Source organism: Pinus tabuliformis, chromosome 6 (genome assembly GCF_031772625.1).
Source record: "Pinus tabuliformis cultivar Carrire ecotype Pingquan chromosome 6, CPIR1, whole genome shotgun sequence".
Classification (NCBI taxonomy): domain Eukaryota; kingdom Viridiplantae; phylum Streptophyta; class Pinopsida; order Pinales; family Pinaceae; genus Pinus; species Pinus tabuliformis.
In genome coordinates, this window is record NC_142292.1 from 1,175,596,621 (window position 1) to 1,175,668,709 (window position 72,089).

Genomic DNA, 72,089 nt, shown 5'->3' on the forward strand with positions numbered 1-72,089 from the left:
GCTGAGGGATCAGCATAGGAACTCTCTCCAAGGCAAAGCTCACGACTAGAGGCCCATATCCAAAAGTCTTTAGTCGTCCGTTCTTTGCCTTGGTTAGTTGGCTCTTCATATGAGCCGACACAGCTTCGCACCAGTTGAAGATGGTGCCTTGGTAACAGTCAACTGCCATCCGCATTTGGGATCCGGAAGCAATGTGCAAGGCGGCCGCGCCACAAATCCTAGTGACCGTAAATGCAATAACTCTAAGTTCCGCCAGAGCGATGTGCTTTATCTCCACGCCCTTTTTATGGCGAGTCCCTGGTCTGCACCACTCCTCGCGGAGATCATCAAGGGATTGGCCACCCGGCCTGGTCCCCGCAAGGTTGAGTTGCTCACCTCTGTTTGGCAAGCCAGTGAGAAAGTATACATCCGAGGGCTCTATCTCGAGCTGGTGCCCTCCAATGTAAAAGCATTGATCTTGAACGTTCCATCGCTCAACTAGCCATTCCAAAAATCTTACCTGGCCCCTCATGCCCGGTATGGTCCAATATTTGTACAATCCACATGTTCTTAAGGCATCCAGAGAGGGTTGGTGGTTAATCGCAGCTTCATCGTCTTCTACGTGCTCTCTCTCTCTCCAGTCTAACATGTTTTGGCCCCTGCACATCAAAAGAGTCAATTAGAAATTAATTTGAGAAAATTTGGTGGTTTTTTGAGAGAGTTAGGGTTTTGAAATGCGCCCTTTGCGGAAGACGCACCCCGGCTTTTTAGCACAGGGCGTCCGGACGCAGCTCGCCTGAAGGCGGACTGCGTCCCCAGACCTTTTTCCCGTGTGAGAAAAAGTCGGGGGACGCGGCTCACCCGAAGGGCACCTGCGTCCGCCGAGGGGCGCATTTTGAACCCAAAACCCCCCCAAAAAATGAAACAGAGACCAAAAACAAAAAACTAAACGGATAAAAATGAAGAGTGGGATGTGTAAAATACCTCGGTGAAGCGGCGTTCGATTCCGACGGTCAGATTTTCCGCAGCAACCACGGGAAGTTTCTTGTCAAAAGCTCCTTTTTCAACCTCAACAGTGAAACGGTAAAAATGACATGGTAAAAGGTCTTTTTATAGGTTTTTTGGATGAATTAGTTCATTTTTTACCATGAAAAGATGTTTTCAAATGTATTTTTGCCTATTTTAAACAGGTATGAGTAATGTGTCGCTTTTGTGCAGGACGAAGGGATTTCAAGGGAAATTGTAATTTTTCACAAACAAAATTTCAGAGTCATCTTTTAAGCCCTTTTCTGACTCCTAAAACATGAAAAGATCGCCGAGTGTTTCTTTTTCACTCGTTAAAACGGAATTAAAAGACGGTCCCCTTTTAGCTCTTTTCTGACCGTAAAATCAGGAAAAGATTGCCGGGTTTTTGTCGTTTCAAACTCGATAAGGAAATAAAACGACGTGTCTTTGATCGCTTTTTACTTTTCAGGTCAACGATACTATTATGAAAGTACTCCTTGGTCGCAAGATCAAGCGGTTCCCCCAGGTATTATTTTATACTTTTTCGGGCTTGAGGGACACAAATATACGAAAAAGTTCAACGTGGAGTTTCCTTAAGTTTTTCAGACTCTCTAAAATTGAAAAACGCCGAGTTTCTCCTATACTGGGCTCGTTAAACTTTTACAGTAAAGGACCTGTTCAATTACAAACAGGAACGAACCACTCCTTCCTAGGGTTCGCATTTAAACTAGGTTGGACTCGTCCGAAGGATGAGCTTATAATCAAGCATATGTTATCCTCCTCAAGCTTGTTAAAAATAAAGAGGTACTTGCCAGAAATGGTGGGGGAAAAAAGAGAAGAATGAACCTATTTGTCACCTTTTGCCTCAGAAGAAACTTTATTACCGCTCTTGAACACGACACTTTTCATTCACCTGGGTTGGGAAATCTTTTACCTCACAGTTGACTAAATCACTTTGAAAATCTTTAACCGGGTTCAGGGATCAACTTTGAGTTATTCGTCACCAAACCATCTGTTGTGTCGTTATGTGTTCAAGAGGTCTGCAAGCAAAACTTTCATCTGCAAAATACTTGTCATCCATTGACCATCCCTGAGTCAGTCCTTACAGCAACATTTCTTCAACTTGAACAATGATTTCGTGTTGCAGGCTTGCCTGCAACGGGTCGCTTTCTATCGACATCGACACATTATCTAGAAAGATGACTTAGGAATCGACAGTACCTTGAAGTCTGCATGCATCAATGGCAGGTTTCTCGCCTTTGACGTCAGTTTACATCATTGACTTTCGATCAGAGGATTCCGTGAAGTGTTCGACATCAAAACATCTATTCACATTTCACGGGTTGTGCTTGGTACTTTGAGAACCATTGACATTACTGGTGGTTTCTCTCACGCTTGTTAACAGTTTACATCATTGACTGGTAATCAAGTGGTTTCTACCATGTTCGACATCGAATCATTTAATCACATGGCTAGAATCGTACCAATTCGGGAAGTAGAAGTGAAGACCCTGGATCTAGTTTCTACCATCCAGGCTGCGAGGAGTTTTGTATTCATTATCTATGTAGACTAATCATAAACAGATGGCTGCGTCCATACTGTGTCTACAAAAGTCTATAAAAATGATGTACTGCAAGATCATTCCTGTATCAGAATAGTTAGTCCATTAGTTAAAGTTTTGAATCTGAGTATGGGAATGCCTACCTCAGTGATGATATAATCTTATCCATGTATTTTGTGTTGAAAATTGCAGGTTCCAACCAGGCCATCCACAAGGCAATCCTTGAAATGATAAAGCGCTTCACCCTTCCTAGAATTACAAAACCCTATTCTATTCCAGGCTTCGCACTTTAGGGGGCAATCTGTTACACTAAAAAATGTCACCTTGACTACTTACAGTTAGTATGGCTCCAATCAACAAGTCATGCTACCCTCTTAGGCAAGTCTCATGCCTCTGTTATCCATCTCAAACTCAAAGAAGAGAGAAAGTCTTGTAAAAATCATGTTTATCTCTGGGGTCGCAGGTTCTCTCTAGCCTTACCTGCGGGGACGCTGACCATGTTCACAAAATATGCGTCCATGGACGCTCTGTATGTTAAGGGACAGGTGCGTCCCTCTGTAAAAGGCAAAATGCGCGAGTTTTATCTTGAAAAAGTTACTTGTGGTTACTTCTAGAACATTCTAGAGGTCGGTTTGATGAAATGGATGCGCCTCCAGTTGGTTCATGTATCTCTATTAAGGGGGAACTTATCCCATCAATAAGGGAGCTATCCCACCCATAGAGGGGGATGATCCCATTGATAGTGGACCTGAATAACCTCTTTACAGCACTATAAATGAAGGCATTGAGCCAGAAGGAGATGAGGTTGGAGCTATACATTTTCTTTGGGTAAATGCTGCAGGATTTAGGTCTTCCATTAGAGCCTTTGTGAGGAGAGATTGTCTTCACTTGATTCTACTTGGGAGAGGGTGAGCTTTGTCAAAGTAGAGGAAAACCCTTGATGGACCCTGGGAGGAACTTGCACAACACCAAGGCCAGGTTGTAAGAGTTTCTTTGTTTCGTTATTAATACAAACTGGTTTATTTTTCTCAATAGCTTGTGTTAATGAGTTATTTCATGTGTTCCTTGGTCTGCATGTTGAATATATGTTTTATTATATGAAATGCAAGTGCTTGGTAATTGTTTGATTGTTTGTGGTTGCAGGAATTGACTTGAAGGAGGAGCTCATCCGGATCGTCAAGAACGGACTTCAACAACAGCGTTTTGGAATAAGGTAAGCCTAAACACTTGTAGTTTTCATGTTGTAAAAGGTGTATTTAGAGAAAGATCATTCCATTTTGTCTTGTTTGTCATTAGAATGTCTTAGACTTCTAGGAAGGTCAGTCGTGTCCGCACCCTTGACAGATTCCGTGTGACAAGTTCTTCCTCCTTGGGTGCATGCTGCACGACGAAGGATCTGGCCTCCCGATCACGCTCCCAAGGCTTCTGGATGACTAGGATGGATATGGTATGAGATCTCAACATTTTTTCATTTAAAAATTGCTTTTTCTTGATAACTCATCGATCTGCTTTGCTGGTGTAGGTAACTTCGTTGCATGTCGACAAGGATGGCAGGACGAGGTGACAACAATGTGCAAGGGAGATAACAATAGCTTGCATGCATCCAAACCGATCCTTAGTCGTTAGATCTCCTCATAAAATGGATTCTGGGCCGTCCTGAATTTCTACAGGAAGTTTCCTGTAGAAATACAGAGCTTCCTGTAGAAAGGTTGCGTTTCCTGTAGAGAGTCTGCACCTTCCTGTAGAAAATCTGCATCTTCCTGTAGAAAATCTGCGTCTTCTTGTAGAAGACTCAAGCCATGATAAAATTGCACATACCTTGGAGAAAATGAGTATTCTTGGAGGAGGTGCTGGTGAGGTCTCCTGACAGCATGATAAGGACCCTTAGCTTTGAGTTGAGAGGCTTCCTCTCCTCCATAGAACACCTGCAACCTGCATGCAACTTTACATTATGAATTTGCTGACCTTGTTTTTTTCTTATTGTTTTTTCTTTTTTTTTCTTCTTTTTTTTTTCTTTTTTTTTTTGAAAGATAACAGGGGCGCCTCAACGAGGTTTTCACCCTTGCCATCTGCCTTAAGCGCCTCAGAGAGGTTTTCACTCAAGGATCTTTTTTCAAATCTCCTTTTTTTTTTTTTTTGAAAGACAATAGGGGCGCCTCAATGAGGTTTTCACCCCTACCACCTGCCTTGGGCGCCTCAGAAAGGTTTTCACCCAAGGATCTTTATTATCTTTTTTTTTTTTTTTTTTTTTTTTTTTAGATCTTTCAGGGTATGCCCAAAGGAGAGGCAAAACCCTTCTCTATGACCAACACTGATTTCTCCATAGTTTTGATGAACTCTTGTCTTGAGAGAGGCTTCCTGTAGATCTTCAATCGATGCCCATTGACAAGCATGGGGATGGCTTCCTCATCAATGGTCCGAATAAGAACAGATCCATTGTCATGACATTTTTCCACTGCATATGGTCCTATCCATCTGGTTCTCAGCTTTCCCTTGAAATCTTTGTATCTGGAGTCATACAACAAAGCCCAATCTCCCGGCTGGAATTGCTTGTCATGGAGATGTTGGTCATGCCACACCTTTCTCTGAAGTTGAACCACTTCTGAGTGAAGGAGGGCCTGCATTCGGTGCTCATCCAGTCCATTCAGCTGCAATAACCTTTCTTGTTGTGCATGGCTGAGATCTAGATCTAGCTGAGCTGCCATCCTCAAAGTGTTGTATTCAAACTCAATGGACAACAAATCTTTCTTCCCATAGACCAGCTAATAAGGTGTGAAGCCGGTGGTGGTCTTCCAGGTGGTGTTGTAAGCCCATGTGGCCTACACCAGGCGATCTGCCCAGTCTTTTCTGCTGCTGCTCACCACCTTAGTCAAGATCCCTTCTAATGCTCTATTGGTGACTTCCACCTGCCCATTTGCTTGAGGGTGATAGGGGGTGGAAGTCCTATGCTTGATCTTGTGGTGAGCTAGTAAGTCTTCAACCAGGTTGGATGTGAACTGGCTCCCTTGATCGGTGACCAGCTCTCTTGGGTAGCCAAACTTGTAGAAGATGTTTTCTCTTAAGAACTCGGCCACCTTTTCTTCTGTTGCTGCTTTGATTGCTTTAGTCTCTGCCCACTTTGTCAGGTAATCAGTACACACAATGATGTAGGACCTTTGCCTCGAAGGAGGGTTGATTGGACCCACAAAGTCCATACCCCACTTCTCAAATGGCTCAAGAGTCACTTGAGGTTGGAGAGGCATCTCATCCCTTTGATTCGGTTTCCCCATTCTTTGGCATTGGTCACATTGGCTGATGTATCTTCTGACATCTTGATGAAGTGTGGGCCAATAGTAGCCTGCCTGTAGGATCTTGAAGGCAGTCCTCTTTGCTGCAAAATGTCCTCCACAAGGCCCATCATGATAGGTGAGGAGGATATCAAAGACTTCCTCCTCCCTTACACAACGCCTTAAGATCTGATCAGGGCCAAGCTTGAACAGATTGCCCCCGATCCAAGTAAATGAGGCACTTTTTCTGATGATTCTGCTCTTCTCTCTTGAAGATAGGTGCGGAGGGAACTGTGCTGAAACAAGGTAGTTTGCTATATCAGCAAACCATGGAGAGAGTGCTGAGATAGAAAAAAGATGTTCATCGGGCATCTGGTCATCCACTGTTCCATCCTCATCTGCAGACAAATCAAATCTAGATAAAAAGTCAGCAAAAACATTTTCTTTACCTGGTTTGTCAACAATGGTCAAATGAAACTGCTGCAACAGAAGTAACCATCTAATAATACGAGCATTCACATCTGGTTTATTCATTAAATATCTAATTGCAGCATGGTCTGTATGTACAAATGTTTGATAGCTAGTGATATAGTGTCGGAACTTGTTCAGTGCATGGACCACAGCCAAAAACTCTTTCTCAGTTACAGTGTAATTCAGCTCAGCTTTGGACAAGTTTTTACTAACAAAGTAAATGGCATATGGAAGTTTTTGTTCAACTTGTCCTAAAGCTGCACTTATGGCTTTGTTCGAGGCATCAGTGTGGATGTGGAAAGGTAGGGCCCAGTTTGGACCTCTCAGGATTGGGGCTGACACCAACTTGTCCTTTAATTCATTCAAAGCCCTCTGACAATCATCAGTCCACTTAAACTCCACATCTTTTGCCAACAGGCCAAATAATGGCAAGGCTAGCTTGCTGAAGTCCTTAATGAATCTCCTGTAATACCCTGCTAATCCTAAGAAACTCCGAACATCCCTTACCTTTTGAGGAGGTGGAACCTTCTTGATGAGAGCAATTTTGTTAGGATCCACTTGTAACCCTTGGCAAGAAATGGTATGGCCTAGCACGGTCCCTTCAGTCATCAGGAATTCACATTTTTCAGGACTAAGGGACAGGTTCATCTCAATGCATTTGGTTAGGACTTTTCCCAGATTGGACCATGCTTCCTGGAAATTGGCCCCATAAGGAGTGAAGTCATCCATATAGATTTCCACTGCATCATGGACCAGCTCCGAGAAGATGCTCAAGACAGCTCTCTGGAAGGTAGCAGGAGCATTGCATAGCCCAAAGGGAAGAACTCGGTAGGCAAAGGTACCCCAAGGGCAAGTGAAGGTGGTCTTATCTTGGTCTTCCGGGCTGATTTGAATCTGGTTGTACCCGCTAAACCCATCCAGGAAAGAGAAGAACTTCTTTCCTGCCAGTCCATCCAACACTTGATCTATGAAAGGTAGAGGGAAATGGTCTTTCTTGGTAGCTTTGTTCAGTTCTCGGTAGTCCACATAGATTCTCCACTTCCTATTCTTCTTGGGAACCAACACCAGAGGGGACACCCATTCACTATTTGAGATGGGGTAAATGAATCCGGCATCCAACAGTTTTTGCAATTCTTCCTTGACAATGTCCTTAAGGGCTGGATTCATTCTCCTCTGAGGTTGCCTAACCAGTTTGCAACCCTCTTTGATGTATATGTGATGGGTACAGACCGAGGGATGGACTCCTTTCATCTCCTTATAGCTCCAAGCAAAAGCATCTAGGTGACTGGCCAACAGGCTACACAGCTCATTTTCCTGGGAAGGAGATAGGGAGGAGCTGATCTTTAACGTTCTCTCAGGGATGAACTCCACATTCTTGACTCTGGGAGTGACAGGGTTGGTTGTACAAAGATCCACTAAGGTGTTGGCTTGGGCATCCTCCACCAATTTCTCTAACGAGAGTGCACTGGAAGGTGGATTCTGGATCAAGGTCTCAATCAAGTCATCCTCGGTTGGGGGGTCTCTTCTAGTGGTATCTAGGGTGCACAAAGGTGCTGCGTACACTTCATCCTCTTCTCCTTCCTCCAACCAAAGTGGTAAGTCATGCTCTAAGGAAGGTTGGGCAGGAGGATATAGGACTAGCTGCTTGGACATAGGACCATTTTTGATGGTCATATTTCCTGCACGACAACTTATGTAAGCATCTGCAGTGGCTAACCAAGGCCTTCCTAAAATAAGAGGATATCCAGTAAGCTTTGCCTTGGGTTGCAGAACTAAGAAATCTGCAGGGTATTCCCAAGAGTCGACAGAGACCAAGACATCCTCCACAATCCCTTCGGGAATCACAGTGGAGCGATCTGCAAGTTGCAGAACTGTCGAGGTCTTCCTCAAGGAACCCTGAAGATTGAGTTTGAGCATGGTATCCCTGGTCATCACATTAATGGAAGCCCCCAAATCAATCAAAGTGTGGGGTATGATGATGCCATTGATGTGGACATCTACTACAAGACTCCCAGGATCTAGATACTTTGGGCAGATGACTTGTCCTAACATAAGGTCAGACAGTTGTCCTAAGACATTGATGGTTGAAGCATCTCTCTTTCGCCTGCCTGGGTGTTTGAAACACTTTTCCTTAACCAGTTTGTTGTATATTGGCACATCCTTGATGGCTTGGAGAAGTGGTATTTTCACACACAACTGCTTGAGCTCACCCAGAAGCTCATCCTCCTCTTGGCTGGGTTGTGTGGTGGCTGTTAGTCTTTCAGGAAAGGGTGGAATAGCCTTTGGTTCACTTTCCTGTTTATCTTCCTCATCCTCTGGGGGAGGAGGTTGGCGATCTAGAAGAGTCTTGCCAGATCGAAGATTGATCTCCTGGATCTCCACAACATAAGTAGGGCATGATGTTTCCCAAGTGTATACCTGCTGGGCCTGTCTATTGTTGGGGTTCGGGTTCGGTTGAGCAGGTATTTGAGGTTGCCTTGGAGGAGCAGGAGGTAATGGTTGAGGTTGAACTGGTGGTGGAGGCAAAATGGCAGGAGGAGTGTTGTATTGGGGCCTCCACCCCGACTGAGGTGCATTCCACTGAGGCTGCGGCTGGGCATGTGAATGATAGGAATGAGTAGTGGGTTGAGTAGGGTACTGAGGTGGGTAAGACCATGGAGGAGGCATGGACCAAGAAGGATGAGCAGGGGGACCCCAGGAAGACATAGGAGTCAATTGGTTGGGGCTGTAATAAGCTTGAGGTGCCCCTTGCATCCCCTGCTGGTAAGGTCTAGGTCCTTGTGGCCTCCTTTGGTTGAGGTAATAGAGAGGTTCAGTGGGAGCTTTTGTCCCTTGATACATGGCTTTAAATCCAGGTAAGGTTGGACATTGGTTTGTGGGATGGTCCTCCTCACAAATGAAACACACTTCAACCGAATGCAATGGACATTCGTTCTTAGGGTGTCTCCTGGTACATCTAGGGTAGAAGATAGCCAAGGCTCTCTCAGCTTCTTCCTTCTTCTGCTGGATCCTGAATGTGTCCAGCTGCATGGCAATGGTCTGTCTCACCTCACTCTTAAGATCTTCCAATTGATTTGAAAACTCATGTTTGGAGAAAGGGACACCAGTTGAGAGGAGGTTTCCTCTACCTCGTTTCCGAGCTGCCCTGGAGTGGTTTCTAAACACAGTCTTGATGTCCTCATAAGGTAGTTGGTAAATGTCCCCCCCAGCTAACATGTGAAGGGTATCTAAGATGTCTTCAGGGACTCCTCGGAGCAGGACCAACTTGAGGGATTCAGGGTCAAGTGTGCGCCTGGCCCGCTTATAGCTAAGTTGGAACCTCTCCTCATAATCCTCTGAGGACTCATCATTTCCCATGGTCATCTGAAAGATTTCTCCCTTGGTTTCCTTGGACCTACAGTAATCCCTGTACTTGGTATTGAAAGCTTGTTGCATCTGAGCCCAAGTGGTGATACTATTCCCAGGTAAGCCCATGAACCAGCGTAATGCTGCATCCTTAAGAGTGGAAGGGAAGAGTTTCAGCTTCTGCTCATCTTCAGTATAGTCATAGGTTCTACAAAGGACAACAAACTCAAACAGGAAGGTATCAGGATCTTCAGTAGTCAGTCCATGGAAGTGAGGTAAAGCGGAGGGGCTAATGTTCTTCATTTTCATCTCTCCATTGGTCTCTCGGATGGGGAAGGCACCTTCTATTCTCTCATCTTCTCTTCTATTGTCAGCCATAGCTTTAGATGGGATGGTCTCTAATTCTTCTTCTGCTATAGGATCTTCGTATATCTCAGGAGGTTCACCTATAGGTTCTTCTGGATCACTGTCACCGAAGAAGAGAGAAGGGTGACTCAGTGATGTGGTGGGGGTGTTGGGTAAGAATTTGCCTGTTCTATCTCGATTCCTACGAGGCATGAAATGGAAAGACTTTTTTGATTGCTTTTGTGTTTTTTTTTTTTTCTGTGGTACCTGCAAAACTGAAACAGATTGATCTACAACTAACTATAAAGATGCAGAATTAAATTGAAAGCAGGAAAGAACTAATCTACTTTGCTCAAATGAAATTGCTGGAATGGAAATGCTAGTCTACGCTTGCAGAATTGAAACACTAATCTACGCTTGCAGAAATGAAATGGAAGAATTGAAATGCTAATCTATGAAAGCAGGAAATGCTAATCTATGAAAGCAGGAAATGCTAATCTACGAAAGCAGGAAATGCTAATCTATGAAAGCAGGAAATGTCTATGCTACTTTTGCAGAATGGAAATGAAATAAACTACTTAGCAGAAGGCAAGAGTAAGAAAATAGAAGAAAAGCAACAATTACTAATACTCTGACGCTTCCCCAGCAACGGCGCCAAAAAGATGTGGGCTCCAGTATTGTAGCAATGATGCTACAACTCCTGGAGCTTCCTATCTCTAATTTTATCAACCCGATAGTTCGTAACAAACTTGGAAGCGACGGTGCTGTATGCACAAGTACTAGCTCTTGTCGTAGCTGTCACTTGGTCAGCTGGCACAAGTCCGCTAGGGCTCAAGCCAACTTCTATATGTTCTTAGAAGAAGCTTTCTAAATGATGGACGAAGGCTATCTCAAAGGAAATTGACCTACTTTGCAATAATGAACTGAAAGCCAACAAAACAGGGAAACCCTAGTAAACCCTAATCTGACTAGTCTAATCTCTATGATGCAATGGTGGGAGTGCAAACTTCTAGAAATGATGCCATTACTTCTAGTGATATGAGATGCATGGATTTAAGCTACTTCTACTGAAAAGAACATTGTTTTTGTATTTTTGCTTAAGTGGTTGGAGTTATTATGATTTTGTTTCTTATTAGGGTTTGACTGTGCAGGGGTAGTTCGAAGGGAAAGAAAGCTTGGGAAAGGTCAGGAGGGCTAGGAGAGGTTCCAGGGGATCCAAAACATCATTCCACAGAAGTCCACAACGTTCAGATGCTTGGCAACCGAGGTTACAGGTTTCTACAGGATGTCTGCAGGGGATCCTACAGGAAGCTTGGAATTTCTACAGGAAGTCTGCTAACTTCTACAGGATGTTCTGTGGTTGGAGTTTTGGGTGATGGAGGAGTGGAGGAGTTGTATGGGTGGATAGGTAGGATGGAAAGGAGCTTAGGATGGCTCAGGGACAGAGATATGAGATGAGGAAAGAGTGCTTGCAGCTGGTTGGTGAATGGAAGGGTGGAAGCAATGAAAGGTCCAAAAAGATGGAGCTACGTGAACAGTAGAAGTGTTGGAAGGCAAACGAGCTGAACAGAGGTTGGGTAGGTGGCTTTAGGTGTGGTTGGGAAGAAGAAGAAGATGACGGAGTGATGCAACGCAGTGTAAAGGAAACAAATCTGCACAAAACCTAGAATTCATCAACCTATCCTAACTGTGTTATTAAATCAACGAACAACAATGTAAACTTCAGAGAAAAATCGTGCATGGAGTCGGAATGAAGAAATACTGCTCAAGATCAGAATGCATGGATGGATCTACAATTGAAATGACTGTGTTGCAGCTTGAATGAAAGTATAAGACTGCGTTTTTTGGTGGCTGGTATGGTCTACACCCCCAATCTCTAAACAGAGATGGCAGTGAGTGCACTGTCAGCCCTTTTCTTGGAGCTCGAATGAATGATGATCCTCTTACTCTAATCTAAGCAACTAAAAGCACTTGAACTATAAACTAATCCTACTCAATCACATAAAAGAAATCAAATCAGCGGACTGTAATTTCTAAATGCATGTTAAAACAGAGGAATAAAGTGCTGAAAAGAAAGACAAGTAACAATACAAGGAAGAGGAGGTCTATTGCTCTCAGGTTGGGCCCTAACCTGAGAGCTATAGCTCCCTTAAAAACTCAGAATTGAATCCAAAGCTGCCTGTCTTTATTGAATAATCATGAGTCTAATAACATGCCAATACTGGCTTACAAAGAGCAAAAACCGAGCTGTAGCTCGTGCTTAGAAATTGCAACAGTAGTTCAAAAGTTCAAAAAGCTCCTATCAAAGGCCACGACCTTAATATTTATACATGATGAGGATCAAGCTGGATTCCTCAATTAATGGAGCTCGGCTGTCCAACTAAAAGTAAACTGCTATAGACTGCTGTTCCTGTAGAATCCGTTGGCTGCCTTTAAGCTCGCTGGGGAAAGCTGTTGGAGCTCAGAGTTAGGGTGGAGATCACGAGGGAGGTCATTTAAGGCTGTAGACAACCTCCCTATAAACCTGCAATGCCACCTTTGCTGTCTCCTTGTCTCCTTCTGCGTGGTCTTTGCTCCCTTTAATGCCAAAAAACCTGAAATCATCATGTATTAGCCACATAGATATAATGCCTGCCCTTCTTCCTACAAATAACACGAATATACCAAGAAATGAATGCATAAGTGATAAAAGATGAAGGGTTGAGCAAGGTCAGTAGGCCAAATGAGCCCAAATTGTTACCAAAAATTGGGGCTCATCACATAATACCAACAAAAATACTCATGAAAGTACAACCATATAAACCACATATAATCCATCAAAATTCTCATATAAATACAAGGAGAAATAAACTTTCATTAATGATGCAAAAACCAAAACCAGGATGGGACTTCCACATTCCACCCGACCATAGAATGGCCAGGCCAGATATCTCTTCAGCCATTCACCTCTGTGCCCTATTCTAGGCATGAATGTGGGACTAAAAAAAAAATAACCAACTGGGGAATATTGAGGCTAAACCACCTCACCCTCATCAACAAAAACCATGCTTTACCGTAATCCATCTCGGATCACTAGGCCAACAGAATGAACACATCATAACAGGCTTTACCGTGACCTCCACCCGTTCACTAGGCCAAACATGCATGGATGCCACCAGATTTCTCCATCTACACCATGAGGATTATTTTTGTCTCCTAGTCTCTCAAGATTTACTGCAATCCAAACTCATATCACTAGTCCCTAAACCGAGACCCATTCTCCAAACTTTACCGCATATCCCAAATCTGGGATTACTAGGCCCAATAGAGAGAAAACCACCTCTTGGATGTATCGTATATCATGCCATTTTGTTATAGACATATTTGGGCACTGCAACCCCAAACTCATATGTCCATAAAATAAGAGCTCTTTAGTCCCTAAAAGTGTTGTTTCACACCCTAAAGGATCATGGTCAACTGATTACATCGTTTCCTAGAAGTTCCACCTGAAAAACTACTTAGAACTGGCCAAAAATGGACCATACTCACTACTCCATGGTCAAGATGTGATGCATACTGGCTGCAACACTATCCAGGTGTGATGCATATTGAAATTGCCTTGTGTAGGGTGTGATGAGTGAGAATAGACAAATGGCAGAGAAAATTTGCTAAGTGGATGATCATGGAATCTTCCAGAAACTTCTCCTGTGACACTTGCCTCTCTGAATTCCCCTAGGGATGAGTAAGAGATCAATGAAATATCCAAGTGGAACTAAGAACTATCAGTGGAATGACACTAATAAGAAACCCAGAGCTGACTCACACCCTTGCAAGACATCTATAAATGGATCCCTCATCTGAGAGATTTGGAGGCTGGAATTTTGTATTTTGTAAGGAAGTGCTGTTGGTTTATCTGTGAGAAGAGACATTGCATTGTTGGGTGTTTTTCTTGTTCATGAGGTGAAGAGGGCTTCTACATTGGGAGGATGATGCTGGATCAGACAGCTGGGTTATAATCCTCTCTTTCACTATCATTAATAAAGTTCTTTGAGTTTTCCTCCATATAATTTTGTGTTTATGAATCTTATTTTTTATGAATGCAATTGTATGGTCAATGTGTTTCTGATTTTTCATTGTTTATGATGTTTTATATGGAGATGCTTTGATGGTTTGCTGTTACTTTGACTCTATAGGTACTCTTTGAAGCGATACAAGTAGGAGAGGAGTGGCAAATTCCATCAAGGAAAGGAGAAATCAAGTTAGGATCAAAGCAGAAGATCCAGGTTGGTCCTCTTTTCTTCTCTCTAATCTATCACACTTAAAGGAACTCTCAAAAGGCTTTCTTTGTTTGTTTCTAAGATAGCTACCCATCTTAGTGGGACTAATAGTTTGAATCAACACTAGTTTTCCCTGAAACAAAATGGTGACTCCGCTAGGGAGTGAATAGTTTGTTTTGTTTGTTTATTGTTTACTTTATAAACTACAGACGGAGCCTGAAGTTAGCTAGCTAGCCTTCGAAACGCCTTTACTATGCAATTGTGAAGTAGATGAATGCTGCTTTAGTCAATATCCGGGTTGGTTTATGAACTAAACATCTGACTTACAAAGCATTCTAAGTGCCCTTGTGGTAGCTCAGAACCTCATAAGATCTTACCCCTATGCTTTGTTTTTACTATCCATCATTACTCAGCCTAAATCACTGACCTTAGCCGTAAATTTTGAGCAAAACCAAGCTCAGTTTCGCTCCCTGGTCCATCGCACTGTTTGTAACTATGCAACCTGGATGCATTGCACCTCCCGTGTGTTGCAGGTGCGATGATTGAGTGATACTGTTTTTCTCTCCGAGAGTTGGTTTTTTCTCCTTGTTTTCAGCTCTATTAAGTAGTTTTGCTGTTCATGATCAATATTTTCTTGCTGAAACCTTCTTCCTTCACATATTTCAGCCTCCATTAGTTAGGAATTGTAAATGTTTTGGTGTATTGTGAATCATTTATGGTCTTCCTTTGTCGAAAGTAGCTTAATTGAATTGTCGTTTTTTGATGCAAGTGTCGTAATTGTCATTTTGAATCAAAAGAAGAGTCATAAAGTCTTCCTCTTCTAGATAGTTGATTTCACTTTTGTCATTGTGCATGATTTGAGTTATTAGTATTTGAAGTGTCGAAAACGGTTTTCAATTCGAAATCGAAAAGTGTTGTCTTAATATTCCTTTTGTTTTGAAAGGAAATTGGTAGAAATGTTGCTTTGAAAGAGAATAGTTCAGATCTGTACTTAGCTTTCCTTTTTGGCATTCACACATTAAGGAGGCGGAAAACAAATACATGCATGTGAATTTTCATTTTGACTGCATGCGAAATTTGATTTAGGAAAGTGCATTTAGTGTGTGCTCTATGCTCTCTGCTGAAAGAAAAATCATTATCTTCTTTCCTTTATAGCAAGGATTTTCATTGCTAAAAAACATAAACGACTTTTTATCATCTTAGATTGAATATTTAGGAATTTTACATCTACATCACGCGGTGTACCTGAAAGACAAACTTCTAAGCAAGATCAACTCTAAAATAAATCTCAATGAACATAAAAACGCTTTGGAACGTAACGCAACACATCTAGAAGTCTAGGCTAGTGACATGTTCTGGCGCCGTAAAACTTGGTAACTATCGTTTTCATTGAAGGTTGGGTGATTCCTCCTCTTTGATATGACAAGTGCCAGTATAGACTTGTGCTCCCCGTACTGTCAGGTATATATTGGGAGACCACAATAGGCTGATATCCTTTATCCTTAAGAAGTCGTGTCTGCCACCCTATCAATCGCAATGCACTGAACACAACATTCAGGAAGATTGACTGCCGTACATAAGTCCTTAGTAATTTCTCTGTCATTTATCACCGAGGAGTATTTTGCAGTTTTGCGATTGGTTTGGTAATCCCTCTGTCTAGATTTCCAGAGTAGTCACTTTCGTTCCTTTTCAGCTCGTTAAAAGAAAAGGTCCATCTGAGCACTTGTCACTTCAGGCTCATTAAAAATCGAAGGTGACTAGAGTCACCTTTAGCATTTTCTCGACTCTTAAAAATTGAAAAATCAAGTTGTGTCAAAGTGTCTTAAAATTTATTTAAATCGAAATAACATCCCTATTCCTTCGTTGATCTGAGGTTGAGATAATGGAGTCCACCAATCAAGGGATCCCTCTTGGAGGGAATCCTAGTCCTTTCTCCTCTTGGGGAGATATTGGTTCTCCATATATGGCTACATTATCCCTTCTAGGAATCATGATCGGCCTGCCAGTATGTTTTTTCTCAACCTCTATTGTTCAAAACACCATAATTCCTCAACAATCTAATTAGCAACCAGGTGATACTGAAGTTACCCCTTCACCTTCTACTTCATTTGTTTCTCCTTCCCCTTCTTCCTCTTCGCTTGGTGAAACTAGTGACACTAAAAACCAAGTAGCTGAGAAGAAAATGAAAGGGAAGGAGAATAAGAAGAAGCCAGCTAAACAAGGGAACAACCATGCATCATCTAACGAAAATCCGCACACTAAACTTTCCAAACCAAAAACTCCATGCACAATTCGCAAGGGGAGCCATTACCATCGAGATTTCCCTTGCATCCCACAGATCTTGAAAGAATGGTCTCCCCATTTTCACCATTTGGTGTCATCAACCTCTGATAGTCAGGTTGACAACACACTATCAACTAGTGAAAATGAAGTCAATAGACAGAAAGGAAAAGTCAGATTTCCATATAGATTATGTGAAGGTGATCATACTCTGCACCATTGTCCTTTTCTGGATGAAGCCAAAAGAATTTTGGATAACCATCTTTCTTCACCGCAGCAAATTCCACCTGGATACAGGAAACTCCTACCAAGTCCTTCGCTATTTGAAAACCCGATTGACATAACTCAATTGTTGATCGAATCGCTTATCATTGAAAGTGAACCTCCTAAGTCCATATCGGACCAAAGTCAACTGGTCGAGATGGCACTTGACCCAGTCTTGCCTTCAGAAGGCTCACCTTCAGACGATACAAATTCCAAAGAGAATGAGAACGACACCATTCAAGTTCTTTTTGTCAATACAGAGTCTAATGAACTTGGGGGAAATACACCCATTCCTTTACAACAAGAAGGGACCCCCCTAGTTCATGAAACTTATCTGGACATTTATCTGGTACCTCCTACGAGCAGTCTAGTCATTTTCTTTGATTGGAATCAACTAGCAAAACCTCGCCTTCCATCTAATATACCATTCTGAATCATAGTGCAATTTTACAAAATGATCATGTCTGGCACTATCATAGATGAAGGGGCTTCAGTGAGTATCCTTTCCTAAACTGCTTGGAAAGCGCTTGGTTTGCCATCGCTTTTGTTTGAAAAAAAAAATTTGTCGAGCTTCAATAAAGGAACCAGTCGACCGTTAGGGATCCTTCCAAAATTACCAATAACTTTGAGAAAGAAAACTGTTCATTTGAATGTGATGGTAGTCCAAGGTCCACTAGATTAAAATCTACTCCTTGGACGTGACTATATATCTATATCTATATCTATATATATATATATATATCATGGAAGCTATTGTTTCCACATTCTTTTGAGTGATGTGTTGTCCACATGAAGGAAAATTGGTGCAATTTGTTGAACAACTTTCATTTTCTAGTTCAAACACAACTATGAATCAACCATCATCCCTAAATGGTATCTTCACATCAAAAATGTCTCTTCAACCTTCATTTCATCCACCCAATTATAGCAAGTATTTCAGTGAGTGTGATGAAGATTAGGGGGCATGCACCCTAGTCTACTTCGACAGGCAAACCCAGAGAAAAAGAGAGATTTTCTTGAAAGGTTATAATGCTTGGACTGAAGAAAAATTCCCATCTAGGTTATGTGATCAGTCTGATACAATTATTTCCTTTGTATGATTGTGATTAGAAGCTCGCACCATTCACCTCCATATGTTATGTGATTGGAAGCTCACACCAATCACCTTTGCCTATTTCGATAGACAAAGCAAAGGAAGAGTTTTTGTCTGCTGACAGAAACAATCCTGCCTAACCGCAACGACTTCCATTTGGTAACCTGGAAACTCTCCTTTTATTGAAACACCTGGGGGCATGAAAACCTTTGCATGCAAGTGAAAAATGACCTTTTATTTTCTTAGTTTGTAGGTTCTCAACCCTTTAACCTCGTAGCTTAGTCATTTCTAGCCTACATAAAAAGGCCATGAGCACATGTTATAGTAGTGTTCAAGCTCATTAAAAAATAAATCTACCAAGAGACATTATCAAAAGACTGGTAAGAGAAATGTTCTCGCAAGGTTCAAGCTCATTAAAAAAATCAACCTGCACTGAGCATAGTTTTCTTCTGATTCAAGCTCATTAAAAAATGAAACTACCTTTGGTAAATAACCTTTGTGATCACTTTGCTATCAGCCCTTTTGAACCTTGGTTTTGTTCCTACCATCACCTCCATTCATTTGGTCGACCATACGCTTCCACTTGATTGTTTACCCTTTTGAGGAACAGTAGCGACGAGTGATTCAGATTGCCACCCTCTTCACACTGCCATGTTTTGAGATGTTCCAATTTACCTGGAACTAGTTGCTACCCGAAAATACCACTCGTTCTTCAAAAAACGAGTCACTTTTAAACTCTTTTTAGACTCGTTAAATATAAAAATATTGTCGAGCCATTGGCCTTTCTAGCTCTTTAAAGTAAAAGGAAACACCATCCCTCCTATACATTTTATTCTTTTTAAGGGATTATCAAACAAAAATATCGAGCACTTGTCTTTTTCGGCTCGTTAAAGCGATCGAAAAGTCATCCCTTTCGTATTATTTTATACTTTTTCGGACTTAATGGATTATGCCACGAAAAAGGACTGTTGGAGTCTCCTTTTCGTCCCTTTTCAAACTCTCTAAACATGAAAAGGACCGAGTTATCTTTGTCATTAAACTCATTAAAACAATAGCGACAAACTTGTCCACCCAGAAAAGAATGACTCTCACTGACGCTAGGCTCGCTAAAAACAGAGCGACAGGTTTGCTCGAAGGGTAAATTATAGACCAAGCATATGTTATCCTCCTCAAGCTTGACAAAAATAAAGAGGTACTGGTCAGCAATGACTGGGGAAAAGGGAAGAAAACTTGAAGAACTTTATTGGTAGCGGGTCACTCTTGAACATGACACTTTCACTCCATCACCATGATTGAGTTAGGTTGGGTTTTTCCGTTCACCATCACCATTGGTCCTCCGTACCATCCATGGGGTTAATGCTACGAGTCCATATTAATGTCACCGACATGTTCAAGAGAAGTCATTCAGAGAATTCACCATCCAGCAAATGCCTCATCCACTACAATACCTCCACCCTTCATTTTTCATGACCGCCATTCCTAAACCTTATATCATCAGATCGTTTTCACCTCCACAAAAATCATTTGCTCCGTTGCACGCCATAGATGTGGGATACATCAAGGCCCTCCTACGATAGGTCACTTCTTGTCGACATCAGCTCATTATCCAAGAAGTTGACTTCGAAACAACCCTTTCAGTACTTTGAAGCTTGCATGCCTTAATGGCAAGTTTCTCACTTCCGGTGGCAGGTTTACATCAATGACCTTCCGCCAAAAGGTTTTGCGTGGTGTTCGACATCGACTCATGTATTCACACCATGTGAATTGTACAGTGGCTCATGTATTCACACCACGTGAATTGTACTGTAGTACCTTGAGGGTCATAATCATTATCAGTGACTCCTCTCGCTTCTGTGAACAACTTACCTTATTAGCTAGTAATCAGGTGATGTATTTCCATGTTCGACTTCAGAACATCTTTTCACATGGATCAACTTGTACATCGGGTGAAGATTGAACGAGTTTTGAAGATCTTGGATCTAGTTTCATCCATCCGGGCTGTGATATATTCAGGAAAATAAAGACATCAATTGCACATAGAAGCTGCACAAATAGTCATCTAAGCCAGGGAAGATGACACTTCATGCGAAGAATCACCAGTCTACAACAACAGACTATTGTCTGTCCTATGTACATGAAAATGAATTTATAAAGCTGAGCATGGGAATGCCCGCCTCAGCTATATCATGAAAATAATATGATGATGATGTATTGTATTGTATCTTATACAGGTCACCTTCCGGTACGAATACCTCAGATCCTCATGATAAAGCATTTCACCCAACATCAGAAGATTTACGACCTCATGCTTTAGGGGCAGCTGTTATAGACATATTTTGGCACTGCAACCCCAAACTCATATGTCCATAAAATAAGGGCTCTTTAGTCACTAAAAGTGTTGTTTCACACCCTAAAGGATCATGGTTAATTGATTACATCATTTCCCAGAAGTTCCACCTGAAAAACTACTTAGAACTGGCCAAAACTGGACCATACTGACTACTCCATGGTCAAGGTGCGATGCATACTGGATGAAACACTAGCCAGGTGTGATGCATACTAAAATGGCCTTCTTTAGGGTGCGATGAGCAAGAATAGACAAATGGCAGAGATATTTTGCTAAGTGGATGATCATGGAATCTTCTAGAAACTTCTCCTGTGACACTTGCCTCTCTGAATTCGCCCAGGGATGAGTAAAAGATCAATGAAATCTCCAAGTGGAACCAAGAACTATCAGTGGAATGACACTAATAAAAAACCCAGACCTGACTCACACCCTTACAAGACATCTATAAATGGATCCCTCATCTGAGAGATCTGGAGGCTGGAATTTTGTATTTTGTAAGGAAATGTTGTTGGTTTTTTTGTGAGAAGAGACATTGCATTGTTGGGTGATTTACTTGTTCATGAGGTGAAGAGGGCTTCTACACTGGGAGGATGACACTGGATCAGACAGCTGGGTTGTAATCCTCTCTTTCACTACTATTAGTAAAGTTCTTTGAGTTTTCCTCCATATAATCATGTGTTTATGAATCTTATTGTTTATGAATGCAATAGTATGGTCAATGTGTTTATGATTCCACATTGTTTATGATGTTTTAGATGGAGATGATTTAATGGTTTGCTATTACTTTGACTCTACAGGTACTCTTTGAAGCGGGACAAGTAGGAGAGGAGTGGAAAATTCCATCAAGGAAAGGAGAAATCAAGTTAGGATCAAAGCGGAAGATCCAGGTTGGTCCTCTTTTCTTCCCTCTAATCTATCAAAATTAAAGGAACTCTCGAAAGGATTTCATTATTTGTTTCTAAGATAGCTACCCATCTTAGGGGACTAGCAATTTGAATTGACACTAGTTTTCCCTGAAACACATTCGCTGCCAAGGATTCCTAGGCCCACTGAGGCAACACAATCCTAGCTTTACCGTAACCCACAGTTTGGGTTAGGGGTCACTAGGCCAGTGGCGTTACCATGATCCACAGTCTAGTGCAGGGACCACTAGGCCATGTACTCTATCACTCAGAGATCCAGCTCACTCAGCTTCGAATCCATCCAGCAATCCAGCTTAACCAAAACATGACAACCCCATCACACCATGGCTATCTATAAATGGCAAGGCTAAGCTGAAAAACTGTTACACCTGGAAAAACCCATGCCATAACAACAAAAGAACCACATGAAATATATTGCATGCCAAATCCAGCAAAAAAAATACACATGCAAATCGATACCTGCAAAGAACCATGCTGTAGCTTCTTGATCCTGCTCTTCCTTACTTGCTATTTCCTTCTTCTTGCCTCTTTCCTTTCTTGATCCCATTCATAACCATAGAAAAAGCTTGAGCCAAGAGCTTTCTCTGATTGAGAGCTTGCCAATGGGTGCTCATAAGCCTTGATATGAATGAAGCCTCTATTTTCTTCATTTTCCATTATTTTCCTTCATTTTACTTCTCACATGAAACTTGTGACCTTTCACCTTCCTTTTTCTCCTAATTTTCATTATTTTCATAAATAAATGTGCCAAAAATTCCATTTTTCCTTTCCAAATCCTTAGATATTTCCTTTGCCAATTTCCTTAGCCATAATAAACCGAATCAACACCCACTAGGATGTTTTCCCCACCATTCAACTTGGAATATGTGTCCCATCACCGTGGCCATATATATATTTTTACATTGAATTTTCACTAGGGCTATTGCAGAACCCTCCCCCTTGGAGGAACATTGTCCTCGGTGTTTAATGACACTTATAACCAACAAGATTGATGAAAAAAAACATACTACCCATGGAGCTTTATAACACAACTCATTTCAATATTTACAATGACAACTTGCTAGAACATGACAAACATACTGTTTACTGGAGCTTTATAACACAACTCAACTATGGTATTTACAATAACAACCACATTTTATTCACCCAAAAAATAATCATATTGTCTATGGAGCTCTATAAATCCATCTCGATATAATATTTACAATAGTACACACATATACAAATATGCACATTTTCTCAACCAAAAAATAAAATGATACGATGCTTGCATCTACAACAAGGGAATCTAGAGGCTCACACCTCCACCCTCAAAGTAATACCAGGATTCACCTCCTTCCCAGGATGCCCAGAATCCATTCCCAAAGTCAAACTGCATCCACTGTCCAATGCTACAATCCTGCCCCACTTGTCCTTTCAGCGAACAATTACTGACTCATTGTTCAAGGGTGCACTACCAATGTGCATTCGATTCCATCTAGAAATGCTAATGACCAAAACAAATATATCCATGACCTTCCCTTCTATTCTACATAGTCCCTTGGGAATCTGGTCACCCCTTCTGTACAATCACTCACCTTCCAAGTTCCACTGGAACCCCCATTTCGGGTAGTCCATCCATTGGACAGGCTACCTCGCATCGGAAGATACAAAAACCAAGGCATATCTCTGACTTAAAACCATCATACCAATCATAACATGCTCATGGAAATCAATTGACACTAATGCATACCAATGTCCCACAATGACCCTGCTCTTGAAGTGCTTTACCAACATACTGCTGCATGTTCCAATTTCTTTCATTGTTGCTGCTAATTCTTGCAGTTGATTTCAACCACTCAACCGGGCATGTTCATGCATTCTTGTTCCAAGCACATAATTTCCTTTAGATTCAAAATAAATTGAAATAACTTCAAATCATACCTCATTGATAGCTTGTCAATAAGGTACACTTGCAATCCTGTTGACTTCCTGTCATAATAAGTCAAACTAGCATCTTTGACTAAATCAACATGTATAAAAATATCACACTAGGTTAGCTCAAAACACAACCATCATAGATAAACATCATAAATAACATGTAACCATCATAAACCAGAATCATAGATCACATATAATCATCATATACCATAATCATAAATCACATGCATAATAAAACTGGAATAAAATACTGATACTTATCCTTTAATCAATCCTTAGCTTCTACCTTTGTCTTTATTCTGTACACACTCCAGATCGGTTGCCACACCAGAAAAAACACCCAGTTCCTTCTCCTCAACCATGTGCACATACACATAGTGTGCATCACACACATACAACTACACACATCATACAACACCATGCAATACATGCATCTACACCAGTACCATATGTACCATATGTACACAATACCACCTGTACACTGCAATCACCTGCACAATGTGTGCACATCATTACATGTACATGACACCACTTGCATAACATGTACACAACGTCACATGTACACTGCACCACTGTACAACATGTACACAATACCACACACATGACATGTATGCGACACCATATGTACACAATGCCACATGCACGACATGTACACAACACCACCTGCACACAACACCACTTGTATAACATGTACACAACACCACATACACACAACACCACTTGTATAATCATGCACAAAACGCTATATGTACATAGCACCACATGTATAACATGCGTGCAACACCACCTGCACATAGCACTGTATATCCAACATGTACATAGCATCATCCGTACACAACACTGCATATCCAATCATGCGTACAACACCATATGAAATATTCACACAACACTATCTGTACCATCCCATACATAACATTGCATAAATGACATGTACACACACTATATATACACAACACCACATGTGCACACAACATAGATGCAACATGTACAACATATACAACATATTCACAAAAATAGTACCACACATCCAAAACCACACTATCCTTACCAAGAAACCTTGCTTCCAGTGTCTTATCCATGCTTATCCTAGCATAGACCACACTACTTTCATTTTGTTGTTGTATCCCTCGGTATAACCTGTTCATAACATAGACATAATATAATCACATAATATCAACTTAGAACCATATGATACTGACCTTGTATATTTTTCATGACTACTCTTCTCAATTGATTCCTCGTAAGACCAAGAACCTCTTCATGCCATTCGCTTGCGTAAGCAAGTATTCTTGCATAAGGACAATTCCCGATGACCCCATCATACAGTGACATAGATACATAGATACATACATATATAATAATTAGCATAAAACAATCCTCATTTTGTCAAAAAAGGGCATACATACATACATGTATACACATATAAACGTCAACATAATCATAACTTAATTACCAAATATCATAAGATCAAGGTTAAGACAACTTCATTATGCGTGTAACACATGCGAAACATCAAGAAAAATAGTTCCCAACATAGCCAAGGCATATGACACTACAGATCCATTTAATTTACCTATTTTGGTTACCTTTCTCATGTCTATACTGTCACCGTCCATTTACCATAATGGACCTAACTAGTCCAACCGACTATCATAGTCTTACCTTCCGCCGCACTTACTCATTCACCGAGCTTCATCTCTGTCTTACATTACCTGTTGGGTACCTCAAAACTCTCTCCAATCTCCATTAACTTTCCTCTTTCGCACCAATTACCAAGACTCAAAACAATAAAAGGAAATAACAGAAACAACAACAAGAAGACCATCAAAACCAAAAGAAATACAACACCACAACAAAGTGGTATAGCTATGCACCAAACACAATCAGAATTGAAAAATCAAGTGCAAAAATCACAAAATACCAAAATCATAGGACTAACAATAGACACCATGACTTAATCCCCATGGTTCCTAAGGAAAGATCAACTTGAGCCTTCTTTGATATTTCATGGCAATCTCTCTTGCCATGAAACTCCCTGCATCATACCGCCATAAACACATAACTGCCAAAACATAAATAAATATGAAAATACACCAGATAGCTTATCTTGTTGTACCAAGCACATTACCTTGTAGCTGAACATGCCTATACCATCTCCCAAGGGACTCTAATTCCCTTGACAAATCCACCTGTAACTAGAGACTAGCTAATATACCTGCCAATTACATGTCCATGAATATAGCACATATCCACATAATTTTAGACAAATCAAGGTTAAGAAGGCTTCCTGTATGAAAATAACTCATTCATTTGGAATTAGGGTTTCCAAACATAGTCAGAGGGATTTCTTGTCCAATTTTTTCATTTTACCCTTTTACCTCATTGCAATTGAAGCTTACTGTGTACTATTACATCACCCAACTGTTAGCTATATAAACACATCAACTATTGCCTTATCACGCTAATACCAAGCATGTTTCCTGCAATTTCTCACACATGTCAACCACTTGTTCCAAATATCAAGACAATCATATCTATCAATTTGAAATCAATTTTTACAAACAATCATGTCATAACCCATAGTCAACTCATACTCATTAGAAATAATGCTACAATTCTCAACTACATTCAAGTACATATCAACTGTCTCAACACATACGTGTTAGTTAAATTATCTTAGAAAAAGATCATTAGAATGCATACTCATATTATGAAATTCATCAAACATTCAACCAACTTGCAAACATACCATGTTAAATAAATCAACTAGACACCAAGCACTCAAACACCAAATAGATGTCATAATCAAACAATCAAGTACAACGCAGATGACTTAAACAAGTTCATACCTTAATGTATCTTAGGGGAGGGAATCTTGTCTACACAATCAATCTAGTTAGGATGATATAACTTCATGAGATATTAACTTAAACATAAATAAGATCATGATAGATAAAATAGTCACTAGCTAACATATTCACATCCTAACTCATAAACAATTATCATTTATGCATAGTAATCACATATGTATGATCGGTCTAGATTAGTACCACACAATGCAACATGATAATTTGACTCATACCTAAATGTTGTAACCCTAACCATCTGCATAGGCCAATATAATTTAGCATGATACATATGACATCAAGATCTTAATGTAATAACCCTAACCATTAAGTTACTAGCATATAACAACAACAAGTTAACCTATCATGCTCATCAACAACATATAACCTAATCGTCAAGCTAACTATCATTTAACAAAAACAAGTTAACCTATAACATACTCATCTACAACATATAACATAATCACCAGGTTATCTAATATAAAACAATAATAGCAATGCATACAACTACAGGTTACTATCATTCTTGACTATTCGACACATGTGCATATAGCTACACTAATCAACTAACACATATCATGAATGTAACCATAGCATCAAAATACATGTACATAAACCTAATGTATATAACAATCCTTGACTTACATACATGCATGCAAAACATACAATACCTGTATGTCGATATGCTCTTACCCCAAATTCCAATGTTGCAATCTCATTATTATGATCTACATCTTCTTCTCTATCTCAGCCAACACATTAGCATCAAAACATACCAGTATCAACTTGATGACCTAAAATTTCATACCATGACTTCACAAGGCATGTTTGACCTACTATTCATGCATAAGTATAACCAAGACCATACATGCATGACAACTACATATAAACATATAACACATGAGCATCAAACCATATTCACATCATTCTAGCTAGATTCCAGTCATCAATGCATGACCATATCAACTTCACAAACCATGACATCATGCAAGAAAACAACCATTACTTCATTGTACACATTTCCACATGCAACCATCAACATTCATAAGCAATTCTTAATCAACTACACATACGCATAAATGCATGTAGTCAAGCATAAGGGATCAATTCTTATAACCAACCTACAAGATTGATACATGTAATCAAACATACAAGAATGCAACCTATCATACAAGGATGTAATTATGAAGCGACATACAACAACATGTAAGCGACACATAACAATATGTAACCAGTCATATACTAATGATGATGCATTCCACTAAATCAAAATCAAGTTCCTCATGACAACTTTACTACAACCATGATCAACATTATGCAATGCAACAAGCACATGGAATGCAAGTGTAAGAGACACACACACAACTAGCATGCATGCATAACCAACAAATACCACCCATCCAGTCTCAGCGGTGAACCATGCTCTGATACCACTCTGTAACACCCTCCTCACACATCTACCCAAGTAACCAGCCAACCAAGGTAAACATGTGACGAGGGGCTACTATAATTGGATTTGACCTCGTATGTGACCTTAAGGAAGTAGAGTTGATGGAACACATCAACCAACCTATCCACATCAGCAACAAAACCCTTAGGAGACATGTCAGCCACTCATACATCCTGTCCTTGGGTCCCACTGATGTTCTAGACATCTTAAGGCTCAGTCACTCTCATGCTATAGGCATAATAGTGTCCAAAAACCCAAATTCTCTCTCCGAGGCTTTCCTACGAGTGTCTAGAGACCCAATTTTCCAGTGTTATACCAATGTCCTTAGGATTTGAGCCACTTTTTTCAAGCCCAGAGCCCAAGTCACTGCCCATAATGGAATGATAACTTAGGAGCAGTAAAAGAATAGGGAAACAATGATGCAAATATAATAGGTTAAACAAGACCTTAATCAAACCCATACTAGCCATGATTGACATTTCATCAAACATGTAATCTACAGGTGTAACCAACATAATTAAACATAAGGATATTGTACTTATTTGAGGATCTCTAAGAACCATTGTTCCCTCATGCCATTTGTTGCATTACCATCTATTAGTCCATAGATACATTATCCATTCATTTGCAATTAAAAACATACTGAGAGCCATACATAACTGTTGTCATAAAACACACATATAACCAACATAATACCAATAGAAATACTCATGAAAGGACAACCATATAAACAACATATAATCCATCAAAATGCTCATAGAAATACAAGGAGAAATAACCTTTCATTAATGATGCAAAAACCAAACCTCAGATGGGACTTCCATGCTCCACTCGACTATAGAATGGTTGAGCCAAATCTCTCTTCAACCATTCACCCCCGTACCATATTCCAAGCATGAACGTGGGACTCAAACTAAAAGAACAAACCAAGGCATACCAAGGCCAAACCACCTCACCTTCATCAATAGAAACCATACTTTACCATAATCCATCCTGGATCACTAGGCCAACACAATGAACACATCATAATAGGCTTTATTGTGACCTCCACCCAATCATTAGGCCAAACAAACATGGATTCCACTTGATTTCTCCACCTACACTGTGAGGAATTTTCCTATCTCGTAGTCTCTCAGGCTTTATTGCAATCTAAACCTGGACCACTAGACCCTAAACTGAGACCCATTCTCTAGGATTTACTGCATATCCCAAACCTAGGATTACTAGGCCCACCAGAGAAAAAACCACCTCTTGGATTTACCATATATCCTGCCATTCACCGACAAGGATTCCTAGGCCCACCAAGGCAACACAATCCTAGTTTTACTGCAACCCATAGTCCGGCTCAGGGGTTACTAATCCAATGGATTTAACATGATCCACATTCCGGTTCAGGGATCACTAGGCCATGTGCTCTATCATTCGGAGATCCACTTCAATAAACTTCGAATCCATCTGACAATCCAACTCAACCAAAACATGAGAACATGTTGTGATATTCAAATACCCCACATTTATTTATATATAAATCTCTTAGGAAATTATTATATAAATAATGAGGACCCTTTAAATTCTTAAAATCATAGAAAAATAAAACATTTTAGCATTTTAAAAGGACAAATTTGAGTTTATTTGAATAAAAATCCAAATTTCATTGGCCCGAACAACTCAAATGAGCCAGTCTCAAAGAAATCTCGACAATATCACACTTCACAAGTCCTAATGAGCAAGTCCCCATTTTATCATTTTGAAATGATGCGATGCGATATATTATATTGCAATCCCATATCCTATTGCATATAGCCCCCTTGAAAAAAAACATACTTAAGCTTTAAAAGCCTTAAGTATTGTTAAATATCTGTTCTATATTAGAACTTACCCGCATCGCAAATCTTATAACGAGTGCGATTTAAAAAAAATCCCTGAGGACCACTTATATTGAGATTTATGATAAACCTTCTGGACCTGATATAATAGTTAACAAAACCCTATAAATATGTTGCATCCAGATGAATCACAAATTGGAAAAAGGAAGGCCACTTCATTGACTTTCGATCTTTCGACTGCGATAAAGATCTTTATTAAAGCATGACTATAATAGAATCATAAGAATGAAACAAAAAAAGGAAAAGCGCGTTAAAAGATAATAGTAAGTCATCGGTAGGGCCCGCTCCACTGCCACATCATTCCTCATGGTTTCGCGATCACAAAAGGATTTTGGTCATTTCCATCGTCCTCCACTCCAAACCCCTGATTGTGATATTACGATCATCGCATCACAGAATTATGATACCCAAACCACTGATTTAATGGTATCACAATCACATATTGGGAAAACATATTGAGACATGTTTACGATTACCGTTTGAAAGGTTTTTTGTGATACGATCTATTAATGGAATAATAAATTATCACGTGAAGCCATGATTTCAGTTATTGAGGACTTGTAACGATATTTATGATTTAAAGCCCCAAGGTGATTTGATGGTCTATATGTAGATATTTCATATTTTTCGCATTTAAAATATATTCGCCATCATTTCAAACCTTGTATGTTCAACTCTCCCGCATTTCAAACCTGTTGTTCTTCATTCCTCTTTTTTTCCAATTGCAGGCTAATCCTGAAAAGCAATGATGTAACATAATGACCAAAGTAAAGAAAGAAAAGAAAACCATGGAAGCTTTGCAACCCACACCTCCTGTTTCCGAAGTAATAGAAATGATCCCGCCTTTTCTAAGACACTATGTGCCTGATAGATAGTGGATCATCCTCATGGGAATCTAAGTATCAATTTATTGAAAGTGAAGGACCCAAGGTAATTCAAAGAGGGGTAACAACGGATGCTTCTTTATCTTCTGAAGCCTCCAACTATGAATTCTTCGACTATTTTCTTCATAGGATCACTGCTTGACCCAAGATCCTTCCTTATACCTATATGGTGAAATGGATAATTGAGAACTTCAATATCACCGACAGGACATTTTTTGCTTTCAAGAAAAATAGTCATCGAGTCTTTTACAACTCAAAATTTGAAGAAAATGTACCATATACTGTTATAGACATTTTTGTGCCTTACAGCTATAAGCATGAAATGTCCATAATTCAAGGGATCCAAAGTCCCTAAAGAAGTTGTTACAGCTCCTAAAGGAACAAGGTAAACCAATGACAGCTTCTCCCAGAAGTTCTCCACCAAAAACCACTCAAAAATAGTCAATTCAGGATCAATTCAGAGGCTCCACTAGCTGCCTGCGTTGAAATGCAAAGTCTGCACTGGCTAGATGCACTGCAACGCAGGTGGAAGCACTACCAGGGTGCGCTGAGCGGGAAATGACAAATGGCAAGCTCATTCAACGAGGTGGAAAGACCCTGGAAGCTTCCAGAATCTTCTCCAATGACACTTGCCTCAATGAATTCGACTAGTGATGAGTAAGAGGTTCTCAACCTCCAAGTGGAAGCAAGAACTGACAGAGAGAAGCCACAAGTCAAAACATAAGCTGACTCATCCTCTTTGCTTACATCTATATATGGATCTCTCACCCAGAGGTTCAGGAGGCTGGAATTTTGTACTTTGCAGAGAATTGCTGTTGGTTTGAGATTGAGATTAGCACATTGGGTGATTTATGCTTTGTTGGAGGAGAGGAAGGGATTCCTTTGCTGGGAGGTAGATGCTGGATCGGAACTCACTTGGTTGTATCTCCTCTTGGACTTTCTTATTTCATCAATAAACTATTTGAGTTTCTCCTACATGTTGCGTACCAATGATGTTTTGTTATGCTTACATGTTTAGCTTAATCTGATCTTGAGCTTTTTATGAATGTATATCTGTATCTTTGTGTAGTTTCTCTCTCTTGTGATCTTGCAGGAATTCGGTGAAGCTGGGCCGGTGAAGGAGAAAGAAGCTGGGAGCTACTAAAGAGAGGAGTGATTTGGATCGACAAACTAACGGAAGATACAGGTTAGTTAGATCCTGCTTCCTCACTTACATTTCATAAAGAAGAATACTCAAATAAGTTTACCTGTTTGTTGCTAAGGCACTATCACCTCTTAGAGTGGGATAGGGGCATTCCGAATTGGATACTTTTCCCAACAACAAATTGGCGACTCCGCTGGGGAGAGTATCTTGTTAGTTTATTTGTGTTTCTGTGGTTGTTCTTCTCATAAACTCAGGAGTGCCGAATCGAAATGCATTTGCCATTTTCAAATGCAAGGTAGAGATCTGCCACTCTAGTCCACTCACTGGGCCTGTTTTTATGATCTGAACAAACTGATCCACAAGTTCTCTAACAGCCCTTTGTGATAGATCTTAGTCCTCCTTTAAATCATCCTCCTAATTGTACCTAATTGATAGCTTTGATCCGGCCAAAAACTCTAGATTTAACTGCAAACCGTAACCCAGAACCCAGAAACAACTCTTGTTTCTGCTTCAGTGCAGACTCTGTGAAGAGGTTCTACATTTCAACGCAGGTCCCGTGAAGGCTACCTGCACTGAAGTTTAGTTTCTCTATGCTGAGGGTGCGCTGATCAGCCTTTGCTTGTGCAGCTGTGGTTCCCTGCTTCCTTTTGCTCAGTTTCATCTCTGTTTTTGCAGCCTGTTATCAGTCAGTGTACCTATCTAAAACCCCTTTTCTTTGCCTCAATTCCACCTCAGTTGTATAAAGAAATTGTATTTGTTCTTTGTGTATTTGTTACATCATTCGCAGTTTCCCATTACAAAAGTAAACTAGTCATACTGTCGCCCTTAGATCTAGACTTGTCGTAAGTGTCATTTTGATCTTAGGAGTGAGTTTGTTCGCTGTTCACAGTTGATTGAGCTTTTACTTTTGTCGTTTGGTTTGAATTTATGCATTTCTAGTGTCGAAACAAGTAAATCATAAAGTGTCGTAATCGTCTTTTTGATTTTGAAAAAGGAACTTGTTTATGTTTTCACTTGAAATCGAATTCAAATTTGTACAACAGCTTTCTTTTTAGGCATCAATATTAAGGAAGCGAAAACAAATACATGCATTTGTGCATTTGCATTTTGATAGTTTGCATGCTTTGATTTAGGAAAAGTGCATTTACAGTGTGCTCTATGCTCTTTGAGAAAAGTTTGTCTTCCTTTTCCCCTTGCAGCTAGGATTTTCATTGTTGAAAAGATATAAAAGCTTGCTTATCATCTTTAGACTGCATTTAGGAATTGTATCATACGTCTTGTGGTGATCCAAAAAGGCAAACTTCTAAGAAAGATCAACCTAAAATAAATTGAATGAACGTAACAACGCTTTGTAACATAATGCACAACATAGAGGTCTAGGCTAGAGACGTGTTCCGGCGTCGTAAAACCTGGTGACTGTCGATCTCGCTGATGGTTGGGTGATTCCTCCTGAGGGACGATAGCGGTAGTACGGATTGTGCTCCCACGTACCGTTGAGTATATATTGGGATACCCCTATAGGCATAAAACCTTTATCCTTAGGAAGCCGTGTCGGCCGCCCTACTGATCGCAATGCACTGAACACAGCATTCGGGAAGATTGACCGCCCGTACCTTAAAAAGTATTCTGCGGTTTTGCGAAAAGTTTGGCACACCCTCTACCTAGAACTCCAGAGCAGTTCCTTTTGGCCTTTTTCAGACTCTATAACGGAAAAAGTCCATCCGAGCATTTGTCACTTCGGGCTCGTTAAAACATCGAAGGAGACTAGAGTCATCTTTAGCTTTTTCTCGACTCTTTAAAATTGAAAAAGCAAGTTGTGTCTAAAGCGTCGTTAAAATTTATTTTAAACGGAACAATCACCCCTTTTTCCTGCGTTGATCTTTAAGTTGAGAAAATGGAACCCACCAACCAAGGAATTCCCCTTGGTGGAAATCCTAGTCCCTTCTCCTCTTGGGGAGATGTTGGTGCGCCCCATATGGCCGCATTGTCGCTTCCAGGACTGACAATTGGTTTTCCAGTATGGCTCTTCTCAACCAATGTCGTTCAGAACACCACTATTCCTGAACAGTCGAATCAACAGTTAGACCACTCCAGAGTTGCCCACCAGCCTTCTACTTCCTCTAATTCTTCCTCTCCTCCTTCCTCTTCGCTTGACGGAACTGGTAAAACAAAAAACCAAGTTCCTAAGGAGAAGAAGGAAAAGAAGAAGAAAGAGAAGAAGAAGAAGGAGCCAAAAGCGACTGGGGGCAAACAGGTGTCGTCTGAAAAAAATCCACACACAGCACTGACTAGGCCTAAATCGCCATGTGTCATATGCAAGGGATACCACTTCCACAGAGAGTGTCCCTGCATCCCTTGGATACTAAGCGACTGGTCTCCCCGTTTGCACAATCCGGTGGCATCAACCTCTGATAGCCATGTTGAATGCATACCGTCAACTAGCGAGAGTGAAGTCCTTGGACAAAAAGGGAGAGCTAGATATCCCTGTAGACTGTGCGAAGGCAACCATGCCATCCACCGTTGTCCCTTCTTAGACCAAGTGAAAAGAGTCTTGGATGATCATCCGGTTTCACCGTTACGACTTCCTTCTGGATATAAAAAACTCTTGCTGAGTCCTTTGTTAGTTGAAAATCCAGCTGGCCCGCTCAAGTGGTCAGCTGAAGCGCCGGTCATTGAAGATGAACCAGCTGAATCCATACCTGACGAAAGTCAAAAGGTCGAGGCGGCAGTTGACCCGGTCTTGCCTTCAGAGGATTTATCTTCGAATGATACAGTCACTGAAGAGAATAAAGATGACACCATCCAAATTCTCTTCATCAACACAGACTCCGACGAGAACGGGGGCACTCCCCCCATTCCTTTATCGCAGGAAGGAAGGTCATCAGAGCGATACCCGGCCGTTTACTCGGTCCCACCACCAAGCAACCTAGTTGTCTCCTTCGACTGGAACCAACTAGGCAGATCCCGTCTGCCAGCAAGCATACCATTCAGAATTATCGTCCAAATATACAGAATGGTCATGGCTGGCACCATCATTGATGAAGGGGCATCTGTGAGTATCCTTTCCTCCACTGCTTGGAAAACGCTTGGTTCGCCAGCGCTTTTGCCTGAAATGAGAAATCTGATAGGCTTTGATAAAGGAACCAGTCGACCTTTAGGGATCCTCCCCAATGTGCCTATCACATTGAAAGGGAAGACCGTTCAAATGAACATGATGGTCGTTCAAGGACCCTTGGATTATAACCTACTCCTTGGACAAGACTATATATATTGCATGGGAGCCATCGTCTCCTCACTCTTTAGAGTAATGTGTTTTCCGCACGAAGGAAGAGTGGTCAAGCTCATGGACTAGCTTTCATTTCCCAGATCACGCATCGCAAATAGTCATATACCATCCCTAAATGGTCTCTTCACGCAAGAAATGTCTCAACCCACAGTCCGTCCTCCCGATGAGCGCGAGTAATTCAGAGGGATATGACTGGAACCCAGGGGGCATGCATCCTGGTCTGCTTCGGCAGGAAAACTTTGGGTATAGGGTAGGTTTCCGCGGGAGAATATGACTAGTCTGTACCCCGTCTGTCTTGGAAGAGGGGTTATTCTAGAATAAGATTCTTTTGTCAAAGTTATGTGTTTGGCGCTCGTTGTCACTCACCTTTGTCTATCTTGGTAGACATCACCGAAGAAGTGTTTTGTTCGCTGCATTGATGAAACAATCTTTGGGTAACCTGAAAGAGGTAGGCCTTTCCTGGTAAAACAAATGTTTTATCTGCAAATTGAGGGGTAACCTTGAAATCGTACTTTATACCTGGGGGCATGCAAACCTTTTGGAGTGCAAGCAAGGGGTGACTATTTATTTTTTAAATTTTTAGGTCCTCCCTTTAAACCTGTAGGTCTAACCCTTTAAACTCGTAGGATTAGTCGTTTCCGAACTTGCATAACGAAAGGATGCGGGGCATAGCTTTGGTAAGGCACAAGCTCCATAAAAAATGGCATCTTACATGAGACATTCTTATCATATGACTGGATTATCGAGCAGTGTTAGCACATAGTTCATGCTCGTTAAAAAATAAACATAAGATCGAGCAGTTTTAGCACATAGTTCATGCTCGTTAAAAAATAAACATAAGACTGAGCAGTGTTTTTCCGCGTTTAAGCTCGTTAAAAAATGAACTATCTTCGGGTAAATAACCACCGTGAATGTAACATTATCAGCCATTAAAGCCCTGGTCGTGTTTGCATCGTCACCTCCACTTTTCCATTGGCCGATCGTTCACCTCCATATGATTGTTTACCCATTTTGAGGAACAGCTGCGAAGAGTGATTTCACTAGCCATCCTTGTGACACTGCTGTGATTGGAAAATTCCAAACCCTTACCTGGAATCAGCTGCTAACTCGTTTTATCACTCGTTCCTCAAAAGACGAGTCTTCTTTAAGCTCTTTTCATCTGACTCGTAAAATATGAAAAGATTGCCGAGTTTTGGCCTTCCAGCTCGTTAAAGCGACCGGAAATGCTATCCCTCCTCTAGATTTTAATCTTTTTGGACCTGAGGGATTATTGCACAAAAAGATCGAGCGCTTGTTTTGTTCGGCTCGTAAAAACTATCGAAAATTCATCCCTTCTGTATTGTTTTATACTTTTTCGGACTTAAGGGATTAGATGATGAAAAAGGACTTTCGGAGTTGACTTTACGTACCTTTTCAAACTCTCTAAAAATGAAAAGGACTGAGTTATCTTTGTCGTTAGACTTGTTAAAAACATTAAATAGCGACAAACTTGTCTTTAGATGAGAACGAGTTTCACTATCGCTAGGCTCGTTAAAACATAGCGATGGGTTTGCCTGAAGGGAAAATTATAGAACAAGCATATGTTATCCTCCTCAAGCTTGACAAAAATAAAGAGGTACTGGTGAGCAAAGACTGGGGAAAAATTGGGAAGAAACTCAAAGAACTTTATTGGTAGCAAGTCGCTCTTGAACATGACACTTCCACTCTGTGCCTGAGTCGGGTTGGGTTGTTTCATTCACCGGTCACATCACCATGGTCTCGCCATACCATCCACCTTTGGGGTAAATCCTACCAATCCATCACATAAGTGTCGCCGATATGTTCAAGAGAAGTCATCCAGAGAAGTCAACCGTGTCCCATCCACTACCATACATTATCCTTCATTCTTTTCATGACCGCCACCCTGAACCATATATCATCAGATCGTTTTCACCTCCATCGAAATCATTTGCTCCATTCCGTGTCACTGATGTGGGATACATTAAGGCCCTCCTTTGACGGATCGCTTCTTGTCGACATCAGCTCATTATCCAAGAAGTTGATCTAGGAACAACCCCTTCAGTACTTTGAAGCTTGCATGCCTCAATGGCAAGTTTCTCACTTCCGGCGACAGGTATACATCAATGACCTTCGACCGAAAGATTTTGCATGGTGTTCGACGCCAAGCCCTTTATTCACACCACATGAATTGTACTGCAGTACCTTGAGGGTCATTATCATTATCGTTGATTCCTCTCACGCTTGTTAACGGTTTACCTCATTGACCGGTAATCAAGCGATGTCTTTCCATGTTCGACTTCAGAACATTTCTCACATGGATCGACTTGTACTTAGAGTGAAGATTAGACGAGTTTGAAGACCCCGGATCTAGTTTCATCCATCCGGGCTGCGATATATATTCAGGAAAAATAAAGACATTGACATGTACAACATTGCAGCACAGACAATCATCCTACCAAAGGATGATGATTTCAGCAAGATCATCAGTCTATCATCAGACAATTGTCTGTCCTATGTACATAAAAATGAATATATAAAGCTGAGCATGGGAATGCCTGCCTCAGCTAGATCATGAAAACAGTATGAAAAATAATGTATTGTATTGTATCTTATTACAGGTCTCCTCCCAGCATTGAATGAACTTCAGATCCTCCTAATAAAGCATTTCACCCGATAAATGGCCTCATACTTTAGGGGGCAATTGTTATAGACATTTTTGTGCCTTACAACTATAAGCATGAAATGTCCATAATTCAAGGGATCCAAAGTCCCTAAAGATGTTGTTACAGCTCCAAAAGGAACAAGGTCAACCAATGACAGCTTCTCCCAGAAGTTCTCCACCAAAAACCACTCAGAAATAGTCAATTCAGGATCAATTCAGAGGCTCCACTAGCTGCCTGCGTTGAAATGCAAAGTTTGCACTGGCTAGGTGCACTGCAACGCAGGTGGAAGCACTACCAGGGTGCGCTGAGCGGGAAATGACAAATGGCAAGCTCATTCAACGAGGTGGAAAGACCCTGGAAGCTTCCAGAATCTTCTCCAATGACACTTGCCTCAATGAATTCGACTAGTGATGAGTAAGAGGTTCTCAACCTCCAAGTGGAAGCAAGAACTGATAGAGAGAAGCCACAAGTCAAAACATAAGCTGACTCATCCTCTCTGCTTACATCTATATATGGATCTCTCACCCAGAGGTTCAGGAGGCTGGAATTTTGTACTTTGTAGAGAATTGCTGTTGGTTTGAGATTGAGATTAGCACATTGGGTGATTTATGCTTTGTTGGAGGAGAGGAAGGGATTCCTTTGCTGGGAGGTAGATGCTGGATCGAAACTCACTTGGTTGTATCTCCTCTTGGACTTTCTTATTTCATCAATAAACTATTTGAGTTTCTCCTACATGTTGCGTACCAATGATGTTTTGTTATGCTTACATGTTTAGCTTAATATGATCTTGAGATTTTTATGAATGTATATCTGTATCTTTGTGTAGTTTCTCTCTCTTGTGATCTTGCAGGAATTCGGTGAAGCTGGGCTGGTGAAGGAGAAAGAAGCTGGGAGCTACTGAAGAGAGGAGTGATTTGGATCGACAAACTAGCGGAAGATACAGGTTAGTTAGATCCTTCTTCCTCACTTACATTTCATAAAGAAGAATACTCAAATAAGTTTACCTGTTTGTTGCTAAGGCACTATCACCTCTTAGAGTGGGATAGGGGCATTCCGAATTGGATACTTTTCCCAACAACATATACCCAACCCATAAAAGGTATATGGCAAAGCTTTCCTAGAACAATTTTCAAGTGAGAATGAGGTGGAATCAAATCCAATTAGACGATGGAGATCCTACCCAAATAAACACAAACATGAAAAGTCATGTATGTACTCTTTATCTCCTATCGACTCTCCCTATAGTTATGTCACAACTATGATGTGTAGGCTATTCAGGTACCCTAATACAACTAAATTCTCAGTCAACTGGGTTCCTCTTATTGAGGCAACATCAGATTCTTATATAATGAATTGGGGCACTATCCTTTCAAATAATATTGCCTCCTAAAACCGAGAATACAGACAAAATTTGTATGTTACTACTACAATAGTTCCACCATTCTTTATGAACACATATATCATGGTTGCAGTCTGTTTCAATTTAGATTTCCCAACCATGGGATGGAAATGGACCATTCAGATCCCACTCCTATCCGTGTATATCATAAAATCCTACGGGGGTCTAATTTCCATGCCCATTTTTATAAAATTCGCCACGAAGTCATTTTGCCAATACACCAAGCCGTTTTTGATAAAAGTGCCCCAAGACTATCTGAAGAGGCCAAAATTAATTTCATACCTATAGGCAGGTGGTTTGGTGAAGAAATATTTACCTATGTTAGAGTTTATGGAAGTTTGGAAGCTCCTCATGTTCTCCCATTATATGTCCCTGATAAACTACTGGCTAGGAAGATTGCCTATCAAACTGTAGGGGATGGATTCACAAAAACCCTAAAGGAAGCTATTAACAGTGTTGGACCTACCAACATTCAGGGGATCACCCCGATATGAAGTCCAAACTAGACCTCACACTGTTTGGTGTGGGGGTCCCATCTGGTTGGTCCGATTTCCATTTTCTTAAGGATTTGCCTCAACTCTTTCTTGTCATCACAGGAGAGTGGTTTGCTTTCCCTTCAAGAAGTGAGGTTCACATGCATGGAAAATGCTAGTGTACTTGTGTCAATGGTTCTTTCCCTGTAAAGGGAGAGGGTGGGAGTGAGTCCCAAGTTGGTTGGGATGAAGTCCCAACTCGGCTAGGAACACACGACACAATAGGGCGTGCACAACTTTCAGAGGAGCAGTCCACACGGATGCGGCAGTCACAACACACAAGGTAAGATAACATGTGAAACACCCAACAAATGAGTCTGAACGAGTGCAACGGTTGTTACAACAAGATCTATGTGAAAGGTCTGTTTGATGTATAGGGAAATAGTCACCACGGGCGAGACAAAGCTAACATCATATACAACACATTTCCATTAATAGATTATGTGTTACAAAAAGTGAAATAGTTCAAGTGTTCAACACAAGTTAAAGAAACATGCATTACAAGTGTTCAGGAGTAGTCTTACAATAGTTACAATAAATGTGTGAAAACGTGCTAGCCAGTTAGCATGCTTCTGAATTAAGCAAAAGTTTCAAGACACATCATTATACCATACATCACTAACCCCGTGAGTGGGGCATTGGAGCCACTACTTACTCCTCAAAGAAAAGATTACAGACAATCTTGGCTATGTGGGAGGTGCTGAGGTGAAAAGTCCTTTATATGTACAAATGAGGGGGTATTTATAACCACGGGTGAAACTAACCCTTGTGGCTATTCGACTACCCTCATGACTGTTTGAATTCCATGAATTTTCGACTTTTACATGACTCTTAGTACAACAAGTGGGTCCCTTGGACTTACACGTTACATTACATTGATTGACAACATATCCCATAGTAGAGATGTGGGCGACATGACTCAACATGATAGTGTTGGTACATTCGTGCTGTTGCTGGAGTGCATATCGAGCTACAACGCTGCTAGGTGATGGATATCTTCATGGTGTAGTGCAGCTTCACCTTCGCAAGGCAAAGTGCACAAAGTCTTTGATGGTATTGGGTTCGCTTGATGATGCTTTGGCACGTTGTTCCTTGCTTGCATGTTGTAAGGCTTGACAGGCTCATCTGCTTGCGAAAGGTTCATGTTCACCCGTTTGTTTGTTTGTGAGAACATCTTGCATGTTCTCATGTCCATTCACCCGCAAACACATGTTTGCATGATTATCTATTCGCGAGCACATCTCTTTGCATGCATCATTCGTTCATCCATTGGTGAACCTATCATTTTGCATGTGCTCCTTTTGTTCATCCATTTTGTTGTCACACCATGTTTGTTAGTGTACCTGTGCTTGCAGTCAATCATGACGAGATGACATCAAATCTAAAACGCTTCCTAGTCTACCATGACACACTATTATTTCGGATGTAGGTGACTGGGAGAGGCAACAAGGTTGTGAAGCGGGATTATGGCTACGGGCACTACTGATGAAAACTGCGCAAGAGTCACTAAGTCATGAATATGTTCAATCCAAGTTGACAGTGACTATCCGTGAGGTCTGGCTCGAATGGAAGGAAAAATTGCACAAATTTTGAGAGGGATAGTTTGGGCTGTAGGAAGGCAAGGTAGGCAAAATTTGTGCAGTTTCTAGAACAAGCAGGCAGTAGTGGCTGGAGGGAAAAATTTTGCGCAATTTTATGGAGGAACATGCTGGGCTGCAAGGAGGATCAATAGGTAGAAATTGCTCAATTTTTGAGAGGAACTGGGCGGGAGCCTGATAGTCAAAACTATGCAATTTCCAAAGGGAATTGGCAGTTGGTTGCTGGGTCATTGGCAACAAAAACTACACAATTCCCAAGGGGAACTGGCAGTTAGCTGCTGGGTGCTTGGCAGTAGAAACTATGCAATTCCTGGAGGGAATTGGCAGTCCACTGCTTGAAGCTACTGGTGAGGAAAACTGCATTGAGGCTGATAAGTTGGCTTACTAATCATCTCTACATAGTTTCTAAGCTGAGCAGACTACTGTCGAGCAGAATGCTTACTCATGAAAACTGCGCAATTTCCTGTATGAGCAACCAATAAATTGTCGGGAGGACTAATTGGGAAAACTACAAAATTTTCTGGGGAGACAGGGATGGGCACTTGGTGTCTGTCCAACCTGTCTGTGCAATATCCTCAGTTAGCAGAGTGGGTAAGGTCAGTAGCCTATGCACAATTTTTTATGGGAGTTAGTCCTAGGGTGGCTGCTGGGTCCGACTATTCGGGTGGTGAGCATGAAAATTGATTGGATTGCTTATGATCAATGCAACCTGGAAGGAATTGCTTGGTTCTTTTGTTTTTTTTTCGGGTGACAATCAATCAAGTCGATGACAAGGTGACGGTCCGACTATCAGATAGGAGTACACTCATCAAAACTTCAGAAAAATTACTAAGTGTGTAAATGATCGAAAGATGCATAGTTGATCATGCAAAAACACACTCATATGACTCAACGACAAAGCAACTCAAAACATCCAGATACACATGTTCAACATGACTGACCGATGGTGCAAGTGATAAGTGTGACACTCATGACTGATTGTTGATTGACCATGATGATGCTTGTGCGACAGTGAATGTGACTCCATGTTTGAGTACGATAGATGATTTCATAGTGAACACAACAAATACACACAAAGCGAAGACTTTGAGAATAACCAAAACATGGTCGCAAGCATGACTTAGACACCAACATGCAGAAAATTGGGAAAAATGAACAAGAAAGGCCTATGCAAAGACTCCCAATGGCTCACGGAGTGAACATGAGGGTGTACAGTCATCAAGTGAAACTCCCAAGGGAGGCTCTGAATTAGGTGCAGGCCAAACGTTTGGAGGGTGGTTGTAGTCGCTACAACACTTGGCGACACACTGGTAGAACTCCCCACTTCGGAGTGATAGAATTTGGTGCATTGATATTTCGGGGAGTATTGAATCAAATCATGGGTTACTTTGAATTCCCCACTTACCACATGGACATACATGGTTCACCCTTTGCCAACTTAGTCAAACACAATCAAAATTTCATCTTAGATTTAGTGTTTCGAATCTGGGAAGGGTAGTTTAGCTCGCGAGTTGAAGATTTTCAGAGTATAAGTTTTCATCTCTGGTGTTGCTCCACTGCCAGTAGGCATGGACAGTACCTCAACAGAGTCACACAGGAACACACACATTGCTCCACTTCCAACGAGCCTGGTCATTACCCCGATGGAGTTGCATGATTCACCTCTCTTCGTAGGAAGACTTTCTCTTCTTTCGCCTTTGTATTTTTCAAGAGGACTGTGCATAGGCACTTATTTATTTTTTGGGTGGAAGAGGGATCCTGAATTATTGAGAGCATAAGAGGTTGTTCCTTCAGAGAAGCATGTAATACTTCTGACATAGGTTTTCTCGTTTGGCTTTTCCCCTTCTTTGTTTCTACTAGTTGGATGAGCTTGAACACACAAGGAAGAAGGATGAGTACAGGCATGGGGCTTCCCAGTGTGGACACAAGTTCATGGTTGGACCAAAAATTCCCTTGAAGATGGCAAATATTTTCCATCAAGACTTCATCGGCTGAAAGTTATAACCAAGCATAGAGAAGACAGACACAAGATTGGCCAAGTGCTATAGTGTCACAAGTCTCTTCCAATTTTAGCCACATACTCTATTCAAAAGCCAGAACGTAGTAGCTGGAAGCACCTATTTTTAGAAAAAAACATAGTAATATACCAAGCAAATAAAACAAATGTAAACAAAAATAGTAAGAAGAATCAAACAAAGTAAAAACAAAGATAATAAGAAAAGAAAACAAGATGAAAACAACAAGCAGAAAGCAGATTATGTACAAGGCACGAGCATGGCCCGACCTACTGAAAGTAATGCTTGAGATCTTGGCTGCTGACAGGAAGGTTGTCAACCCTCCTGTCAAGTGATTGTAGATGATATGTGTGTGGGCCAAGGCTCTCATGGACCACTTTAAGTTGACTGAGTTTCACTGCCGGAATTTGGTGGCATTTGAAAAAACCTTTCAGTGAAGACAACACCACTGCTTCAGGTATCACACGCAACATAGGCTCAGATGATGGCATGAGGTAGTTGTTTTTATTCCGAGAATTGTTCAAGTTCCTAAAATCAATGCATAAGTGGATTTTCCAGGATTTATTATGTGTGGAATTTAAATTAGAAACCCACATATGACAAAGGAATTTGAAAATAACCCAAACATCCAGCAATTTAGTCAATTCTTTCCATATACAGAGTTCAAATGATATATGTGTTTTACCTGACTTTTGCTGGAATGGTTTGGCTCCTCCTTTACCTAGAATCCCATGTTGAGTTATCTGCATGTCGTATGTACTCAAGTCACCATCTACCCTCGTGGACACATCCTGGTACCATTTTATCAGGCGGTCAAAAGATGACCATTGCTGCAGAGCGTAATTTGAACCAAGACTAACCATATTCGGATTGTGATTAGTCCCCACGTTGCTTTTTTCGTTCGTAGTGGTTGGCTTGTGGTTTTGCTATTTCTTGGTCCTTGACCAAAGTTCCACAAATCATAAAGCTTGTTGATAGGACCCAACCCCTCAGGGATGGTGTCGCCTTTCTTACCCTCATCTGTAGTTTTCAGATATTTCTTATGCTTACCTTCATTAACTCTTGTGTTCTTGAAAATATCAACACTGTTCGTAGAGTGTAGTACTATTTTGAATGTGACCATGTTGAGGCTAAGGGTTCTTGGTGATCCCAACACGAGTGCTTAATGCTCAATGATGTTGTTTGTGCATTTGAATTTCAAGCAACTTGAAATCATGCATTTTTGATTGTTTTGGGAAACTAAGCTATACCCGGTCCTTGAGCCATCATGTGTCTCTGATTCGTCAAAATCCATGGCCCACAGTTTGTTTGTACACATATCGTTTGACAAACTTGTACTGCTGCTACTACTATTGCTACAATTGATACAATGAACTGTACAGGTTTCATTACTATCAGTTGGGCAAGGAAGGAGTCCCCACTGTGTGTCTGATGAGATTTGAGCTGGTTGTGCAGGATAACACTCCAATGTTATTTCAAGGAGGCAATTTCCAAACATGAGTTCTACGAAAGCCAACGATTCGTTCTCGCTGTTAAGGGGAGTGACATTGTGTTAGGTTACTATACCAATAGGTTTCATTTTTCATGATTGACCTGGGAAGTGCTAAATATGTTCATCTTTTCATGCTGCAAAGGTTCCATATTTTATAAAAGAATTAGAGAGAGTTAAAAAATCTAAAGAGGGTATGCCCTAAAAGAAAAATCAAAGGGCAAGAAAACTCAATTGGTTAGAAAAAATGATAAAAATGAACCCCAAAGAAAGACCAGGAAAATGGCTAGCCAAAATGCCACTGCTAGCTTCATGTATGGCCCAACAGTTCAATCTGGACCATGCCATGTTTTAAAATTGCTTGTTCTAGACTAGAGAATGAATATCTGTCCAAATAGTTCAAGCTTGGCAGATCACTAGCTAGGTAGAGAAATTAAGGAGCCCAACTGCTTAATCTGGGCCCTTGGAAGAAATAAGTGTAGATTTAGATAGGAGGACAGTCAAAAGAAAAAAGGATAATCAGGGTCTGCAAGTCTAAGTGCATCCACTCAAAAGGAAGAAAAAATGTTAGGTGTATTAGGCTGGGTAGGTAGTTTGAGGTTGTAGAAGCAAGGTTTGGATCACCTGATGTATTATCAATCAGAGCTTATCTCATCAATGGAAGAAATGTCAAAGCAGTTGTTTGATGGTAGAACTATGGAAGCATGTCTAATTCCCCTCTTTCCCCCATAAATCACTCACTAACATCCCCTGAAGGACCTTGGGATCTGCCCAACCAGTCCTGGTATCACTTCATTTTTGTAAAATACTAAGTCAAGCTTTGATTTTCCTCAATGAAAAGAAGCCACATTTCTTGTGTAAAAACCATTTCTCCACGTTCCATTCACTTCCTATGTCTAAGTTTCAGTTCACAAACTTAGCCTTTCCCCTACTCTTTCACTCCACAAAATCATATTAACTTCTAATTTTACTATATAGCTCCCTAACCTATGTTCTCACCCCTATTTTCTACATAAACTATGTAAAAACCCCAAAATATATTAAATATCCCACCCTAAAGCACTATAGCTTTATTGCACAGTTTTGGGAAATAATAGTCCATTTGGGACTATTATGAATCCTTCTGTGTCCCAAACTGGGGATTAATCTAACCTCTGGTTAGGTTAATAGCCTATACCTACTCCTCTACCCATCAAAACATTATGGTTCTGTCCCTCCGTAGTCATTTTCCTAAGGTTTAATGTTTACAAATTTTCAAAAAGAAAAAAACATTAAACGTTACCCCGACGTATACACATAAACCCACTTAACCAAAGTTTTCCCCCGCTATATTTTGTATAATATTAAAATATACGGGCGGGTACCCGCGCCGTATCACTCCACCATGTACATGTCCCGTCAACCGTTGATCTGTGCCTTGCAGATCCGATGGCCTAGGTAGATTTCGGAGCACCCCCGATGTACGGGAGTTAGCGTCCGATAGCGCGGCGGTTTTCCTGTCGTAAAAAGGACGCGTGTCCACTTGTTATTGCATCAGGAGGGCTCTGACACATACCACCCCCGTACAGAGGGTGGTCCAATAAAACCACAAACCGCCTTCTGTCTTGTGCCACGTCATCCCCATGACGTCACCTCCGTGTCAACCTGCCACTACTCCGAGTCACCTGCCACGTCACCCTGCTGTACCCTGGACCCGCCGATGATGTCATCGCAGAAAAGCGCCAAAAGCGCCAAATATGCCAAAATTTTCATAAAAACATATGGTTCGACCATTTTGTTCATTTTTATTGGACAAGTGGGAAGCACCAGTGCATGCCGTTTTACGATGTTTGTCTTCCCAAGTGCAAATTAGACCATACCAGCCGCTGCCGCCTACAACTCTGGCTCAATTGCTCACCATTGAACCAGCTCGACACCCTCGGCTCTATAAAAACCAGGTATTTGCAAAAATTATACCCGTTTACCCCTGTTTTTGCCGATTTCTCTATGTTACTTGCTTAAAACTCTGCAACTATCCAAACCAAGGACATTTCCACACCTAAATGCTGCCTAAATTTACTCAGCAACCCTCTGTTCACCAAAAACCCTCTGAACCCACGACAACTTGCAAATTTGCCATTAAAAAACGTTTTTAAGCTCGGGTTGTCGGCAAAACTCCATACGACTCAGCATTCTCCCCTTTTACCCCATTCCACTGCAAAAACTCCAGTAATTGGGCTGAAAATTATCTCCATTTCCCTCTGCAGTTTGCCACATTATTTTTAAATCCTTGTGAATTCATCAAAGAAAAGAAAATTTTTTCAAAACTCTGCAAATTGACTTCTTTTATAATAGCCACAGACCTTGAAGGTTATTGCCTCATTTAAACTCATTTTGTAGCTCTTTTGCAAATCCTCAGAAGCTCTTTCATCAGCCTGTTGTTGCACTAATCCTGTTTCCAAGGATAAGTGCAGATAAACCTCAAAGTGGCAACTCCCACAACATTAAATATTGCCCCCTTGAATGCACCACATAGGAACCTGGAATGGCTGCCCCTTTCTGATAGAGATTACCAAATGAAGGAAACAATGGAACTCACCAACAAATATCACATTGAAATATTTAGTGAGTTAAGGAACAGATACACAAGCAAGACTAATATCCTTGGTATCTCAGAGTCCAATCTACCAATTTATTATCTCCCACAAGTTAATGTATTCCGTGACCTTATCCATCAATGCTGTGAGAATTATGAGCCCACTCAAAGGGCCGTTTTGGCTCCATCTGGGATTGTTTTGTTTCACATCACCCCTCAAGCCATAAACAAGATGCTGAACTTTGAGCCAACAAAGCCTCTAGTTCCTCCCTCCATGAAACTTCTACTTGACCAAGGTGCCAAGCTGCCCAGCTCAGAGATCACAAGAATTGCCCAGCTGTTCAAGCAACCATATTGTCAATTCCAGCAGCCTCCTCCTTATTTGCATGTATGGTTTAATGAAACAAGGAGAATGCTAGTAGACATCATATCCTGCATCTTGGGATTCAATACCAGTGAGTATGTTGATGAGACAATTTTAGTAATGTTGTCCATGTTTGCTCCAGGACAGCCCCCTGCTGTCCAGTATGATTATGCCACCTTTATTGCTGATAAGATTCATGAGAAATTCATGAACCTGGAGAGAGAAAGGGTGTTCAAACATACCTCCTATATATATCACTTGCTGTTGTATTATCAGCCTGATAGTTTCCCAGTTTTCCTCAGAAAATTAGATGCCAAGGGGGAGCAAAGGTCTGTAATATTCTAGTCATCAGTCAGCCACCATGTTTATTACTCTCCATATACCTACTGCAAGTTTATTGACCTATTTATATACCCAGCCTCCTCCTTACTGGTAAGCACTCCTCTTCCTAGACTCACTGATGAGATGCAAAAGATCCTGCAACTTTCCAAAAGCTACAGCATTGGTGACTGGTATTTTTACCAAAACCACATAGTAATCAGGATTTATGGCTGTGAATTGGCTCCTTACAGACTGCCCAAATATGTCCCCATGAGACTATTTTCCTTAGAATACTTCTGGCAATTTGGTAATGCAGATCTGATCCATTTCTATGGCAAAAGCAAAAAGGCACAGCTAAAAATCAGACATCAATTGGGCCCATTCATTTTCAATAAGAGAGAAGAAGCATGGGTGGAGGCAGACAAAATGTTGAAAAATTTTCTGTTACTAAAAACAAGCTTTTATTGGACACCATATGACCCCAATCACTTTATAAGCCTTAGAAGAATCAAATACAGGCTTGTAGCATATGAACACTGCACTATCCATCAAATTGAGCAATTTGCTAATCAACAAGAATGGGTAAAGGGCACTCTAGTTGAAGAATTTTCTGAGGAAGAAATAGCAGAAAAAGCAATCAAAGATCTTGAAAAAGCAGTTGACTTAGAATCTTTTGGACAAGTGTTTTTCACAGCCCCTCGGCATCTTGGAGAAGGCACCTCATCTGCCACTGCCTCCCAGCAACCTACCCAAGTAAGTGCCCCACCAGCAGTGACAGATAAAGGAAAAGTGGTGCAGCATTCAGAAGAACAAGTGCACAATTTGGGATGGAAAGAAACAATGGCAGATCGGCCGGTTTCTACAGATGGACAGAGTCAAGGGCAAGACCCCTTAACTCAAGCAAAAGTGACTGAAATTCCTGTACTGCAGACACCTCTTAATGAGGAAAGGGCAAAGAAGAGAGATAGATAGGAAGAGACCCCTCCAGGGATATCTACAGGGCAGCAAGGAGAAAAGAGGCAAAGGTTAAATCCTTTTTCAGAGGAAGAAATGCTAGAGGGGCCCACAAAACAAAAAATTCCCCCAAGCATGGAGACATCGGCCAGCTCCTTCTAGTAGGAGCAAGAGAGACAATAGGGAGTGGAAGTAACATCCACCAGGCAACAGGGCCGACAGGGCTCTGATATTAAAAAAGCATTCACTGATATCAAAGCTAGGAATGAGCTAGTGAGACTACAGCTGTACAACCAGCTAATAAGGATGGCCCCTACCAATCAGCAAAGGCTAATGGCAGCCTATGACATCCAAGAAGGAAGAATGACCCTCGGTCACTTTAGACCTACAACTCAGCAACCCCAATCAGCTACTGATTACATTAGAACCAATCTGGAAGTGTTCGCCAAGGATATCCATCCGATGGACCAGATTGAATTGCACAAGCACACTGGGGAGATGGTATATTCCACTTTAGCAGATAAAACATTGTTAGCCCACAGATTGCAAAACTCTTTGCACAATACTATTTCCCAACTAGAGTTGGAGAAAGCTTCATCACAGGACAAGGACAATAGAATCAAGTCCTTGGAATAAATCATCATAGAGCTGGGACATGATCCCACTGATCCCAAGGGGGTGAAAGCTTTGATTAAAAAGAAAGATGAAGACATAACTGCCCTTAGAAGACAAATCAAGCTATCACCCACATTGCATCCTCAAACTACAGAGGTGGCACAACAAAAAGAGGAGCAGGATGTCGTAGCTTTGCTTACAACCTTACATAAAAGGTTGGTAGAGACAGAAAGTGCCTTGGAGGCGTCATTACAGGGAAGGCAGGGAGAGTTGGCCTCTCAGCCAATTCAAACAACTCAGATTCTCACAGTTGCTCCTCCTATGGCCACCACAACAGTCCCTCCCACTGTTACAACATCAGAAGCAGGTGCCTCAAGCTCAGCACCAATTTCAGCAACTACTTCAGCACCTACAGAACAAGGGACCAGCTTGAGAATGGATAATATGATGAAAGAAATAGAAGCCTTGGAATTGCAAATGGTAGAATTGAAAGAAACCAACGAAAATCTGGCTAGAATTGAGGAAAAATATGATAAATCAAAGCAGGAAGTAGCTGAGAAGACAAGGGAAGTGAAAGCCCTGGAAAAAAGAATAAAAGAGCTGGAGAAAGAGCTCACTTTTAATAAAACTCTAGCAGATATCAAGAAAATTTTGTGGGCCAAGATTGGCCAATCCATTACAGACCAATGGCAATCCATTGAAACCATTCATGAGCAAATGGATTTCATAAGCTTGGCTCAGTTTGAAATCCAAAAGGCTAGAACATCTCTAGGAAATATGCCTGAGCAAGCTAATAGAATGATCCAATTTTTGAATACTCGTACCAAAGGGAAATTGGCAGAAATGGGAATCAAGAATAGGACTGAAACTATCTTGCTATAAAAAGGGTGTTAACCCTTAGGAATTTTGTGTAGACATTGGAAAGAAAATTCCAAGAGATGCAAGCAGAGGTGGATGAGTTCAGAATAAAGATCACAACATTACAGAGTAGAGGGTTGCCTAGCCTAGTAACCAGTGCTGGAAGACTGCTGTCACATAAGCATTATGCCAACAGAGTGAACAATTATGCTGCCAATCAAATCACAGCTTCCTCAAGCACATCAGAAGATACAGGGCCTCCATCTGGACAGAGTGTCTTTGATAAATTAGAAAATCTATTCTACATTTCACATGAGATAAATCATCTCTTTGAAGACCAGCCAAACTTTTACAGATACATAGAAGTTGTTGAAACACTGATAAAGATACAAAGGCATCAGCTACCTACAGAAGATTGGTGGAGAGGAACGATGGAGACGTTGCTCAGGTGATTTTGATTATTAATTCTTTTTTGTAAACTACAGTTCAACATATACAGATGGCACGGTCCAACAAAGCAGCATTAAGCATAATTGGAATGTTAACTACAGCTCATTAAATGTAAAGAAACCTAGAACCAAGGATGAAGGCCAAGACAGCAACATGCAATGTACCAGCATCAGAAAAGCACATGCAGAATAAATTCGTGGCAGGCGGCCGATTCATTCAGCCCAGAAAGTCAAAATTTTCTGACATAATAGACAGCTATCAAGCCGATATTAACTGCAGTGTTTAATTCTTCATTTACTTCCTTGGAAGAGTTGGTGATGTAATTTATTACATGAAGACTCATCATCTAGATATTTGTATCTTATTTTTGTATATATACCTCCCCATAGAACGTATTTGGGGTTGGTTGGTGATACTCTCTAAGAGCTATGCTGTAAATTTTCAGACTTTTAATACAAATTGCTGGTGAAGTTGATGTTCTCTGTGCTGTCTGGATGTGAAATGAACTGTGTTCTGCTACAGAATTCCTATGTCATTTAATGGAACAATAAGTTATTCTAAACCATGTTTTTGTCTTTCTGTGTTTGCAACTTTCACATATGTTTCATGATCTTAGTAACAAAGAAGAAAGAATAGCTCAGGTCTTGTTTGAATACACCCTCTGCTCAATCTTTGTTCCTAACTGTGTTTTCTTCAGAATTAGTCATGAATATGAATTCTTAATTGCTCATGTTTGAACTGATTCTCTCATTATGGATGCTATTTAGGAATTATTAACTGCTCCTAGATAATATTCTCACACTTTCCCTCTATCAGCATAATGAAAGATCCTTGGTTGCCTTTCATTCCCTAATTTCATGCCATCAATTCCCAGATTTTAAGAATTGTTCCATAGGTGCCTGTCTGGCTCTGTAGCATTACCCTTTCCGCAAGAAACACTTACATCATTATCCCATCATTGACTCCATTGCCCAATGGTCTAATATATTCTGAGAACTGCATATCAGTTCTATTTGAAATCATCATCCAACCAAATTCAAAACAAAATATTGTGCATCATAACTAGCCTAAAATTACACCAAAACAAAGTTAAATCATAAAGAGAGAGCCCTATCTAGTTGTAGGTAGGCTAGGACCTATAGCTAAAAGATTGGTTAGTGGTTACCTCGGCCGTATTCCCTTAGGAGCCAGGGAACAACCTGAGTGATAACATCATTGGCGACTCCACTGGGGACCAGAACGAATTTTTCCAATTGCTGTCTATTCTTTAAAACTACAGATGAAGCCTGAATGTCAGCTAGGAAGCCTTTGAAACTGTTCTTGCTTTGCATTTACAGGATTAAATAAAAGCTGCTTCAGTCAATCTTCATTCTAGTTTTAAGCTCTAAACAACTGTTCCAAAAATTTGATCAATTCCTTCCTAAACTAGAAACATTCCCACAAAAATACCAAAAACAAATTTGGAAGCTGGCTCCAAAGAAGAAAACTCGTTATACCAGGTCAAATCCTGACCCAGATCCTCCAGCTGTTTTTGACAATCCCAACTTAATCCCAAAGATCCTTAGGAAAAAAGAGGAACAAGAAGATCTTGCTGATTCTAGCCCTGAAGCAGTTCAACAAAGTTATATTCCAACCCCCGCTAAACCTTCAGTCCGTCCTCACATTACTCCTTCTTCTCCTTCTTCCTCATTCACTTCTCAAAGCACCTCCTCTACACAACCATCTACTACCCATATTTCTACCACTGTTACTGTTGTTCCAGCTGTCCCATTTCTTCCTGTTGTTCCATTTGTTCCTGTAAATATGGCAAATAGATATGCCCCTTTACAGTTACCTGCAAATCCAGGGGCTATGCCTCAGGATTATCAAAGTAAGATCACTTATTTTGATGGTACAGGTACATATACTGCTCTACAGCATACAAAGAAAATGCAAGACTATTTTGAGAATTATGAGATAGACGATGATGATGTGAGAATGAAAATTTTTGTCCAAAGTTTAACATGAGAAGTAAGAACTTGGTTCAGAGCACTTGCTGCAAATTCAATAGCCAATCCAGATGCTATTTATCATACATTTCTCAACAAATGGGAAAAGAAAAAGGATCCACTGCACATTTTATCTGAGTATGACACTATAAAAAGAGGCCCACAAGAAACTATCCTAGATTATTGTGCAAGATTCAACAATGTTTACAATGCTATTCCTCAAAACCTTAGACCTCCACCTGACTTAGCCTTAATCAAATTCCCTGATGGATTTGACTCTGACATGGCATATCAACTTAGGGAAAGAGCCCCTCCGACCTTAGCAGACATGCAAAATATAGCTGTTAGTGTAGAGGCAAACCTAATTGCTAAAAGAAATCGAGCAAGAGCTGAAAGAAGAACAACTTTCAAGGAGGAACCTTCAGCATTTGAACAAAAATTGGATGCAATCATCAAAGGCATGGACAGACTTGGGGATAGGGTGGAAACCATCGAAAGAAAGTCATCATGGGAAAGTCAACCAAGCACTGCTAGAAACCCAAACTTTAGAAAGAATCAAAATCCAAATGTTGGAAGGGCTGGTCCCAACCAGAACATCAGACCTCCTTTTCAAGAAAATTATGCCGAAGCCTCAACATCTAGTGAACCAACCAAGAACCCTCACATCAACTTGATGGGTTTGGACAGTGAACACCAAGTATTTTAACACAAGAGGATCAAGAGGGCCATAATTGCAATCAATTACAAACCAAATCAGGAGAGTCATTTGATTTTAGGGAAGGCTATGATGCAGCAGTTTATGAGGTTCACAAAAAGTACAAATTAAGGAGCAGAACCATAGATGTGCCTGAAATTATCAAACCAAAGGAGGCTAAACAGCCAAAGAAAGCAAAAGATAAAGCTGCTCTCACAAAATTCTCTGATAAAACAGACCCAAACCCAAGAGAAGTCACTGTGGAAGATATATCAGATGTACAACCCTCTAAAAATCAGCCATTCTCATCTGTCCCCTCAAAAGCAAATCCAAACATTGTTCCTAAAAATATTTCTAAAAAAGAGGTACTTCAAAACAAAAGTCAAAATGAAGAAAAGGTCGCTGAAAATTCAGCTGAGAAAGAAAAGCTTGTCGTCCACAACACAAAGCTGCAGACAGAAAACCCTTTAACTTGGAAACAGAAATAGGTAAGCTTAAAATAGCTATCCCTCTTTCTGAACTTGAAAAACAGGAAGTATATAGACAACAAATCAATAGGTCACTCCAAATACCAGACAATAGGGATGCTGTAAATGTTCTAGATGATCAACGTGAATTACTGTTTGGTCCTGAAGTTAATGGAAAGACAACAAATGGAGGAGTTCCACCTTTTTATGTCAGTTTAAACATTCATGACAAAGTATTACACAATGCAATGTTTGATTTCGGGGCCTCACTTAACCTAATGCCTAAATCTGTGATGGAAAAACTAGACCTAGATATCACAAGACCATACAAAGATTTGTTCTCATTTGATTCCAGCCAAGTCAGGTGTCTAGGCCTAATTAAAGATTTGTGTGTTTCCCTGGTCCAATACCTAACCAAAACAATTATGATGGATGTGGTGGTAGCAGATATTCCACCCAAGTATGGCATGATTTTTTCAAGATCTTGGGGGGCCAAACTCCAAGGATCCTTGCAATTGGACATGTCTTATGCCACTATTTCGGTCTTTGTACAACCAAAGAGATTGTACCGTGAAACACTAATGAAATATGTGGTGAGTAGTTAAGAAAAGCCCCAAAACTTCCCAATCTATTCAATACATTTCGACATGGATTCATTCATTTTGTATAATGCTGACATGTGCCCCAAAACTGATGCCAAACTCCTAATAACAACACAACCAGAAAGTATGAATGAACAATCTGCTGATCCAGATCAAAAAAATTTCAGTATGACTAATGCAATAAAGAAAAATAACACATCAAATGACTTAGAAGAACCCAATCTGCCCATGGTGCAACTTTCTAAAAATCTCAATACTAATCATGACCATGAAACCTTATGGTACTTAGAGTTTGATGGCTCAGTAAACAAATTAGGAGCAGGGGCAGGGGTTTTGATGCACAACATGCAAAATGGCCATGCTGAAGGTCATGCATATAGATTAAACTTCAGATGCACAAACAATATGGCCGAGTATGAAGCCCTTTTGCTAGGACTCAAGCTGATCAAAAACTTGGGTGCAACCAAAGTCTCAATTTTAGGGGATTCAGATCTAATCCTACAGCAGATGAAGGGAAGTTTTGTTACAAATGATCCTAGGTTGAGGGCTGTCATGCGGAAAGAGTCGTTAGTGCGGACACAACCGACCTCCCTAGAAGCAAAAGCTTTCTAGTGACAAACAAGACAAATAAAGCTACTTTTATCTAAACATGCATTGTAATTACAAGTAATCAGGGGATCTTTAACATACCTCTAGCCCAATGCTTTGTAGTAGTCCAGCCTCGCTGATCCGGATGAGCTCCTTCTTCTCTTCGAAACCTGCATTCACTAACAAGCCAAAAGATAAATAGCACCTGATAAACTCATAAAACAATACATATCTATCATATGGACCAAGGAGTATATGAAACAAACCATGAATAATAATCTGTTGAGAAAAATAAGTTTATTTGCATTAAAAGGTAACAAAAAGAACCATTACAACCTGAGCCTTGGTGTTGTGCAAGTCCCTCCTAGGGTCCAACAAGATTTTTCCTTTACTTTGATCAGCTCACCCACTCTCAAATAAGGCTAGGAAAGGATGGGAATCTCTCCTCTCAAGCTTTACAAGGGAGTCCTAATTCCAGCAGCATCTACCCTTGGGAATGTTCAGCTTTCAACCTCCCTCCCTTTGGCCCAACGCCTGTATTTATAGTGCTATAGAGGAAGTTATTCAGGTCCACCATCAATGGGATAAACCCCTCTTTGGATGGGATAGCTCCCCTCTTGATGGGATAAGTTCCTCTTTGGTAGGGATACATGAACCATCTGGAGGCGCTCCATACACGTCAAACAAGCTTCTAGAAGGCTCTAGAAATGACCACAAGTAACTTTTTTGGAGTGAAACTTGCGCCTTTTGACCCTTACAGGAGTACGCACCCATTGCTTTACATACAGAGCATACAAGTACGCAGGTATTGTGAACTTGGAGTGCGTACACGCAGGTAAGGCTAAGAGAAACTACGTACCCAGAGATATATAGATTTTTAATGACTTTCTCTCTTTCTTGAAGTTTGACATGGAGAGCAGAGGTATTAGGCTTGCCAAGGAGGATAGTATGACAGTTGATGGAGCCATACTAACTGCAAATAGTCATGGTGACAAATTTTAGTGTAACAAGGGCTTACAGAGGTGCAGCCATTGAAATACTTAACACTTTCTTAGAATTTCAGCTCATCAAAATCTCAAGAAAGCATAATTTACATGCACATAGCTTGGCAACTTTTGCCAGCACATGCAAGCTCCCTTTTGAACCCAACCACAATTTCACTGCTGAAATCGAACATAGACCTACAATCCCGGATAATGTCAAAAATTGGCAAGTCTTTGAAAGAGATACACAGATAAATAACTTCTTGACTTTGAAAGAGGAATTCTCCAGCATGAACATTGATACTAGCACTATGGATGATCAACAACAGACAGACAAAACTGAACAAAATATATCAGCTAAAACAACAAGTCTGATTTTGCATCCAACTACTTTTAATAACAAGAATGTACAACAGCTAGAGCAAACAGACTTTGATGAAATAGCTGGGGCAGAAGCTGAAGTAATTGATCTAAAAGACAATTTTCTGCCCACAGGTTTGACCCCTTTGGAGGATTTATTCGATTCAAATGATATTTCTAGGAAGCCCAAAATGCAACCACTGAATGCTGAAATTGAGGACTGCAACATTGGAACCACACAAAATCCCAGAATGGTAAAACTCTCCAAAGCCTTGCCTGCTGATCAGAAATTGAAATACATTGACTTGTTTAAGGAATTCCAAGATGTGTTTGCCTGGAGTTATGAAGACCTCAAATCCTATGATACCTCAGTCATCCAACATACTATACCTTTGAAAGAGAATCAAAAGCCTTTTAAACAGAAGCTTAGAAGAGTGAATCCTGTCCTTCTCCCTCTAATTGAAAAAGAAGTTAAACGAATGTATGAGGCAGGAATCATTGCTCCAATTAGGTTCTCAGAGTGGATTTCAAATCTAGTGCCTACTAGGAAGAAAACGGGGGAGATTAGACTGTGTGTTGGCTTAAGGAATTTGAAAAAAGTCTCTCTTAAAGACCATTACCCCTTACCAAAGATGGACCATATCCTACAAAGGGTAGTGGGAGCTTCTAGGATCTCATTGTTAGATGGATTCTCAGGATTCAATCAGATTTTAGTTCACCCTGATGACCAATACAAAACTGCCTTTACAACACCTTGGGGAACCTTTAAATATGTCAAAATGCCTTTTAGACTTAAAAATGTAGGGGCCACTTTTCAAAGAGCTATGGATATAGCCTTTGCCAAAGAAATCCGTGATTTCTTGGTAGTCTACCTTGATGATCTTACTGCCTTTTCAAAATCAGACCAAGAACACTTAGAACACTTGAGGCAACTGTTCCTAATTTGCAGAAAATATGGCATATTTTTAAACCCAAAGAAATCACTGTTTGGCCTAGAGGAAGGCAAGCTCCTAGGTCACATCATTTCAAAAGATGGCATTAGGATCGACCCGGACAAAATTCAGGCTATCCTTCAAGTGCCTCATCCAAGAAACATCAAGGAACTACAAGCTTTTCTAGGGAAGATTAAATTTTTGAGAAGATTCTTTCCTAATTTGGCCGAGCTCATAAGACTGTTAAACAATATGCTGAAGAAAGATTCTAAAGTCAAGTGGACCATGGAAGCCAAACAAGCCTTTGAGGACATCAAAAGAGCTTTGACAAATACACCAGTCCTCACAAGTCCTAGGTTTGATAGAGATTTCATTATCTTTTCCTTTGCATCTGAGCATACAATTGCTGCTGTCCTATTGCAAAAAGATGACCAAGGGTGTGAGAAGCCCATTGCCTTTTTCAGCAAAGCTGTTAGAGATGCTCCCTTAAAATATCAGATCATGGAAAAGCAAGCCTATGCCCTGGTAAAGGCCATCAAGGATTTCACAATTTACATTTCATACTCTCATGTAATTTCCTATGTCCCAAATGCTATGGTTAAAGACATTTTAACTCAAGAAGGAATTGAAGGCAAAAGGGGCAAATGGATTGCCAATATCTTAGAATATGACATTGAAATCAAGCCTACAAAACTGATAAAAGGACAAGGGCTAGCTAAACTGATGACTGAAACCAATTTCCAAGCCCTTGATATCAATGAACTGGACAACGAACAGGAGATGGCGACTCCACAAATCAATCAAGTCTTTTTACAATCCCCTTGGTATGCTAATATATGTTTTGTATTGTTAAACCTGCAAGCTCCTCCAGGGTTGTCCAGAACTAAGAAAAGCTTCTTGAAAATGAAAGCATCAAAGTTTTGTATCATAGACAATGTCTTGTTTTAGAGAAATCATGAAGGAATTTTACTAAGTTGCCTAACATTGGATGAAACTGACAATGTCCTCAAAGAATTTCATGTAGGTGACTGTGGAGGACACTTATACTGGAAATCAACAGCTGATAAAATCCTAAGGGCTGGATTTTATTGGCCCTCCTTGTTTTCTGATGTGAGAAGATTTGTAATGTGTTGCCACAAGTGCCAAATCTTTGAAGGCAAGAGGAAGCTGTTACCTTTACCACTGAAACCTATTTCAACTGAAAGACCATTTCAGCAATGGGGTTTAGACTTCATTGGAGAAATCCACCCTTCCTCCTCTGGCCAACATAGGTGGATTTTGACTGCCACAGACTACTTTACCAAATTGATAGAAGCCATCCCTTGTAGGCAAGCCAATGACTCAATCATTATGCAATTTTTAGAAACCAACATCTTGTCCAGATTTAGCTGTCCAGAAAAGATTATTACAGACAATGCAGCTGCTTTCAAATCCAAAAGAATGATAAACTTTTGCCACAAGTACCACATTACCTTGGGCCATTCCACAGCCTATTACCCTCAAGGCAATGGCCTAGCTGAGTCCTCCAACAAAAGCCTCATCAACATCATCAAAAAGGTCTTGGAGGAGAACAAAAAGAATTGGCATAAGAAGCTGGTAAATGCATTATGGGCATATAGATTGACCACCAAAAGATCCATTTGCACAAGTCCATATGAACTAGTATATGGTCTAGAAGTTGTGTTCCCTTCATCTTTGGGAATCCCTATGATCAAGTTGCTGCAAGAAATACAGGAAGAGCCCAATGATATTCAAATAAGAATCAATCAAACTATCCACTTGCAGCAAACAAGAGAAGAAGTATATCAGAGGACCCAGCTCCTACAAGATAAACTCAAGAAGATCTTTGAAAAAAGAACCAAGGCTAAATATTTCTTCATAGGAAACAAAGTGTTGAGATGGGATTCTAGGAGGGAGGACAAAGGCAAACATGGCAAATTTGATTTCCTATGGAAAGGACCTTAGCATACATGTTGTACAAGGTAACAATACCTATTTCTTGAGGAGTTTAGATGGTACAAATACTGAGGAAGGCCCAGTCAATGGGCGAATGCTCAAGCATTATTTTGATTCCATGTAATCAGCATAACACCACTGTGTATTGTACATAAATATTTGTATTTCCAGCAGTTTTTATTTTTTCACAGCAATTAAATAAGGAACAAAATGCAGCAAATTTTGAGGAGGAATCAGGAGACTACACCATTTTTTATTATATTTTGAGTCTATCATTTGGAGATCAAGAAGAAGACTTGGCAACTATGAAGATGATGATAAATACTCAGAGAAACCAGCAAATACAGAGCTGTAATTTCACAGAAGATCAGCTCATAAGGACTGTATACATGACACAGAGGTTCAGATCATTGATATTCAAGAGAAGGAAATTTCAGGCTACAACAATAATTGAAAAACAAGGCAATTTGACCTGCTGTTCTTGGCCTTTCACAAGGAAAGGCCATCCCCAAGTGGAGCCACTGTTAGGTTCCTATACCAATAGGTTTCATTTTTCATGATTGACCTAGGAAGTGCTAAATATGTTCATCTTTTCATGCTACAAAGGTTCCATATTTTGTAAAATAATTAGAGAGAGTTAAAAAATGTAAAGAGGGTATGCCCTAAAAGAAAAATCAAAGGGCAAGAAAAATCAATTGGTCAGAAAAAATGATAAAAATGAACCCCAAAGAAAGACCAGGAAAATGGCTAACCAAAATGCCACTGCTAGCTTCATGGATGGTCCAACAGTTCAATCTGGACCATGCCATGTTTTAAAATTGCTTGTTATAGACTAGAGAATGAATATCTGTCCAAAAAGTTCAAGCTTGGTAGATCACTAGCTAGGTAGAGAAATTAAGGAGCCCAACTGCTTAATCTGGGCCCTTGGAAGAAATAAGGGTAGATTTAGATAGGAGGACAGCCAAAAGAAAAAAGGATAATCAGGGTCTGCAAGTCTAATTGCACCCATTCAAAAGGAAGAAAAAATGTTAGGTGTATTAGGCTGGGTAGGTAGTTTGAGGTTGTAGAAGCAAGGTTTGGATCACCTGATGTATTATCAATCAGAGCTTATCTCATCAATGGAAGAGATTTCAAAGCAGTTGCTTGATGGCAGAACTATGGAAGCATGTCTAATTCCCCTCTTTCCCCCATAAATCACTCACTAACATTCCCTGAAGGACCTTGGGATCTGCCCAACCAGTCCTGGTATCACTTCATTTTTGTAAAATACTAAGTCAAGCTTTGATTTTCATCAATGAAAAGAAGCCACATTTCTTGTGTAAAAATCATTTCTCCACGTTCCATTCACTTCCTATGTCTAAGTTTCAGTTCACAAACTTAGCCTTTCCCCTACTTTTTCACTCCACAAAATCATATTAACTTCTAATTTTACTATATAGCTCCCTAACCTATGTTCTCACCCCTATTTTCTACATAAACTATGTAAAAACCCCAAAAAATATATTAAATATCCCACCCTAAAGCACTATAGCTTTATAGCACAGTTTTGGGAAATAATAGTCCATTTGGGACTATTAAGAACCATTCTGCATCCCAAACCGGGGATTAATCTAACCTCTGGTTAGGTTAATAGCCTATACCTACTCCTATACCCATCAAAACCTTATGGTTCTCTCCCTCCATAGTCATTTTCCTAAGGTTTAATGTTTAAAATGTTTCAAAAAAAAACATTAAATGTTACCCCGACGTATACACATAAACCCACTTAACCAAAGTTTTCCCCCGCTATATTTTGTATAATATTAAAATATACGGGCGGGTCCCCGCACCGTATCACTCCACCATGTACGCGTCCCGTCAACTGTTGATCTGTGCCCTGCAGATCCGATGGCCTAGGTAGATTTCGGAGCACCCTCGACGTACGGGAGTTAGTGTCCGATAGCGCGGTGGTTTTCCCGTCGTACAAAGGACGCGTGTCTGCTTTTTATTGCATCGGGAGGGCTCTGACACATACCGCCCCCGTACAGAGGGCGGTCCAATAAAACCATAAACCTCCTTCTGCCCTGTGCCACGTCGTCCCCGTGACGTCACCTGCCACGTCACCCTACCGTACCCAGGACCCGCCGATGACGTCATTCTGACGTCATCGCAAAAAAGCGCCAAAAGTGCAAAATATGCCAAAATTTTCATAAAAATATATGTTTCGACCGTTTTGTTCATTTTTATTGGACAAGTGGGAAGTTTTAGCGCTTGAAATTTCACCTCAGGCTGAGAAAGGCAAACTCCAAGGCAACATCAAACCAGTTAGCCTCGTAGCTAGCCCTACGGGGTAGGAGAGGGCTCTCTCCGTATATCTCAGCAAAGATCTTCAAAGGGCAGAGATAACCAACAAAGAACACTGATTTTAGGCTAGTAAACTGATAAAAGGTTTGATTTGAGATTTTTGGGATTTTGGTGGAAAATCGGGGAAAGGAAATTTTGGGTGCGGGGATTGGACACAGTTTTTGCAGGGGGTTCTTTGGGGCAAGGCAGGAGACTATATTGATGCCTTTGAAAGAGTCATATGGGAAAGAATGACTGGTGAGGAGCTAAGGAGAGCAAGTAAACACCTTGAGTTCTCCTTAAACAGATGAAAACATTGATATTAAGCAAACTTAAAAGCAAAGCATGGCAATCATGAATTCTACTTTAACACTTCATTTGCCTAATTTGCAGAAGGAAAAGTAAGAAGATGATTCACATAACAAACTTACAAGTACAAAGAGAAACACACCATCAATACATGTAACCACAGGAATCCCAAAAAGGACTGCAAAACCCTGGTCTTTCTTCCTTTGCCAAAATTGCAGAGATACAATGAGTAATACAATAGAAGCTTTCTCCCTCAAGAGTCCAACCTCTCCAACCATGAAAATGATTTACAAAATACATAATATAGACCATTCCAACCCATTCAATAGCCTCTAGGGGTCGAGCTCATCATCCTAGGAGCTGTTTCAACCAATTCTAAACTGAGCACTAAAAACTAGGCAGTCAAAACAACTTGCCTCTATAAGCTAGGAAACCAATTCATTCATTAAATTTTTGACTTTTTATGAATGAATCTTCTAGAAGAGATAAATAAGTGCCATGACATCATAAAATTACATCAATTACATCAAGGAGGGTGAAAAATCCCATCACAAATCAAAATTGGTCAAAGCTGGGCGAATTCCTGAGCTGGAAGGTGCAAAATGTGGAAAATATCCTGATGCGTAGCGCGCCAAATCTCAATGCGTAGCGCGCGTTTGAGCCCACTTTTGGGGCACTTCACGGCATCCAAATGAGTCAAACGTAGGCTTGTTGGAAAGGTCTGGACGTTGACCTTCCAACCCAAGTGGAATTTCTCAATTTGGTGTCCATTTGCCCCTCCAAAATTGCAATCTCCCAAGACTACTTCCTGTGTGTCCAAAAAGTGGCAGAAAGTCATTTTTTGCATGTTTTTTGACCTTTTGAGGGCTGAAAACTTGATGAAATCTCTTGGAAATTGCTGAGAAAGTGTATTTTTGCATGAAAAATCCAAAAATTCTGAGTTTTCATGAAAAGGAGTTGCCCATCTTCAGGGTAGCGTGCGGCACGCTACGCTTTGAGGGCACAAACCTGTGTTTGGCACAAAAAATTCAAAATTGACCAAAATTGCTCCAATTTTTTTGAAATTTGAGCTGGGGCTGTCTCATCAAGTACCATGCTCCTTCAAAGAGGCTTCGGCCAAAATTTGGAGTGGATCGGGACTTTTTCTCCGTTTTAGTGCTTTGCTCAACCTCCTTGGATCTGGCGATTGTATTTTTGACATTTCTCTAAAACCATGACACCTGTGTAAAAAGTGAAGGAGGTTTTTCTTCTTTTGCATGTTGTGGACAAAAACCTCTCTCAGTGTTCCAAAATTCATCTTTTATTGCTCTAAAACATCTTTTGAGTGAAACTTATCCCGATGTGTGAAATAAGGAATTTTGTCGAAATGAAGCGAAATGAAGGGGATAAGAGGCTTCTAAATTCTTGGGGGAATTTTTGGAAGTAGGGAGGGATGTTAGGAAGCAGGGGAAAGTGGAATCATGGAGATCAAGTGAGGGGAAGGGGTCCAAAAAGGGCAAAACACAGGCCCAACCTAGAAAATTTCCAGGTTGTAGCAAGAAACTAGGGTTTGTGAAAAAATGAGGAATTTGGGGGATCTCAGTGATGGGAAGCATTTGATAAGGTAATTTAAGGATAGGGGAAGGTGTATGAACATCAAGATACAAGTTTTGCTGATGATTTTACCGTCCAAGAGAAATTAGCTTTCAAAACCCTAGGAGAGGGAAATGACCTTGCCTGGGCGCAACTGAAGCATGAACAAGGTGTAAAATGACTCATTAGACACTGACATGATATTGACAACCCTATGAATGATGATAGACTCAGCTGAATAGTGACATAGATTGGAATTTGGACAACTTTAGAAGGAGTGAAAGCAAACCCTAGATCTAATGCCTAGTGACCAAATTTTGCTTGAAGACTCACTGAAATGACAAAATTTGACCTTGACACTCTGAGACCACTTTGTAAGAGCATATTTGATCACTGGAGGAAGGCTGGAAAGACTGACACTAACATTGGCTCCAATGGGGATGGTAGCTCCTTGGAGGTGCCAAGAACGACAGATCTCTGGAAGAGCTAGACACTGCCTTCATCCATTGGGCAATGGAGTCGAAAACTCAAACTAAAATGCATGACTGAAAATTGATGACTCGGATGACACAAATTGACTCTCACTCAACTAAAAACTGACTCAATACTTAAACACAACCGACAAACTAGAAATTATGCTCAAAGGGGAGCTTATTCATCAAAACCTAGTCTAACAGTTTCATTCATCACCTGATCAAGTGAAATGAAGCAACCAATGCAACCAAGTAAGTATCCCGTTTGCTGTTCGAAGACTCCGCAAGTGCTCACTTATGAACAGCAAGAGAGAACTACTGAAAGGCAACTCCCATGACAACTTGGAAACAGATCCATTGAATGATATGAATTCTCTATCCTCCTCCAAAAGCACTGCATAAGAATCTTGAAATTCAAGCACACTGGAACTTAGCTCATCTAATGGATTACTTCTCGTTTCCCCATACCATGAATGCAAAATTTGATCTGAAAATGACAAAGAAACCGACCGTCGGATCAAATTCATATCAGCACATGTTTCAAGCTCACATGTAGTCAATGGAGAAAGACTTTGATTGCAAACCTCATCCAAAACATCAGCTATTGGATCATGAAAAACTTGAAAAGACTGCTGCAATGTATCCATTGAAAATGTATGACATCCTTTTAGCTGTTCATATTTTTCTTGAGAGATTTTACGAAGATTCCGCCTTATAAACTGAAATGCTTCAAAACAAAAGGGTATAGAATCTTCCTGCATCATCAAATCATGTATTTCATCTTCCACAGCTTCATCTGTAATCTGCCCTTCAATTTCATTTGGTGGCTGCAAATATGATGCTACAGGCTGCTCAAGAATTTTGTTATCTGTCTCATCCTCAACATTAACACTGAGAGATTGCTGATTTGTGATAGGCTATTCATTTGAAGATTTACTATGCAATCTACCCTTCAAAAACTAAAATGATTCAAAACAGAATGGTACGGAGTCACCTTGAATCATTAAATCATGTGTGTCCACTTCCAAGTCTTCAGCTGCAACTTGACAATCAATGGCTTTTGGGGGCTGGATATTTGAATATGAGAAGTCTTGAACAAAATTTTCATTGCTCTCAAGATGATTCAAATCAAGACTTGTTGACATTTGATTTCTGATTGCATGGTAGTTATCTCTGATGAACTGAAACGAATCAAAACAAAAAGGCAAAGATCCTTCACTTACTTCAAACTTTGATGCACTTTCCTCATCATTGTCATAGCTGCTATGCATCGGTTGATCATTGTATTCGAGTTGCTGAAAGTGAAATTCCTCCTTGCACAAACTAGCTGCTTGTTTGATTGCAAGATTAGCTTCTGTTTGGAGAACATAATCATCATCATACTGATCAAACTGAGGCAAATCATCGGTATAAAACATATCATCAAGCATGCAGGTCATATCAACAGTTCTTCCTTTGCCAAGATGATCTACAAAACAATCATTATCAGATCTATGACAACTAGGATAAGAAAGAAGATGTTTTGGATCAGCAACTGGTTCTTCTTCAATCAACGAGCCATGAGCTTGAACATCATAATCATTCCTTGTGGTGATCCTGTCCATCATCTTTTCCACTGCACTTACCAAAATGTCAAGCTTCACCACTAGAGATGTCGATTTTTTCGGATCTATGTTTTTCATCTCTTCTTCCTTCATCCTTGCCCTTCGGATCAACAGATGAGCTTCTACATTTACTGCACTGCTTTGCATCTCGTGAAGTGTTGCAATATCCCTTTCTCTCAGCTGAAACTCCATCTACGGATCAAAGGCACCCGGATAGTGCAAGAGAGCCGATCTAGGAGTAGGCCTTATATCAACTGGAATTGAATAATAAACTTGATTAAATCTGGCTGAAAACTGTTGTACTGTCTCCCCTGGCAATCTTTTCAGCTGGTTATACTCTTCTATAATCAAGAAAAGGTTCTTCCCGATCATCCACCTATCGAGAAAAACTTTGACGAACTGCTGGAAATCTGAGATGCTCACATCAGGCAGGGTTTTGAACCAACTCTTCACTTTAGCTTGCAAAGAAAGAGAAAAAAGCCTTATACTAACATCTTCTTCATCAACTTCAAAAAGGTCTAGAAAATTCTCAACATTCTGCACATGTTGCTCAGCATTGACATTCTTACATTCACCATCAAACCTCGGCAAGTATAGATCATAGTTTTGGGGAAAGCATGGAGAACAAAAGGTAAAACAAGAGGTTTATACCGATCTGGAATTTTACAAGGTGTAGGGGTATGTACAGCAGGTATAGAATCGGTCTTGGTCTTTTGAGGTTCATCAATTTGAAGATGGTCATCACAAAATTCGGAAAAAGGAACCTGATCAAGCTCAAAGGCATGCAAATCTTTGGTTTTCACACTTTTCAAAGGGAAGGAATCAAATGCAGGCCTGGGATCTTTTCTCAAGCATAGTATACTTTGCAACGCAGTCTTGACATTCTTGGGAAAAGAGAAGAAATAATTTATGACAAAGAACAAAATGTCTTAGATGAAATTCCAACTTGAGTACCTGATCTGTCCATATTGTCCTTTCATGTTTCTGCTGGTCAGGATCATCCTCCAGTGGAGTCTTTGGATCTGATCTCGAAAATGATTTAGAGTCACCAAGTGAATGATTTCAGCCTTTCAAATGTCTGATCTTTGTCCACCATCAACAATCAGATCTGAACTTAATACATGTACTGGGGTGAAATGCAAATGAAGTGCTGTATTCACAAGCTCACAGAGATGGACTGAAGCAGCGTTTATCTACTTCCGCTTATGCAAAGCAAAAGCATTTCGAAGGCTACCTGGCATAACTTCAGGCTCCGTCTAAGACTTATGAGACAAACACATCAACCCACAAACAAGTTTGTTCTCCCCAGTATGGTTGCCAATATGTTAGCGCTTGAAATTTCACCTCAGGCTGAGAAAGGCAAACTCCAAGGCAACATCAAACCACTTAGCCTCGTAGCTAGCCCTACCGGGCAGGAGAGGGCTCTCTCCGGTATATATCAACAAAGATCTTCAAAGGGCAGAGATAACCAATAAAGAACACTGATTTTAGGCTAGTAAACTGATAAAAGGTTTGATTTGAGATTTTTGGGATTTTGGTGGAAAATCGGGGAAAGGCAATTTTGGGTGCGGGGATTGGACACAGTTTTTGCAGGGGGTTCTTTGGGGCAAGGTAGGAGACTATATTGATGCCTTTGAAAGAGTTAGATGGGAAAGAATGACTGGTGAGGAGCTAAGGAGAGCAAGTAAACACCTTGAGTTCTCCTTAAATAGATGAAAACATTGATATTAAGCAAACTTAAAAGCAGAGCATGGCAATCATGAATTCTACTTTAACACTTCATTTGCCTAATTTGCAGAAGAAAAAGTAAGAAGATGATTCACATAACAAACTTACAAGTACAAAGAGAAACACACCATCAATACATGTAACCACAGGAATCCCAAAAAGGACTAAAAATCCCTGGTCTTTCTTCCTTTGCCAAAATTGCAGAGATACAATGAGTAATACAATAGAAGCTTTCTCCCTCAAGAGTCCAACCTCTCCAACCATGAAAATGAATTACAAAATACATAATATAGACCATGCCAACCCATTCCCTAGCCTCTAGGGGTCGAGCTCATCATCCTAGGAGCTGCTTCAACCAATTCTAAACTGAGCACTAAAAACTAGGCATTCAAAACAACTTGCCTCTATAAGCTAGGAAACCAATTCATTCATTAAATTTTTGACTTTTTATGAATGGATCTTCTAGAAGAGATAAATAAGTGCCATGACATCATAAAATTACATCAATTACATCAAGGAGGGTGAAAAATCCCATCACAAATCAAAATTGGTCAAAGCTGGGCGAATTCCTGAGTTGGAAGGTGCAAAATGTGGAAAATATCCTAATGCGTAGCACGCCAAATCTCAACGCGTAGCGCGCCTTTGAGCCCACGTTTGGGGCACTTCCAGGCATCCAAATGAGGCAAAAGTAGGCTTGTTGGAAATTTCTGGATGTCTACTTTCCAACCCAAGTGGAGTTTCTCAATTTGGTGTCCATTTGCCCCTCCAAACTTGCAATCTCCCAAGACTGCTTCCTGTGTGTCCAAAAAGTGGCAGAAAGTCATTTTTTGCATGTTTTTTGACCTTCTGAGGGCTGAAAACTTGATGAAATCTCTTGGCAATTGCTGAGCAAGTTTATTTTTGCATGAAAAATCCAAAAATGTTGATTTTTCATGAAAAGGAGTTGCCCATCTTTAGGGTAGCGCGTGGCGCGCTACGCGTTGAGGGCAAAAACCTATGCTTGGCACAAAAAATTCAAAATTGACCAAAATTGCTCCAAATTTTTTGAAATTTGAGATGGGGGTGCCTGATCAAGTACCATGGTCCTTAAAAGAGGCTTCGGCCAAAATTTGGAGTGGATCGGGACTTTTTCTCCGTTTTAGTGCTTTGCTCAACCTCCTTGGATCTGGCGATTGTATTTTTGACATTTCTCTAAAACCATGACACCTGTGTAAAAAGTGAAGGACTTTTTTCTTATTTGGCATGTTTTGGACAAAAACCTCTCTCAGTTTTCCAAAATTCATCTTTGATTGCTCTGAAACATCTTTTGAGTGAAACTTATCCCGATGTGTGAAACAAGGAATTTTGTCGAAATGAAGCGAAATGAAGGGGATAAGAGGCTTCTAAATTCTTGGGGAAATTTTTGGAAGTAGGGTGGGATGTTAGGAAGCAGGGGAAAGTGGAATCGTGGAGATCGAGTGAGGGGAAGGGGTCCAAAAAGGGCAAAACACAGGCTCAACCTAGAAAATTGCTAGGTTGTAGCAAGAAACTAGGGTTTGTGAAAAAATGAGGAATTTGGGGGATCTCAGTGATGGGAAGCATTTGATAAGATAATTTAAGGATAGGGGAAGGTGTATGAACATCAGGATACAATTTTTGATGATGATTTGACCGTCCAAGAGAAATTAGCTTTCAAAACCCTAGGAGAGGGAAATGACCTTGCCTGGGCGCAACAGAAGCATGAACAAGGTGTAAAATGACTCATTAGACACTGACATGATAATGACAACCCTATGAATGATGATAGACTCAGCTGAATAGTGACATAGATTGGCATTTGGACAACTTTAGAAGGAGTGAAAGCAAACCCTAGATCTAATGCCTAGTGACCAAATTTTGCTTGAAGACTCACTGAAATGACAAAATTTGACCTTGAAACTCTGAGACCACTTTGTAAGAGCATATTTGATCACTGGAGGAAGGCTGGAAAGACTGACACTAACAGGAAGCACCAGTGCATGCCGTTTTACGTCGTTTGTCCGCCCAAGTGCAAATTAGACCATACCAGCCGCTGCCGCTTGCAACTCCGACTCAATTACTCGCCATTGAACCAGTTTGACACCCTCGACTCTATAAAAACCAGGTATTTGCCCAAATTCTACCTGTTTACCCCTATTTTCACCAATTTCTTTATGTTACTTTCTTAAAACTCTGCAACTATCCAAACCAAGGACATTTCCGCACCTAAATGCTGCCTGAATTTACTCAACAACCCTCTGTTCACCAGAAACCCTCTGAACCCACGACAACTTGCAAATTCGCCATTAAAAAACGTTTTTAAGCTCAAGTTGCTGGAAAAACTCCATACGGCTCAACATTCCCCCCTTTTACCCCATTCCATTGCAAAAACTCCAGTAATTGGGCTGAAAATTATCTCCATTTACCTCTGCAGTTTGCCACAGTCTTTTTTAATCCTTGTGAATTGATCAAAGAAAAGAAAAGTTTTTCAAAGATCTGCAAATTGAATTCTTTTATGATAGCCACAGACCTTGAAGGTTATTGCCTCATTTAAACTCATTTTGTAGCTCTTTTGCAAATCCTCATAAGCTCTTTCATCAGCCTGTTGTTGCAGTAATCCTGTTTCCAAGGATAAGCACAGATAAACCTCAAAATGGCAACTCCCACAGCATTAAATATTGCCCCCTTGAATGCACCACATAGGAACCTGGAATGGCTACCCCTTGCTGACAAAGATTACCAAATGAAGGAAACATTGGAACTCACCAACAAATATCACATTAAAATCTTTTGTGAGTTAAGGAACAAATACAGAAGCAAGACTGATATCCTTGGTATCTGGGAGTCCAATCTGCCAATTTTTTATCTCCCACAAGTTAATGTATTCCCTGACCTTATCCATCAATGCTGTGAGAATTATGAGCCCACTCAAAGGGCAGTTTTGGCTCCATCTGGGACTGTTTTGTTTCACATCACCCCTCAAGCCATAAACAGGATGCTGAACTTTGAGCCAACAAAGCCTCTAGTTCCTCTCTCCATGAAACTTCTGCTTGACCAAGGTGCCAAGCTGCCCAGCTCAGAGATCACAAGAATTTCCCAGCTGTTCATGCAACCAGATTGTCAATTCCAGCAGCCTCCTCCTTATCTGCATGTATGGTTTAATGAAACAGGGAGAATGCTAGTAGACATCATATCCTGCATCCTGGGATTCAATACCAGTGAGTATGTTGATGAGACAGTTTTAGTAATGTTGTCCATGTTTTCTCCAGGACAGCCCCCTGCTGTCCAGTATGATTATGCCACCTTTATTGCTGATAAGATTCATGATAAATTCATGAACCTGGAGAGAGAAAGGGTGTTCAAACATACCTCCTATATATATCACTTGCTGCTGTACTATCAGCCTGATAGTTTCCCAGTTTTCCTCAGAAAATTAGATGCCAAGGGGGAGCGAAGGTCTGTAATATTCTGGTCATCAGTTTGCCACCATGTTTATTACTCTCCATATACCTACTGCGAGTTTATTGACCTATTTATATACCCAGCCTCCTCCTTAATGGTAAGCACTCCTCTTCCTAGACTCACTAATGAGATGCAAAAGATCCTGCAACTTTCCAAAAGCTATAGCATTGGTGACTGGTATTTTTACCAAAACCACATAGTAATCAGGATTTATGGCTGTGAATTGGCCCCTTACGGACTGCCCAAATATGTCCCCATGAGACTATTTGCCTTGGAATACTTCCGGCAATTTGGTAATGCAGATCTGATCCATTTCTATGGCAAAAGCAAAAATGCACAACTGAAAATCAAACATCAATTGGGCCCATTCATTTTCAATAAGAGAGAAGAATCCTGGGTGGAGGCAGACAAAATGTTGAAAATTTTTCTGTTACTAAAAACAAGCTTTTATTGGGCACCATATGACCCCAATCACTTTATAAGCCTTAGAAGAATCAAATACAGGCTTGCAGCATATGAACACTGCACTATCCCTCAAATTGAGCAATTTGCCAAGCAACAAGAATGGGTAAAGGGCACTCTAGTTTAAGAATTTTCTGAGGAAGAAATAACAGAAAAAGCAATCAAAGATCTTGAAAAAGCAGTTGACTTAGAATCTTTTGGACAGGTGTTTTTCACAGCCCCTCGGCATCTTGGAGAAGGCACTTCATCTGCCACTCCCTCCTAGCAACCTGCCCAAGTAAGTTCCCCACCAGCAGTGACAGATAAAGGAAAAGCGGTGCAGCATTCAGAAGAACAAGTGCACAATTTGGGACAACAAGAAACAATGGCAGATCGGCCGGTTTCTACATATGGACAAAGTCAAGGGCAAGACCCCTTAACTCAAGCAAAAGTGACTGAAATTCATGTACTGCAGACACCTCTTAATGAGGAAAGGGCAAAGAAGAGAGATAGACAGGAAGAGACCCCTCCAGGGACATCTACAGAGCAGCAAGGAGAAAAGAGGCAAAGGTTAAATCCTTTTTCGGAGGAAGAAATGCCAGAGGGGCCCACAGAACAGCAAATTCCCCCAAACATGGAGACATCAGCCAACTCCTTCCAGTAGGAGCAAGAGAGACAACACGGAGTGGAAGTAACATCCACCAGGCAATAGGGCCGACAGGGCTCTGATATTAAAAAAGCATTCACTGATATCAAAGCTAGAAATGAGCCAGTGAGACTACATCTGTACAACTAGCTAATAAGGATGGCACCTACCAATTAGCAAAGGCTAGTGGCAGCCTATGACATCCAGGAAGGAAGAATGACCCTCGGTCACTTCAGACCTACAACTCAGCAACCCCAATCAGCTGTTGATTACATTAGAACCAATCTGGAAGTGTTCGCCAAGGATATCCATCCGATGGACCAGATTGAATTGCACAAGCAGACTGGGGAGATGGTATATTCCACTTTAGCAGATAAAACATTGTTAGCCCACAGATTGCAAAAATATTTGCACAATACTGCTGCCCAACTAGAGTTGGAGAAAGCTTCATCACAGGACAAGGACAATAGAATCAAGTCCTTGGAATAAATCATCATAGAGCTGGGACATGATCCCACTGATCCCAAGGGGGTGCAAGCTTTGATTAAAAAGAAAGATGAAGACATAGCTGCCCTTAGAA